This window comes from Daucus carota, chromosome 5 (genome assembly GCF_001625215.2).
Source record: "Daucus carota subsp. sativus chromosome 5, DH1 v3.0, whole genome shotgun sequence".
Taxonomy (NCBI): Eukaryota; Viridiplantae; Streptophyta; class Magnoliopsida; order Apiales; family Apiaceae; genus Daucus; species Daucus carota.
This window is the reverse complement of record NC_030385.2, coordinates 40,767,871-40,828,818: the sequence shown is the minus strand read 5'-3', so window position 1 is coordinate 40,828,818 and position 60,948 is coordinate 40,767,871. Positions and strand designations below refer to the sequence as shown.

Here is a 60,948-nt window from a genome sequence, read left to right as displayed (position 1 = left end):
CGGACTTTTATAATTAGCGGGTTTCAAACAAAATTAGTGGAATTCAAACAAAATATAAACAAAACGAAACATAAAACAAATATATGATCAAATGATAAAACAAATATAAAACCTATTTGACTATACCAAAACTAAAGTCAAACCTCAAAAAATATTATACTATTAAAGCCGAAACATTAAAAATTTGATCGGACGGTACACGGGCTTTTATACGGACTTTTACAATTAGCGGGCTTCAAACAAAATTAGTGGTTTCAAACAAAATATAAACAAATCAAAATATAAAACATATATAAGATCAAAACATAAAACAAATATAGGACCTATTTGACTATACCAAAACTAAAGTCAAACCTTAAAAAATATATACGCATCTATATTATACTATTAAAGCCGAAACATTGAAAGTTTGGTCAGTCGGTGCTTAGGCCGAAATACGGGGCTATCTATATACCAATTATTCTTTTTAACTAAAATATGTTATTTTTTTATATGTTCTAACTAAAAAAACTCCATTATTTAAAATAACATCGAAATATATAGTAATTATCTTTTTAACCACATACATTATCTTTTTTATATATTCTGACTAAAAAAATGGATCTTCTACAATTAACACGGGCTACATATATCATAATTTTATTCTCACAATAATATTAGTTTACTATATTATTAAAGCCGAAACATTAAAAGTTTGATCGGTCGGTACTTGGCCAAATTATGGGTCTACTTATATAATCAATTATCTTTTTAACTAAATCTATTATCTTTTTTTTATATGTTCTAACTAAAAGAACTGAATTTTCTAAAAATAATATTGGACAACATAGCAACTACTGTTTTTAACTAAAACACATTATCTTTTTCAGAATCCAAACTCAAAAATCGATTTTCCAAAAATAACACATGCAACATTCATATAAAAAAGATATTATATATCTATATTATTATACTATTAAAGCCGAAATATTAAAAGTTCGGTCAGTCGGTACTTGTGCCAAAATACGGGCCTATCTATATACCAATTATTCTTTTCAATTAAAATATGTTATCTTTTTTTATATTTTCTAACTGAAAAAACTCCATCATTTAAAATAATATCGAGAAACATAGTAATATTATAAATCTATAACATACTATTATACTGTTAAATTCGAAATATGAAAAGTTCAATTAGTCGGTAGGTCAGTCGAGTTCGGTGAGCCGGTTGGTATTCGAGCCACGAACCTCCTTAATTTATAACATGTTATAATATATTTTTTATTATCTATTAAACCAAAATATTTAGGTTAGTATGATGGGTCGGTATCTGGTTTTAAGCGTCTTTTTAACTTAATATGTTCCATACTATATTATTAATTATCAATAACGAAATATTAAAAGATTGATTGGTTGATTTATATCTGATTTTTAGATCTCCATAAATTATAACATGAAAAAAAAACGTATTTTAACATTCTCAGTAAAATATATATGTTCGACCTAATTTTTAATTAGCCATTTGACGAAATTAACTATTAAAAATTTATCATCTGTTAAATAAAAAAATTATTTAATCATATTATTTTATCATAATTTTATTCTCACAATAATATTAGTTTGAGTTAATATAAATACGATAAAATAGCAAATATTATAACCGCCCGTGCATTGCACGGGTTATAAGCTAGTTAATTTATTATTATTAAAACAACTCTTTTCTTATAAGATTCGGTTATTTTCACAACATAATTCCACGAGTAAAGATGTTTTCATAAATGTTACTATTTGTTTTAGTATTTAGTAATAAAAGTATTGTGTAAAAATATATATATATATATCAAGAAAAGGGTTATGTTTTTCTCGCACCTAGCTTTATTTTGATAATAATTCAGATTTTGTTAGCAAAACTGTATGTACAAAAAATGTTGTGTTTATATATTATATTTTAATTATATTTTAAAATTATTTCTGAACAATGAAAATAATATGTATTAATGTTTAGGTTCACATTCTGAAAATGAGCGATGGTTGTAAGATTTTATTCTAGGGATGAGTACTAATCTGAGAGCGACCTTCAAGAGAATATGAAATTAATACATATATAAATCATAATGCAAAAAATATTTTTAAAGAAAACAAATCAATATCAATCATCAATATACTTATATAAAGGAGAAGCGAGGGGCGTGTAGGTGGCGCCTCTCACATCGTTCCGTTCTATTTTTCTAATTTTCTAATTTTCTGGAATTTTTGGATGAAAAATATCAAAAATTAGAACTGCCTTTTTTTAGTTCCGGGTATATTAGAAGCAAGTTTCAGAATCTGATTTTGTTTCAGATTATTTATAGAATATAGTATCTTGAAAGTTATTTAATTATGGGAAAGACAGATTATTTATGGAATATAATAGCTTGAAAGTTTTAAGCTGATTTGGTTTCAGATTATTTAATTATGGGAGGAGAAGCGAGGGGCGTGTAGGTGGCGCATCTCACATCGTTCCGTTCTATTTTTCTAATTTTCTAATTTTCTGGAATTTTTGGATGAAAAATATCAAAAATTAGAACTGCCTTTTTTTAGTTCCGGGTATATTAGAAGCAAGTTTCAGAATCTGATTTTGTTTCAGATTATTTATAGAATATAGTATCTTGAAAGTTATTTAATTATGGGAAAGACAGATTATTTATGGAATATAATAGCTTGAAAGTTTTAAGCTGATTTGGTTTCAGATTATTTAATTTTGGGAAAGACAGATTATTTACGGAATATTGTAGCTTGAAAGTTTTAATCTAATTTTGTTTAAGATTATTTAATTATGGGAAAAAGTAGCACATTCTGCACCTATAAATACCCCTATAAATTGTAGGGTTTTGGATCATCTAAACACAACCTCCCCTCTCTTTCTCAATACCACAAACCTACCTCTATGTGGTGATAGTTCTCTTGCTCGAATTCAAACTCGGAGGTGCCGTTCTTTTGCAATGATAAGTGAAGGCTGTTTATACAGTATTAAAAAAATAAAAGTTGTTGCAAGCAAAGGTAGTTATAGACCGTTATATTGGAGTAGACAAATCCAAACACGGGAAAAGAATATAGTCTTGACATGATATTGATGGTTGATATCAATAAATTAACTACTAGTGATGTATGTTTGTTGGTTATTTTTTTATAATATTTGTTTTGTTCATGGGACATGTTTGTTGTTGTTAATTTTTATATGATTTACTTTGTATACAGGAAAATATTATTCATGCAATATATGTTTGCTCCGTTCAAGCAACTTTTAAGAACTTTTAAGAGAGTAGTTATAGACCGTTATCTCACAGATTTAAATCAGATGTTTTTGTGCACAATCAATCTAAAAAAATTGGAGGAAAGTGACAATGTAAGAACATGATTACTTTAAAAAAAATAAAAATAAAATTAAGATTCGTCATGCTTTAAATTGTAAATTACGTGTATAAATTTATTTTCATTTTTTCACCATGAATTATTGTCCAGTTTTACAATTTTTTATATTAGTATTGGTATTACATCAAGATTTTAATAATATAAATTTATTTTATCCTATAAATATTAATTTTGAAACATTAATATATTTTTTATAGACAGCCACAAATTAAATTATTTATTTTACAAATATTAATATTGAATCATTAATATAATTTTTATAAGCCGCCGCAACGCGCGGTTTCTCAACTAGTACTTATATAAAGGAGAAGCGGGGGGCGTGTAGGTGGCGTCACTCACATCGCTCCGTTCTATTTTTCTAATTTTCTGAAATTTTTGGATGAAAAATATCAAAAATTAGAACTACCTTTTTTAGTTTCGGATATATTAGAAGCAAGTTTTAGAATTTGATTTTATTTTAGATTATTTATGGAATATAGTAGCTGGAAAGTTTTAATCTGATTTTGTTTCAGATTATTTAATTATGGGAAAGAGTAGCACATGCACCTATAAATACTCTTGTAGACTGTAGGGTTTTGAATCATCTAAACACAACCTCCTCTCTTTCAATACCACAACCCTACCTTTTTCTGGTGATAGTTCTCTTGCTTGATTTCTAACTCGGTGGTGTCGTTCTTCTTTAATGATAAGTGAAGGTTGTTTATACAGTATTAAAAAGATAAAGTTTGTTGCAAGCAAAGGTAGTTATAGACCGCTATCTCATGGATTTAAGTTACATGTTTTTATGCACAATCAATCCAAAAAAATTGGAGGAATGTGACAATGTAAGAATATGATTACTTTAAAAAAAACACAAATAAAATTAAGATTCGCCGTGCTTTAAATTGTTAATTACGTGTATAAATTTATTTTCATTTTTTCACCATGAATTATTATCCAATTTCGCAATTTTATATATTAGCATTGGTATTACATCAAAATTTTAATAATATAAAATTTATTTTATCCTACAAATATTAATTTTGAAATATTAATATATATTTTATAGGCAATCATAAAATTATATTATTCTACAAATATTAATATTGAATCATTAATATAATTTTTAAAGGCCGCTGCAACGCGGTTTCTCAACTAGTATTTATCTAAAGTATGAATAATATATATATACTTGGAAAGAAAAGCAAAAACAAAAACAAATAAAAAAAACAAATTCGTGTGTGCAACGCACGCAAAAAAAAAAAGCAAAAAAAAAGAACACGAAGTGTTTATCAAGTGCTGAAACCCTAAAGGACTTGTTTGGTTAGAAGCTTAAGCCCCATCTGCTTTTCTGCACAGCAAGCCCTTCTAATCAAACCCCTCTCAAGTAACTGCTTTATCACACATGCTTACTCAATTTCATTATAATCTATTGCGATTTAATCAATCTCGTTTTTCGATTTGTATATCAGGATGTCAGATCGATTGACTCGTATCGCTATCGTGAGTTCGGATCGGTGCAAGCCGAAGAAGTGCAGGCAGGAGTGCAAGAAGAGCTGTCCTGTTGTCAAGACCGGTATTTTTTTTTTTCTATTTTTGTGAATTTTTGATGTTTTAATTGTATATTCTCAGTTTCGAGTGGAGTTGATTGATAGTTTTGCTGGTTTATGCTTTGTTGATTTATTTTCGATTGAAGTCGGTTGAGGATTTTGATTTCATGCCATAATTTATCGAATACATGGTTATATATACGACACATATTTCTAGTTGATTTCTATAATTTTTATTGATGCAGTGATTATATACTCTTTCTGTGAAAATATATCGAAAAGGTTAGGTATTTTAAGTATACTAGTGTGTGTATGGAAGTAATTATTATCTTATGGGATGATCTTGAGATGTTGATGGCGGTTGGTAGCGGTCTGAAAGGGCGAGATACTGTTTATGCACAACTCGACAAAGATACACTTTAGCACTCGACTCGAGTTCTCTCGTCGTGTAGTGAGCTTTTAACTATATATGGAATATATTTTTTTGAAGTGTAATATATAGTATATCATATGTAGTGTATACAAGTGTAGAGCTCATACAAAGATTAAAAATTGAGGCCTCTGAGTAGAAGCTGGGATGGGCACTAGGTGCCAATATGTTGCCTAGATCCACCACTTTACTTACAGTTTTCTGGTGGTAATAATGAACAATCAGTCCACGTGTTTCTAGTAACCTGCATAGAACAGCAGCTAAATTCCTTCAAAATATTATTATATAAATATACACAGGAGGGTAACTCTGTTTGTTTCCATCGAGCTGAATGACAAAAAGATGAGGTTCGACAAGGGTCTCTCTATTTTTAAAGATCCGGCACTGTATCACTTTTTGTATCACTTACATAATATTTCCCTTCTTACTCCATGTTTCACTTCTTTATGTCTTGTTATTTCCAAATTATCCTTTTTCAACATACTACTTCTAGTTATCATTTCTCATTTGTTTTATTTCTTTCATCTTGCCAGTATGAGCATGGTTTGAAAGACCTGTATTTTGTCTAGTCAATTTTGGTAGTCTATAAGCTATTTATTGGTGATCAAATTTTCTTTTAATACACACTCTTTTCATATATGGTTGTCTGTCAATATGCTCCTCTCACATTGTCTACCTTTTGTTTTCAGGTAAACTTTGTATTGAAGTAACGTCCGCAGCTAAAATTGCTTTCATCTCTGAGGAGTTATGCATTGGATGCGGAATATGTGTTAAGGTTGTTTTAGTCTCTTTTAATGAGTATTCTTTGGTTCAGTCTGTAGGATGTGATCAGCTTATACCCTTTATCTTGTTTGATGCAGAAATGTCCTTTTGAGGCAATTCAGATTATTAATCTTCCTAAAGATTTGGACAAAGACACAACTCACCGTTATGGTCCCAACACTTTCAAGCTCCATAGGTAAATATGAATTGCATTTCTAAAAAGTGAGAAGTGTTGGAGTCATTTTACGAGGCCTTAGCAGTTCATAATATATTTTATGTTGTGTACAGGTTGCCAGTTCCAAGACCGGGGCAAGTTCTTGGTTTGGTTGGGACAAATGGCATTGGAAAGTCTACTGCTCTTAAAGTTTTAGCGGGGAAATTGAAACCCAATCTTGGTCGTTTTAATGTAAAATTTCTTCAATCCTGTTCAATTGCTTTTTTAAAGTATAAAATTCTGGTCCTCTACTTAATTACTTGGATATCAAATGCCTTTCTAATGCTTACTGTTTTTTTTCAGAACCCTCCTGACTGGCAGGAAATTTTGACGTACTTTAGGGGGTCTGAGTTGCAAAATTATTTCACTCGTATTCTGGAAGATAACCTAAAGGTGGGTGTTATTGATTGTATTCACAGTTTGTGATCTATATATGGTTTTTTTATAGTTTGACGGAAACACGTTTCTACTTGATGCAATTGCTTCCTAGTTGGTGCCCATATATTTGATTTCTTTTGGTTTATCAGGCATTCAATATGTTGGTAGCTAATAATGTAAAAACTTCAGGTATGTTATTGATTATGTATTGGCAATAAAGCAAATTACTAGTAATTTCGAATATGGATATTCTTGAGGCTGTATCTGAGTTGGTGGTCAACATAAACATAGGGCTTTATCTATTAAATTGCTATGCTTATGTGAAGACTAAAGATATTTAATGTTTTTTTTGCAATCTTCAGGACTTGATATTGTTACTTTTTCTTTTTTTACTTTTCGTGTCTTCGGTATTTACTAATGAACTGCAGTGTTAAATTTTTCATTTTGTTTGTTTTAAGCACTTCTCTGAAGCCATTATCAGTCTTCCAGTAAATGTTAGACAGGATTCAATTGTCTCTGCAACTTTTAGCCCCCCCCCCCCCCCCCCCCCCCCCCGCGTTCTATTTCATATTTACCATACTTTAAGAAGTCCTAAAATATATTGTGCATTGACCCCAATTTCAAATGCTTTTTATAACTTCATATGTGGCACTTGATTCTTACTCATCTAATATGTAGAAATTTTCAATTATACTAGGCAATCATCAAGCCACAATATGTTGACCATATTCCAAAAGCAGTTCAAGGAAATGTTGGGCAAGTGCTGGAGCAAAAGGACGAGAGGGACATGAAAGAAGAACTCTGTATTGACTTGGAACTAAATCAGGTCATAGACCGTAATGTGGGAGATTTATCTGGTGGGGAGCTTCAGAGGTTTGCAATAGCTGTAGTTGCTATACAAAATGCTGAAATATACATGTTTGATGAACCCTCAAGTTACCTTGATGTGAAACAAAGGCTCAAGGCTGCTCAAGTCATTCGATCTTTACTCAGGCCTAATAGGTTATGATTTTCTTTGTTATAATTCCTAGTATTTTATTTTTTGCCTAAGAAGTTGGATCACTAAGCCTTGATATTTCGAATATCAGTTATGTGATTGTCGTGGAGCATGACCTTAGTGTTCTGGATTATTTGTCGGATTTCATTTGCTGCCTATATGGAAAGCCTGGTGCATATGGTGTTGTTACTCTTCCATTTTCTGTCAGAGAAGGAATCAACATATTCTTGGCTGGTTTTGTACCTACAGAAAATCTACGATTTAGAGAGGAATCCCTTACTTTTAAGGTAAAATACAAATATATTTGTTGATGACTGCTAGTCTGCTACTGGTAGCTTGTAAAAATCATCAAATATGTGCTCTCTATCTGTTCAGGTTTCTGAGACACCACAGGAAAGTGCTGAGGAAATAGAAACATATGCACGATATAAATATCCAACCATGAGCAAAACCCAGGGTGGTTTCAAGCTCAAAGTGACAGAGGGTGAATTTACTGATTCTCAGATTATTGTGATGCTGGGAGAGAATGGAACGGGAAAGACAACCTTTATTAGGATGTTGGTATGTGTTTTTTTCTGATGTGTCAACAGTTGGCATATGGCGTATATCAGATCTATTTACTCCTGATCACCTTGGCAGGCTGGTTTATTGAAGCCTGACACAGTGGAAGGCTCTGATATTGAGATACCCGAGTTCAATGTATCTTACAAGCCCCAAAAAATTAGTCCAAAATTCCAACACTCAGTCCGACATCTGTTACACTCGAAAATTCGTGAGTCATATATGCATCCTCAGTTTGTGTCAGATGTAATGAAGCCACTTTTGATTGAGCAGCTGATGGATCAAGAAGTTGTGAATCTTTCCGGAGGGGAGTTGCAAAGGGTTGCATTATGTCTGTGCCTTGGGAAGGTAATTATATTTTATCTCTTGATATCAAGTGTCTTTGGTTACTTTGAATAAGCAGTGCTCAAGACCCACTTAGGTGCTCAGCCAGATTTTCCAAAATTCTTAATTACTTGTGTTTATCCAAATTGCTGCCTAGGCGTGCAACAATGTGTTGTGTTTTTTCTTCTGAATAAAATCACCCTGTTAGATATTGTGAGCAACCCTAGCAACGTTACAGTTCCATAATCTAGACGATACAGATCTCTCTTACAAGAAGATATGTAGATGAATTTTGTTTAAGACATGTTCTATAAAGATATTCACATTTTTGTGAAGTGCAAACCCCCACCCACTCGCAAAATATATTTGTGCGTGAGTTTTATCGGTAAGCAATGTTTTCCTCAGATTTTTTTTTCTTATCTTAGTTTGTTAACTCTTGCAGCCTGCGGATATCTATCTGATCGATGAACCTAGTGCATATCTTGACTCCGAGCAGCGTATTGTTGCATCCAAAGTCATTAAGAGGTTTATTCTTCATGCCAAAAAGACAGCATTTGTGGTTGAACACGACTTTATAATGGCAACATACTTGGCCGACAGAGTCATAGTGTATGAAGGACAGCCATCAATTGACTGTGTTGCAAATTCACCCCAATCGCTTTTGACTGGAATGAATCTTTTCTTATCTGTAAGTCTAAATAGCCATTCTCGAATGAGTTTGACCCTCGTTAAATTAAAAAGGGAGTTCCATATACTAATTGACTAGTTACTGTGTAATCATATAATAATCTGTTTTGTTTTTGCTATATAGCAATTGGACATCACCTTTAGACGGGACCCAACCAATTTCCGGCCCAGAATCAACAAATTGAACTCCGCCAAGGACAGGGAGCAGAAAAATGCCGGGTCTTACTATTATCTGGACGACTAAGCAGGTTATTGGTAGGTTTGTTTGCTCCATTATTTATCTGTATCAGATTTGGTGCTACAACTTCTGTTGCATTGCAGCTAATCATCCACAATTCTTCTGCAGTTGTTCGATATCTTAATGACTGGGATCAGCTGTGTCTTGGGTCATATTATCCTATCCATATCATTCTGATTACAGTTAAAGATTTTTGAGGTTTTCGTAGGGATAACCATGGATGGCGAAGGAACTAGTCTATACACCTAAACCCAGACCAGAATGCTCTAGTCAGAATTGGTCCACTAGTTGGGCAATTTTCTGTTATTTACTCTTTACTACTTAATACCTGACCATCCTTTTGTTCCCTCCTTACTGAAGTGGTGTACAATGTTTTTTGTTTGGTGTACAATTTTTTTGTTTGATTATATTTAATCTACAAATTATAAGTTGTCCTTGGATAGATTTTATTAGCATCTCTTATTTACAATATTTTAATTGTTTTACGGTTCAGAGTATTTCTGATGTTTCTGTGAGGTGGCAGATGTAGGTGAGTCAATAGCGTGGAATTGCTATTGTATTGTCTTTAGCTTGTAAAATATGTTATTATTTTTTGAAGGGCAGTTTGGTTATTTATCTAAGATTTTTTTTTTTTTTTTTTTTTTTTTGAAAATGAGAATAAATCTCAACGAGAATCGGCAATTCACCGTAATAATTCTTTCATTCAAGAAAGCTTATTATCTAACCGTCGGACATGCAAGATGACCGGGGAAATTTAGACAATAAAACTTTAATGTCCGAAAAGAAAACCGGCCTTCTTTCAAGAATCCTGAAAATAAAACAACATAAACAAAAAGAATATAAGTCGATATATTTAATAGATTATTTATCTAAGATTGAAATAGTATTTGCTCAAAGCTTTTTTCGACTTTAAAATGGGTGTTAAATTACCTTTGAAATCAAATTGGTTTTTGTTGACGCTTACTGGGAAAATGTAGTTTCGTCTTAAGTGGTGGACAAAAATTATGTAATTATATTTAAGTTCACGAATAGATGAGGATTAAAAGTAATGAAATACAGAGATGATTAAATCAAGTCAGAGTTCAAATAATCCTTCAGCATCTATTAAAAATGGGAAAATTAATTTTAAAGTCTCTGAACTGTAGACACTTTTTTTCTAGGTCCGTCAATTCATAAGTAATTCAACTCTTGATTTTTTCTTATCTGGGTCCTTCTGTTAGATCTGGTTTGACGCCGTTAGTTCTTCTCAAGTTCATGAGTATCAAAAATAACTTTGAAGGTGATTCCGATATCCAAATTTGAAACTTGAGTAATCAAATTGCTCGTTTTTCAATCCCCTATCCATCTATACCATCAAAATTTAGTTTGGTAATTTCCGAATTTTGAGTTGAATATTAGTTTTTATTTTAATAGCTTTTATTCGAATTATAATGATGTAGATTGATAGATCGTGTGATTATGAGCATGTTCATATAATTTTCGTGATTTTTAATGTTCATATTAGCCTCGTCGGAAAATTCGAGCTCACCGGATTTGAGCTTTTCCGACCAAGTTTGCCGGAAAAACTAACGGCGTCAAACCAGATCTAACAGAAGGACTCAGATAGGAAAAAATCAAGAGTTGAATTACTTATGAATTGACATTTATAGTTCAGGGACCTAGAAAAAAAATGCCTATAGTTCAAGAACTTTAGAATTAATTTTCCCATTAAAAATAATGAAATAATTAAATCAACTCAGAGTTCAAATAATCCTTCAATAGAGCGTATTAGACTATTTTACATGCAGAGTAATCCCTTGTTCCGTGCAGAGTTACACGATGCTTCCAGCAGAAAGCTCAAGTTGAACTTAGGCTCGCAGGGTGACTCCTGCATATATGTGTCGACTATAACCATTACATGCATCTGAGCATCTCTAATTCTCTATGATTCTAATTTCTATCTAAACCTACCTTCAGTTAAGCAAGGATTGCGAGATGAGGGGATGGCTCAACAGACTAAGTCCTAAATTCCTGATTGTCTATGCATTGCTAATTGTCTTCAATGGGAAAAAGAGTTAGCAGGTACAAAACGCGAGCAGTAATAGGGAAAAACAATATACCAGCATCTCTTCTCCGCAAGGATGGTAAATTCTCAGGCCAAGCAAAATAGGTTTAAGACCTCACTATTTCATTTTTAATGCACTATAGTCTATACATTTAAATTTAAGCAAGGAATAATCTGGAGATTCTACCATTCTAGAGTATGCAAAAAGCTGGCATCTAAAGATGCAAGGACTAAAAACTTGTAAAGAGGAGGCCTTAAACAAAATAATACCATCAAGGTCTGTGTTGTTACTTAAAGCTATCTCTTGCTTTCGGCCAAACTGTGAACCAAACATTTTATGCAGCTGGATGGAAAGATTATCATGCCAGCAAACATACAAGCTTGGGGTTCGGAACTTGAGCAATCACTTGAATTTACATAACTCAAAAGGGACAACAATTTGAAGGAAAGGCGTAACTGATGGACAAGTCTCACTCTGAGGCACAAACTGTTAGCTTACAAGTAAACTTAGAGCTAGCCAGCTTACTTGTAGCACATAAGCCCTGACATATAAGAATGTAACAGCCAGAAGCTTCCCAGAATCTCAAACAAACCAAAGTCTAAAACTTGACTTCATAAAAAAGACGCCTCTACTTGATTAGCTAAAAAACAATTAAACAGATATTAGAACGAACAAAACTGATTGAAGCTATTAACAGAGTACTACCAACTTCCCAAGAGACTAGCTATTCAATTACGGAAACTGATTCAGGATATCAACAGAGTACTACTGCCTTATCAAGAGACTAGCTACTCAACTACATTCTTGCACATATACAATTTGCAGGAAAGAAAGATTTTATACAATCTGAATGCAATAATGACTCTTTCACTCAGCATATGATATGATATCACACAAACCAAAAACCAGCAAATATGACCTAAAACTCGAAATTTCTTAACATCAAACATGTATGATCTACATCAAACTTGAAGAACAACTTGACAGTTTCTTTCCATTGCTTCAATTACTGTACCTATCCACATCAAGTAATGCACATTTTCAAGCCATCCCTTTATGTTTCTACGATTTCACAGTTCAAGATATTCACATTCAAGACTTATCAGAATCTAGCCAAGTAATCAGTCTATAGACACCAAACACACCAACAACAACAAGATATTGGCAATTTTACAAGAGAGCAGAAATCACCAAGAGAAGAGCAGCCATTCCTGCAATTCCCTGTCCATGAAACCTCTTAGAATCCGAAGAAAACGGGATGTTGTACTTCATAGTCAAGTTAGGGTACATGATTCCCCAATTTTGCATCCCACTCCCACTCGCAGTCACTTGCATAGTATCATTATTATCATCGTTGTCAAACAATTCGTACAAATAAGCTTCCGCAACTCCTTCCTTTCGCAATGGAGTACCAAGTCCAGACTTCAAATGAGTAATCAGTCCCTGAAAATACATCTCCGAGTAATGATGACTGGCCTCAGGCTCATTACCACTGTTATAACTCGGCCAGCCTGTTTCAGTCACAACTAACGGAATATTCTCGTGACCTGACACCGTCATCGCTGCAATTACAGCATCAACCATCATATCAAACAAATTACGATAACGAACTCCAGTAGTAATATCATCTCGAAAATTGTACGGATGATCTCGAAACAGAGCAAATCCAACTGGAATTTCGGAATTGAGTCTATAAACTTTGTACGGATAGAGATTTACGAAGAAAGACGAGTTGTTTTCTTCGAGGAACTGGAGTAACGGCCTGATTAACATCCGATTAATCGGCTCTTGAAATTCAGCAGAAGAAGGCGGAAACGCATTGTTCATAATATCAATAAATGAAAACGTCGTCGAAACAGAAATATCTGATATTCCGAGCGAGTTAAGCGATCGCTTCAAGTTCTGCATCGCCGGGATCAGTACATCCGAGAGATCAGCCTGAGAAGTACTCACCGTATTAGAACCAACGGAGATCGCGGAGATTTTGACGCGCGGATAGAACGGAACGACGTGCGTGTAGAGCCAGAGATTCGCGGCGGAGACATTGGAAGCAAAGGATGAGACGAGATGATTCGGAACCTCGAGAAGTAGTGAGATGTTGGAGTACGTGAAAGCGCGGATGACAGAAGGTTCTGGAGCTTGGAGACGCACGGCGGAGATGCGGTGGGACCGGAGGACTGCGGCGATGTGTTCCGGAGAGGAGGCAGCGGCGCCGGCGGAGGTGTAGGAGACGCCTATGGTGGTGCAGGCGGTGGAGGAAGTGAAGAGAAGGAGGAGGAGAGAGAGAGATGCGACGGTCAGCATCTGTTTCTTGTGTGTTTCTAGAGAGAGAAACATTGTAAGAGAGTGAGAGAGAGGAGTGGAGAAGATGAAGTGAGGCTGTGCGCAGGGTAAGGGAGAGTGGCGTATTTTAGCGGGGGAGAGTTTGTTTTATTTTTTGGCGGGATAATGGATGGGGTAGTGGTGAACTGGTGATTCGCTGCTTTTAACGGAAATTTTTGTTTCGCAGCCGGTTCAGTTGGCAAGAGAGACCGCCAGACCGGTGATCAATTGACTCCATTGCCAATTGGGATGGATATATGGGTGTCAATGGATCGGATCTGGATTGGATCAGGCATGATCCATATCCTGATCCATATAATTTTATCAGATCGGATTTCAACAGCATTTTTTAGAACACGATCCATATCCTAATCCGTAGGATCACGGATTTTCGGATCGGAGCTCCGCTCCGTTTATATTCAAACAAAAAAGTCTTCACCTATAAAAATTTGTTAAAACCACTCATAATAATAATTTATAAAATCAAAATGTAGTGGTTTAAAATACAAAAATATATTTGTTTAAATATTGAAAATCTTTAATAAATTCTGGAAGTTTAGAATTTAGAAACACAACGTTAATTTATAAATATTACAAATCTCTAATAAAATAAAATAGGTGAAACTTTAAATTTATAAGCTGTACTAATGCAACTCAAAACTCATGCTTAATAATATCAACTATCCAAGTTCAAATGTTCTCTAATTTTATTTATTTATGTATATAATATATTAATAGAGTATATATATATATATATATATATATATATATATATATATATATATATATATATATATATATATATAAGTCGGATCGGATTTTTTTTCGGATCAGATCATATTAAATCCATATCCTATACATATCGGATCGGATATTTTTCGGATCGGATTTTTTCCGGATCAGATTTTATTTTAGATGATCCATATCCGCTCCGTTAGCCCCTGGATCGGACCGGGTCGGACCGGATTTCCGATCCACTGACAGCCCTAGATGGATCTGAATTTCGTATCGGTTGTGAATTTGGAAATAATTTGCAAAATACGGGAAAATAATAGAAAATTAAGAATTCAAGAAAATGTTTGATATCTCATTTTCAATAATCAAATAAAATATACGGGTATATGTCATGCTCTTTTTAAAATGAAATAAAATGTCATTGTTGATATTTAAATATAACTGAATTTAGTTAATATTAATGTATCAACAAATATATATCCCGTTTAACACTGTTCGGAAAAAATATAATAAATGTAGATCATGTATTAGGGCTTAGCATTCGGTCGGTTCGGTCAACCGCACCGAACCAAAAGATTCAAACACCGAGATTGATATTTTTTTTCTGGACCGGATCGAACCGAAATTATCAAACCGAAATAAGTTAATTCGGTTCAGTTCTTTCTCTGAAAACCAACCGAATTTCTTAATAAAAAATGGAAAAAGCAAATTGAAACTCCTGAATTATCAATAACTAATATTAGATATCCCAGTTTTTCTTTGTGATCAATAAATAAGGAAATGCAGATTCCAGTTAAAAAAATTATTTTCCTAGACTTAATATTTTAACACAAAAGTGTTACTGTAAGTGTTAACTGTTAACTAACGAAAAAATAATTAGTTCTTACCTTTTCCATCAAAAACGGATTAATTTATCATTATTTTTTTAGCTAATCGGGGGAAGAATTGCTCTCAAGGCTGAACTTGCTCGGATTCACATTGTTCGTTCATCTTATCATCTACATGTAAAATCTTGCTTTGCACAGTACACATAATCACACAGACACACACTACACATAAACACATTCTCCTAATTAAATCTGATCCAGTTTCTTGAAAACCCCTAAATTCAATTCTTGAAATTGTGCTCAATCTCCATTTTGAATCCATTTTTATTGATTAAATCATGCTGGGTTTTGGCTTATCCATGTTAATAGCTCTTAAAGCAACAACCCTTTTCATATTATTTGCTTATGTTAGAACCCTAGGTTTTGCTCTACTTTCTATACCTATTTTATACGCATCTCTTGTATCTTTCCTAGTTTCCATAGCTTCTCATCCCTCAATTAATCTCCCATTGCTTTTGGGCAAGTCTTCAGATGGGACTTTCCCCATTTGGTCTCAAATTATGTTTAGTCCTTACTTGTATTTTGTCCGGTTTTTTTCGGCGTTGAGGAGACTGACTAGTGGGGAGCCTCCTTATAGTGAGGTTTGTGATGGGTTGTTTGTTGGTGGGTGGCCTTCTTCTTTGGAGAAGCTGCCACCGGGGAATCCGGCTATTATTGATTGTACTTGTGAGTTGCCTAGGAAGAAGGAAGTTAGTGGTCTTGCATATTTGTGTGTGCCGGTTTGGGATACTAGGGCGCCTCAGCCGGCTGAGATTGAATCAGCGGTGAGGTGGGCGTGCAGGAAGAGGAGTCAGAATATACCGATTTTTGTTCATTGTGCTTATGGTATGGTATTCTAACATTTGATTCATTTTGCGGTTTTATGTGATATTGTGTGTTCAAAGTCACTACTCCACCTTTTATTTTTGTGTAAATATATGTGGATATGTTTTTATGATGCTCGTATAATCCGTTATTTCTTGCACGTCTTATTTATAGATTCAATATTCTTATCTATGTTGTAGAGTCTCTGACTACTGCTTTTAGTTCTTATGATTCCCTCCTAGTTGCCTAAATTCGGGACTTTCTTTAGAGCGAATAAGTGCTACTGTGCTACACTCTTGCTAGATTACAATCGAGTAGCGTACATTGCTATACCAAGACATGGTTACTATTTTTGAGCTTATAAAAGATGTTTACCTGGGTTTTGTTCTTATAGATGAATGAAACCTTGTCTACTTTGTTTTTTAATTTATATATCTTTTATATAACTATTCGTGCCCTCTCTCTGTTTTGATACTTGGTCATAGACTCATGGAGAATTAGGTATAGAATAGGTACTTAGCTTTTTGTGCCTATGAATCAAAATGTTAATGAGAGAACTAAATCATTCTCAAGAGTACATCTTGACAAAGGAAACTCTTCAAACAGTCAAGGAGTGTATAGTCGAAACAAGTGACATTGATATTGCACATATAATCTTGTATAACCTATAGTGGTGCATTATAGAATATTAAATTGTATATGGCATTAAATTCCATATATAATGAAGTAACAGTAAATATAATTTCCCAGGGGAAAATTATTATAGCGAGGGAAAGTAGAGAAGACAAACAAAAATTACATTTCGTACATTCTTTAGGTTGCTTTGTTGCCTAATTAGCCTAGTTGATATAGGTTTGCCCCCAAAAAATGCTATAAAAAGTAATATAGTATATACCATTGAGCATGATAGACACTATAGCCTAATAAGTATTGGAAGTGCAGAAGGCTGAATCTCTGAGGGGCAAGTTTGATCTGTTATGATGTTTGACATCCGTTGTTTAGATGTAATCAGTTGTTAATGTATCTTGTAGAAATTGAATTTTCGAAGGATTCCAGCCGAGAACGAACTTATGATATCTTCACTGTCCCTCACAAACTAGTGTTCCTTATCAGTTATCACTATCCATCACAAAACATATTTTTAATGCATTCTACCATTATGTTTTCTTTTTATAGTCCATTATGCTACTTTTGGTTGGAAGGAATGAATGCTGGAGAGAATAAAATGAATAATGTCAAGGAAGTGTGAATGGAAGAGAAGGATGGAAGAAGTTACAGAGTGATGGAATGAGAGTGCAAGATTTCACATTGTAGAAAATATCCCTTTTGGGACTTAACCTCAAATTGCAGGAAATAAGAGTTATGTACGAATGCTTGTAAGATAGCTGCATTGTATTATATACCATTTCCACCTCATCTCATTCCTGCTAATGAAACTGAGTATTAGAAGTTTCTTCTTTCTAGAACCTAATTGATGTGTATCACTTAATTTGAGACTACTTGTTTTGGTCCGTAGATGACAACATATATCTGATGCCAAGACCCTGGAACTCCTTCCCATTCTTTGATTCTGAAGGCCTGCCTATTTTGGATTAAATTCATTTAACAATCTCCATGTTGATATCCTAGCGGACGTTTCTCTTGATATTTTGTACATACAGGTTATCAGCATAGCTGTATCGGTGTTCTCTTTGTTTAGGCATATCATCTATCGAGGAAAATTATACTTTATCTTGTCAAATAAAATATCAAAATCTTAGTAGTGAGATTGAACATCCACCACAATGCTTATCCTGAGATTTAGTCTTTTGACATCTTCCTTGAATTCACTCTGTTCTGGAGTACTAAATGTATTCACTGCCATTTTCTGATGATTTTTGTGGTCGATTACGTGCAGATCCCTTTCCTTCTAGATTATATCATCCAAACACTTGTTTAGGGCTTCATATTTCTTGACTTGCATTTCTTCATTAACATAATAGTTACACAGACTTGCTTTGCAAAAATGAAGAAAAGAGGAAAGAGAAGAGGTTTAGTTGCATTCTGAAATATAGTTTTGTTTCGAAGAACACTTAGAAGACCCAAAGAGCATGTTACATTCAGATGGATAATTTTTTGCCCACGTCTAAATATATCCAGATTGTGAGTTGTCTGTGGAGATTTGTTTTTGTAAAGAGATTGCATATCTAGTGACTTATTGTATATATGAATTCCCTTCAAAGATGAATAATAATCTGAGATGAATAATAATATGTTTTTCTTTTTCTATGATGCTTCTTGCAGGCCATGGTAGAAGTGTCGCAGTGATGTGTGCTCTATTGGTAGCACTGGGATTGGCTGAAGACTGGAAAAACGCTGAGAAGATGATCCGTGAAAGACGGCCTTATATACGTATGAATTCTCTGCACCGGAATGCCTTGGACGAATGGTCAAAGAACCGAATATCTTTTCCTAGTAAGAAATGAAGGATATCATGTGGGTTTGTCTGCATTTTTGATTTATATATCTTATCATTTAGAAGCCCCATGTTTCGGCACATCCTTGTTGATCACAGCACGACGTCTTTTTCGATTATCTCATGTTCAATTAGACCTCTTGATTGTAATGTGAACGGAGATGATCATGCTATACCAGCAGTAACACTGCAGGCATTCTTTGTCCATTTTAGCATTTTGTTGCATTTAGATGTTAGCATATTAGCTGATATACTTTTGTTGCATCTAGATATTAGCATATTTTCTTGCCATTTATGTGCACTTACGCATCTACATCCTTTCTAAATAAGTCTGTAATAGTGGTGAGTTGTGCCTTACTGCCTTTAGAGGGGTCTACACTCCGACCTCTATAAGTGAGAAATGGACCAATATGTCAGGTTTTTAGCGTGAAGCCTCTTGATGTCAAAACTCAGTTAGATGGCCCTTATTGCCGCCGTCCAATTTTAAGTTATATTGCGGCTACATATCAGTACAGTTTTTAAATCACATGACAATAGACGGCCAGATACAATTTTTTCATCACACGACAATGGAAGAACATAGAATAAAATGAGCATATATTCAGAGGACTACCATGTCCTATGTCCTCCTCCTTCCCCTTCTTTAGTGACATTGACGACCTTTTTGGCACAGTCTCTCAACCGAGATGCAAACCCCACTTTTGCAGTTATGCTAATTCTTCTTGTCCTGTCTTTTTCAAACTCACACGTTGCTGTAAATTTGGCGTTTCTAGACATTGACATAAATTGACCACGCGTTTCTTATTAATAAACTTAATTTTACAATGCGGGGTTTTGCAGAAGACAAATAGCAGTAGCAAACTGGGAGGGTCATTTGTATCGGTAATGGCATTTTGGATATTATAGCGGCATAGCCACTAAATAGAAACACAGAAGTAAACGAGAAACTACACATCTCCTACTTAAAGTCGAACTGGACCATATATACAATTCAATAAACCGTCGCCAGATCATATAATATATTTGTTACATAGTCAAGGGCACTATAGACCCAAAATATTTAAGATAAAAATCAGCGCTCAATTTTGATTTGATTGACAACTTTCCAAAATTCACCGGCGCTACTACATCAGCAGCATCGAATCATTCTCGAATCATCAAATCTTCAGCATCTTTAAATCAAGCTTCTCTGTAGAAGGTGAGAACAATTTTATACATTTATATACATACACTCGTCGATGAACTAACGAAACCATTGATTATACTTGCAGTGCACGAAGAACAGTGCAAATGAAGATTGTGCGATAACAACACAATGGATAAGATTAAGATTAGATTTTTTACCAAAACTTGTTGGTGTTCGATTGAAAGTCTTATCACAAAGCTAATTAAAGTTACGAGTGGGGATATTGAGGTTCACATGCTGAACCTCTGTCTAGAGGAAGTCGTATCCACCATGTTTTCAAGTGTGTTGTCGGAGGTGATTAAAAACAATTATCGTGGAATGAGTATTGATGTTGATATGAAAAAGAATGTTGTACAGTAGAGAGCGTTCGAATTGAATTGTTATTACAAATATAAAATTCCACCATAACTGAAGTGGCACATAAAGCGGCACATAAAATTCCACCTTAACTGAACCGCTACATAAAGGTTCATATGCAGAACCTCTGTATATGGGAAGTCAAATCCAACAAGATTACAATTTGGTTGTTTGAAATGACTGAGAATAGTTATGGTGGAAGGAGTATTTGTGTGAATTGGGGAAAAAGTGGCACAAACACTAAAGTTCATAGTACGAACCTCTATCTATTGGAAGTCAACACCAACAAGTTTTGGTGTTGATATGAAAAAGAAGGTTGTAATGTAGAGAGCGTTCAATTTGAAGTGTTAGTACAATTCTAAAATTCTGAAGCGGCACATAAAGGTTCATATGCTGAACCTCTGTATATAGGAAGTCAAATCCAACAAGATTACAATTTGGTTGTTTGAAATGACTGAGCATACTTATGGTGGGATGAGTATATATGTGGAATTGGAAAAAAATGGTACAAACATTGAAGTTCATATGCTGAACCTCTGTCTATAAGAAGTCAAATCCACCAAGTTTGCAATTTGGTTGTTCGAAATAACTAAGCATAGTTATGATGGATTGATTATTTGTGTTCATTGGGAAAAAAGTGGTACATTACAGATCATTTGAATGAAATATCATCACCAAAGTTAAATTTCCGATGCGAAACTTACAAGTTTCTATTAGCTACTTTTATTAATTTTTGTATCTTTGATCTTGTGAATCATAGATATAGTTGGATGATTATGTTTGGAGATTTTTATTTTATTCCTCATTACCTAATCGTGGTACAAGGAGTCATGTTCCTCTTAGAAACCTTGGTCTAGGAACCTTTAAATCTTCAAGTATTAATAAGGGTTCTGTAGCAGAACCTTTGTGTATATTCACTTAAAAAAAGGGTTCTGTAGCAGAACTTTTGTGTATATTCACTTTAAAAAAGGGTTCTGTAGCAGAACCTTTGTCTATATTCACTTTAAAAAAGGGTTCTGTAGCAGAACCTTTGTGTATATTCACTTTAAAAAAGGGTTCTATAGCAGAACCTTTGTGTATATTCACTTTAAAAAAGAAATCAAGTAAAGGTAAAATTAAAGTACACTGAGATTATAAACGTGAAGAGGAAATGTGTAAGAATAATAGAGCTGCCAAGATTAGCGGAGTTCATTTTGTAAGAATTATAGTACGAGAGGTTATTGTAGTTGAAGGTCCATCAACCGTTAAAATCTAATGCAGAACCTCAAAGTCCTGATGTATAAAAATATAGTTGTCATGTAGAAAAGTCCCTATATAGTAACCAGTTGGACAATTCTTGAGAATTATCTTAGCCTCACATTCACACTTACGAGTATTAGTCCTTCTACGTTTAATCGTTTTCCCCTCAAACCTTCCGGCGCTACTACACTCTACATATTTATGTGTCATGACTCCACCTTTGTATTTTGCAGAGCTCTTACGTACAACAAGCCCGCATAGTCGCCCATATTCAGTATAAAATTCAAATACAGCTTCAACATCTGGAAACATCTGATTAACATATGGCTTGGACTTCTTATCACATTTCGGTATCCAATATTCTTCTCCGTCAGGTGATGTGTACTTGTACGAATCCACATAAATATCTTCATTGAGCTCATTAGTCTCCCATGGAATGCTGAGTAGCAGATTGTGATCCGTTATTTTCAACAGATATAATGTAAGATAAACACGTAGATTGTCAAAATATATAAGAATTGGTGTGCAGCAGCAGAACCTAAAATAAAGAGACGTGAGTATACATTCATGTTTCTTCATGAACGCCCTCCATTGAGTACCAAATGAAAGAACACGGAATGTAGTGTATGGAAAAATATGAAAAACAATCTGAAAGTAATACATACAGCTAAGTTGTAACTGTTGTTTATGATTGATTTTGATTGATTTTCAATAAATGACAATATATGTAAAATTACACCACTATCCTTATAATTAATTGTACATATTTTATACTGATTGTCATATTATTTTTAAAGATTCCCTACGTTAATCTTGAGCCATTAAATCCAAATGAATCCAACGGTTGAGAATTGGTTCTATGGTTCTATTTTAAGCCTTGGTTCTCTCTACAGCGCGACCCGTGATTTGTATTTATATGTTTGTATAATTTTGCTAAATAATTTTGGGAAGTGAAAGTAACCGAATCAGGCTGCATAAGCAGCAAAGGAAAAACCGAACTTCGAACTAAATTATGGTCCAGTCCACTTTCTGAACCATTCAAAACCATTTATCATATGGTTTTCACTCAGAAACGTATTTCAATTTGGTACGAAATCGCTGTTTCAATCAACATGACAGGTATAAGCGTCCCGGTTTGCCAGGAAGAAGTACTGTAAAATCAAACTTCATACTAATTTCATTATTAGAAACAAATAGTTCTTCACCGACCCAAAAATGGGAAAAAAACACGATTCGTCCTTTAAAAAAGAAAGGCTTAAAAACGAATTTGAATTCGATACGAAATTCGCTTTCTAGTTAGCAGCCTATAGGGCTATAATCGTAAGTTCCGAATCTTCCGATGGAGCACACGGCCCATTCTAGACACTAAAGTAGCCCACAACTTCTATTCTCATGTACCACCACTCCACCAGATTATTTAGTTTACAAATTTTACTAATTATTTTTTAACATGAATATATCCAACACTCCGTTGTTTTTCTTTTTAAGATTTAATAAAAAGATATTCTTGATTGTAGGTTTTCAACTTTTTTAGTGAATAAAAATTTATAATTTTATTTAAAAATTCAGTTTTTTACTAATCCTTAATTATAGATACAAAAATTCAGACCCGCTTGAAAAGAAACGTATTTATCAAAAACAAAGAAAAAAGAACGTAATGTCTAAGGTCCACTCCAGACTTCAGATGGTCCCTAAATGATATTTAATGAGTAGCAGTTAATACATATCCACCATCTTTTTATAGATATAGTCAATTGATAATTATGCTAAAGAGAAAAAAAGCTAAACTAATAGTAAATGCAAGCTGAGTGCTTAATTTGCTTTTTTTTTTTTTTGACGGATGAGTGCTTAATTTGCTCAAAAGGATAGTTATCACACAAGGATAGTTATCACACGCGTTGCTTGTGGGCCACTGCTGGGGGCATTCAAATTATTTTTAGAAATAAAAAAAATTTATTTTCAAAAATATTCATAAAACTAATTAATTATTTATACTAAAAAATATATATAAATACTTTTAATATTTAGTTTTAGGAGTACATGAACTATATTTTGGACATAAATCTTTGTTTTAAGGGTCTGATCAAGACAAATGTACGTAATATATATTTAACGAAAAAACTGTACAGTTTAATTATAATATTATTAATCGAAAAATATATCTCATTCTATAATTATCAAATTCAACAATTTTCCCACTCATTCGTATGTTCCGGATAAAATGTATTATTTTAAAAAAGAAATTTGCCACGGAGCCACAATGATTCTGGGATAAGATATATCGATTAAAAAAAATGATTCCAGAGGGAAAAAAGATAGTGGTGACAACGCTGTATTAGTTTGAGGTTATATGTCTATAAAAGGAGAAAGTGAAGAGGATCAAGAAAATGAATAAACCAAAGACAAGAACTCAAATGGCAAGTACAAGATTGCTGCTGTTGCTTTTAACTCTCTTCCTCTCTTCTCAAACCGACTCTGCTGCTTCAGGTTTACATCCTCTCTTTCCTCCTCTGTTCTATTTGATCAATGAGTATCTTTTAAAATGATCCTGCATGAATTATTATGCCTTGTAAGAATTTTCAGTTTTGTTTTTATGAGAGAAACAATTGCTCAACAGAGTAGATATGGAATAGTTTATGGATTTGCTTCTGAAAGAAATTTAACAATAAAAGGACAATTAACTTATAGAAATATGTGTAAATATGAAGGATTGATGGTAGAAACATCAGTTTGTTCATTGTTGTAGTACTATTGCTTAATTGCTTCTTATTTGCATATAAATTCCGCGATAGCCCCCATCCTCTTCATCCATGTATTAGAGAAGTTACTGTTTTTCTGGAATGATTTTAGTGAGCTTGAAACTGTTAGAGGTTTCAATTTCAAGATTATTTTATACCTCTACTGTGTAATAATTGTGGAGCTCTTCATAGATAGGTAATCCTTCCAGGAGTAAGAATAGAATCTGCGTAGGTCTCACCCTCCCACGTACCCTACCTTCTGCAAGTGAAATATATGCTATATTCGTTTGGTTTGTTGTTTGGTTCGGAACCTGTAAAAGCTCATAAGTTATACCTTAAACACTGTTTAGAGTTGGGACACATAGCAACGAACATATGCAAATGTATAGTTAGAGAGAAGTTAATTCTCTTGACAGCTGACCTTGTAGAATGCTAATTTGTTATGCACACAGTTGATTCATTGGACAAGAAAGGAGAAGATGATGGCATGGACTTGTATAATAACTCTGGTAACAATGGCATAGCACGCCGCATCACTATTGCTGGTGGAAGGGCGAGTGGTGGTGGCAGATCAGGTAGTAGAGCTCGGAGTGGGGGATCAGGTGGTAGTGGAGCTGGGAGTGAAGGTGGAGGCGGTGGGTCTTCATCAACACGTACACCGGGAGGTGCAGCTGTAATTCCTGTGTATGGTGCAGCTAGTGCAGCTGGAGCTGCCAATAACAATAAAGGCCACCACAGTTCAGGAAACAAGCTTCGATGCAGCATAGGGGTAATTACTGCCTTGACTGCCACCATCTTGCTATCTCCTTTTAAAGTGTATATAGTCTGAGTTCAGAACTTCATCAGGTAGCTTGTATAGGTAGTATGTTCATGTCTATGTAACCACTCTGAATCGTAGCAATATTGTCTAGTGTTCTAAGTATTACATTAAACCAATTCCCTTTTGTCAACTGCAATGGCATTTCTATTGTAAGATCTATACTTCTATCATTGTTAGGCGAGGATCTTAAAGAGAACACGAGTTTTTGTCTTTAAAGAGAGATACGCTGTCACTGTAAATAGAAGTACAAGTTGAAGCTAAAAACTGATTTATGGTTTGATTAGGCTATCAATATTTAGGCAAGATTCTGATACTGAATATCCTGCATCCCAAGTCTCCTCTCAAGCGAATAGGTTCTATTTATATATCTCTCTGCTCGTCTATGTAATCATATGCTATTATTCCTCTTTTGTCAGAATAAACAGTACAAAAAAGGAAGCTGGAACCTTACTGGAATTCGGTGCAAGCTAGACTTAAGTTTAATGATGATATTCCACTTCGCTTATACGTGTAGATGATAAAATGCCGTAGGAAACAAGAACTAAGCAGGGCTTACTGAATTGTAGAAGCTCTACCCATTTAATTTGTAGTTTATGGCAGATTGTTTACAAGAAGTACTCAACAATGGCAGAATGTAATGTCATTTCCTTGTAAAAAGTTTCCGGGAACAATATATGCCACACCCTACTCATATAGACGAGCCAACTAAGAAAATTAAGTAGGCTAGTAAGTAAGCAAGTCTACCTACATATCAAGATGTACACATTCCATTTCTGTATAAATTGGATGCAGAAGAGGACTTCACACACTGAGAACATTCATCTGGCATCCGGATACTCGATTACTAGGATTCCAAAGGGTTTAGATCTTACTCCAGAACCGTGCTAAACATTGATAAGACTTTCTCTCTGTCACTACAGCTTCTGACCAAGTCCAGATAATGTACGGCATCCTGAGGGCAGAGGCCTTCAATGAGAAACCGAAACAAGTGAGAATGTGTCCCATGCATTACTTCTATGCACTGATCTAGTAATCTTTCTTGCTGTCCTTTATATAGATCCACAGCCTCCATATAGGGTAGTAACTTCTTCTCCTCCTCTTGAAAATGTTGGTGGCAATGTTTCTGACATTCGCGGCAATTACCCAATCAATACCGTGGCAACTGGCAACTAATATATTGACTGATATATTCAAGGACAGAAGTCTTGCGTAAAAAAGAAATAGAAGCTTATCTGGATCATATTATGTATGATGATGTGTATCTTTACCTGCAGAGTTTTCAGTCGAGTAGACAGATTACGTAGGGCCTCTAGGTAGACAGGATTCGCTGAATGAAGAACTCGGAAAGCCTTCAGGTCTTCATTTATGCCATTCATAATTGGCAAGTCCCTTGCATGTTCAGCATTTGCAGCTTTAGGTAGACCTGCATTCACAGTATGAAACTTGATCAAATAATGACTCAGAACGTCTGGAGAAGAAACAGAGGGGTTAACAGCAGAGTGGGACTAAGTTAAGTTTCCATTTTTGTTCAAGAACCACATTTATGATTAGGCTAATCTCTTCAAAGTAATTACTTTGTGACTAAAGGACAATGTATGAACCGATCCTACTTGAGTTTTACATTAATCTACTCACAGCAGAGAAGAAGCATTTTTTATGTGCGAAGACTGCGCAACTCCATCAATTTTTGGGGCAAATTGTCTAAACAGCTTAAAGCACACACTTTTATGAAGAAGTGATAATGCATTCTCTTGAACTTTTCTACAGATGAAGAGAACATTGAGAATATAGAAAGAGGGTCTGATATACGTTGCTTATAGTTTACTCTGCGTTTTCTGCTTCATGTTGACATTAACTCACTCACATGAGTCTTTAATTTTGAAGTGCATGTTACTCCAGAATCAATTAGAATAACCTAAACCCACTACAGGCACCACACACCACACACCACACTACCTCCAACATGTTGCAGAAACATACTTTAGTAGTATTAGGTATGGAAAAAAGTGACGCCAAGAACAATAATAATCTGTTTTGCACATACTTTGCAGCCCATACAGTACCCCGCCTCTCTAACTCTGGTCTCTCGCAAGAAATAGAAGAGATTTGACCATGAAGGCAGCATTGATTAATTCTAAAATTATAGATGAGATAAATACATGTATAGAATTCTAGTGGGGCAAGTACGTCCATTGCCCCTATTATCGTTCCGTCCCTGATTACATGAATATCATATCAGCAAACACCTCACCCTACTGGCTTACTACAAAGCTTTTACCTGATCAACCACCACATCTGGATAACTATTTTTCAATAAGTTGATCGGAAATTGAATTCAATTGACCGAGAATCGAATGTCACCGGAACATAATGAATTACTAGACTATCTACCTCTGTTTCCAATTTCACCTTATTGATACACATTTTAGCTATTATTAAGCATATCTCTCCAGCTCAATTCTCTTCAGTTCAAGAACGCAAATAAATTGCTATCAAGAAAGTTCCTCATACTTAAAATTCAATTACAACTTCACATTGCCTAGATAATATCACATTCTGACATTCATGATAAACAAACACAAATCATACAATTAAACAAACACCTAGACATCATAAATTAAGTAGACCCGACAATTTGGTACACTGACACGAAACGTGAGTTACGAAATTACCTCTATCCGCCTTTTCCAAAACCGGAAAGACAACTCTCTCCTCCATTCTGGCATGCTCTAACATCACTTCCATCAACTCACCGTACCTCTTCCCAAACTTGTCCACCTCCATTCTCGTACTCCCCACCTTCGAGTCCCCCCTGGCTATCCCTTTACGTTTCACCAAATCCTCCGCCCACGTCACCACTTTCTCCACATGCCACCTCACGCTCCTATGCTGCAAAACCACCACCTCCACAATCTCCATCGCCGCCGCACTCCGCCGCCTCGCCACCGCCGGCGCCGGAAACTTGGCGTCCAAGTAACCGAGAATCGTGGCCGGAGACCCGGAAACTCTGTCCGATCCGAACTGGAGCACCGGGGAGTCCAAAAGCATATCAGAAAGCGTGTTGCATGGGATAAATTCAAGAGAAACAGGCTTGTAAGAGAGAGCAAATCGAATGTACGAGGTGATCGGACAATCTGAAGGTCCGTACAATGTGATCGCCGTCGCCGGTGGTGAGGGCTTGAAGATGTCGGCGGGGACTATTTCCGATATTGGCGGAGATGATTTATCAAGCGTTTCGAAACAGTTTCCCATTGTTATACTGAACTGAAGGCAGAGATATATCTAGGGTTTAGTTAAGATTGATGCTTAGATTGATATGTGTGTATTGACAACAGATACATGTGAGATGTGACCATGTAATGAGTGTTGTTTAGCTTGTTTGCGAAGTGAACTACTTTCAGGGACCACGTTTTCTTTTGGCGCCATAATTTATTCGGTACTAACATGAGACTACTACGAAATGAAAGATATTAACGATTAAAAATATGTGTACAAACAGGAAAAGTATTTAGAGACGGAGGAGTACAAACAGCAAAAGTATTTAGAGACGGAGGGAGTAGTGTGTTGTAAAGGCAGATCTCAGATTGATTCTTTTTGTTTTAAAGTCGCAGATCTGAAGTTTTAGGAGAAAAAATTTGGGTGAAAAAATTATTTTTTTAAGTAAATATAAATTATACTTAACTAATGATTTTTTTTTACTATTCATATATCTTTAAAGCATTTTAAAGCATCTCTAATAATGTCAATTAAAATAGACGGATAAGATATTATATGTGAAATTTATTCAATATGTAACATATTTAGTTTGATAGTATTGACCATATTGAGTAGATATATTCTAAAAATAATATATTATTACAAATAAAATATATTATTTTAATATGATAAAAAATAATCTGAAATTTTGTTGTATGGACTTTTACAAATATAAGCATGACAAGGATAACTTGTGATATTTGAACAAATTTTACAAAATATAACTAATAATTTTTAACTAAGATATGATTTATTAAATTTTAACTAAAATTTATATAGAATTGCAAAAAACTATAACAAGATTTGTGAACGAGAAGTTGCCAAACACTCGCCGTATATCATTTGCAATCAAATTAGTAAGAAAATGAAAGCCCTCTCCTTTGATATTTCTTTGGAACAAATCAACGATGTTCACTGGTCTAAATTCGAATCTCTTACTTATTATAATATAAGTAATGATTTTATTATTTTTATATTTTTTGTTTATCGGACTCAAAATTAATTTGTGATTATTAATATTTAATTAATAATATTATTTTGTAGAATAAAATTTATAATAATAGAAAGCAGATTTCATTAAAAAATAAATAAGGTACATTACATTCATAAAATAAAAAGTACATAAAATTATTATTAAATTAGTTATTTTATCTTTTAGTTACAAACATAATCTGCCACAAATATTATTAGATTTTTAAAATTAAAATAATTAAAATCTATTTTATCCAATTTTAAATTTTAATATTCTAATTTTTATAAACTCCATGAAAATTCAACCTGTCGTCGGCATATATATACTGATACTAATAATAAAATATATTCATCTTGATCTAGGCTTGTTTTGACAAACGAACACATTATCATCCACCAACATATCTACATTATTAAATTACGACACACACACGGTACACTTGTTTCTATAAGATAGTCCAGCGCCATGTATGAATCAACAAGAGAAAAAACGAATAAAATTCTCATTCTACGTTGGAATAGAGAAATGGGTAGCATATCAGTAGAGCAGATGATGGAAAAGCAGAGAGCAAAAGGTCCGGCCACAATTCTTGCCATCGGAACGGCTACTCCTCCCAATTCTTACCTCCAGGCCGATTATCCAGACTTCTACTTTCGCGTGACAAACAGTGAACACAAGACTCAACTCAAAGAAAAGTTTAAGCGAATCTGTAAGTACAGTACTACTTATTTTCTTACCCTCGTCGAAACATCTATAAAAAAATTGTAATATTGATAATGAAGTGATGCATGCAGGTGATAAAAGCATGATAAAAACACGTTACCTGCATATTACAGAGGAAATCCTAGACGAAAATCCTAACATGCGCAATTACTCCGCCCCGTCGTTCAATGCTCGCCAAGAAATGCTGCGGATGGAGGTTCCGAAGCTTGGAAGAGAAGCCGCTTTGAAAGCCATCAAAGAGTGGGGACATTCCAAGTCAGAAATCACCCATCTCATCTTTTGCACCACTTCGGGCTACGATATGCCCAGCGCCGACTACCAGCTCACCAAGCTTCTAGGCCTCAGTCCGTCCGTGAAGCGCCACATGATCTACCTACAAGGTTGTTTCGCGGGGGGGACCGTCCTTCGTCTGGCCAAAGATCTTGCTGAGAACAATAAGGGTGCTCGTGTTTTAGTTGTTTGTGCTGAGATCACAACCATAACATTCCGAGGCCCTCATCTGGAGTCCTTGCTCCCTCAAGCACTGTTTGGCGATGGGGCCTCTTCGGTGATTGTTGGGTCTGATCCGGACCCTCTCACCGAACGTCCACTCTTCCAGATCGTGTCCTCGGCCCAACACATATTGCCTGATTCAGAAGACACAATCCGTGGAAAACTGGGGGAGTCAGGCCTCATGTTTTTCCTGAAAAAGAACATAACTACATTGATTGCCAGTGACATAGAGAAGCTACTAAAAGAAGCTTTTGAACCCATTGGAATTTCCGATTGGAATTCGCTCTTCTGGATAACCCACCCTGGTGGCCCGGCTATTTTAAACCAGATTGAACTTGTGTTAGGCCTCAAAGAAGAGAAAATGTGGGCGTCTCGGAAGGTGTTGAGTCAGTACGGTAATATGGCGAGTGCATGTGTTTTGTTTGTTTTGGATGAAATGAGGAAGAAATCAATGAAAGATGGCATGGCAACTACTGGTGATGGCTTGGACTGGGGTGTGGCCTTTGGTTTCGGGCCAGGTCTCACCGTCGAAACAGTTGTGCTGCATAGTATGCCTGTTACTAGTTTCACTTAATGCATGCACGAGGGAATTAGACATTTCGAATTGCATTAGTATTTGATGAACTTGCGTTGATGATGTTTTATCTACTTTTCTGTTTGTTACCTTCATATTGTGTGTTGTAACTTGTAAGTAAATTACTCGTTCTATTTCTGTGTTCAAAAGTTTTATATATGTTTGCAAACAGTTTCTCTAATCTTGGAATGCAACTATTACAGTAGCTACATCATGTATTTCCTAAACTAAATTAAAATGAATGAATTTTTAAGATCCAAGCCCTTACCACTACATCAACAACAGCTACGTGTTGAAGATGACACAACTATAACCTTTATCGGTTCGAGTTAGGGAGATGCTAGACACCCCAACATGAATGACTAGTAAAATATATGTACCATAGCAGTTAGCTGATGAAATGCTTGCTAAAAACCTGAGCACTCATAGTGCAAATCGTTGTCTCAGGGTCACTATAATTAGGTTGAAAAATGGCCCATGCTCATGAGCTCATCTGCCAAGCAAACAAACATGTTTATTATCGATAAATATGCTGAATTATATTTAATTAATTGACTTTGTACTAAGTCCAAAGTGTTAAACTTAAAAATTTTCACACATAAACAAAAGTGTCCTGTCTATTCAAGTCCGGCTGGAAGATGCATGAATGCGCAGATTTCAAAGACAATGAGATGGTTTATTCTAAATGTGGCATTATATTCGTGAAGTTTATACAATCTGAGTTGCAGATGGTGAATAAACCAACCGTTTCAGGAAGCACGACAACAATCTAAATGACAATTTTCTTTTGTAGTCATCTGCTGTATTCTCTGATGGGCAGTGCAAAGAGGCTGATCTTTCAATACTCGAGTTCAACATGATTAAGTTTGAAGATTCGAATAGCTCATCTGTCATCTTCTATCTACACACACAGTTATGATTCTCTCTTTGTATGATTTTTAGGCACGATTTACGGTTATACTATGAGTAATACTAGGTACCCAAATCTTGTCTCAAACAAATGGTTTATGTGCATACAGAGTCTCATTATTATTAATGCGAGTGTAACCAATCAAATATTGCGAAGTAGGATTTGGCGGGAAACAAATTTGAGAATAATTTTTGATATACACATTTTCCGGACTCAGAAGTAAAATTTAGGTATCTGATTTTTGTTAGGATTTCAAGCATTACTATAAAAAGGGAAACAATCTTTTATTTTGTAGGAAACTTAATAAAATTTTCTCAGAAGGCAACCAGACTTGGTGTTTGCGTTGGTAAATAAGTAGCTTCTCGAAAATCAGATACAAGTTATGTAGTTAAAATGCTGAAGCAACTGATAGGTAAATAATACAAGCAAAAGCTACTGAAATCAAAGAAACTTTCAGAGGCATTTTCCCAGTATCAGCCCTGAAGATTATGGCATCATATACAGGCCAACTATTTAAGACGACGAAACCAGCTATAAACATCTGCACAAACATATCTTCACCGGCATTTGCATTCCTCCATATCTGTACAACGCCACTTGAAAATGCAACTAAATTTAAAATTGCTGTCGTGGTCACTGGAAAGAACAATGGTGATGCAACTCCAAACTCAAACATCCCTTGTTCATAACGCTGGTTTTGTTTGACATCGACCACCTTACTTGTTACACTATAGCCAGGAGCCGATAAGCCAAAGCAGCCAAGTGTATATTCCAAAACTGCAAACGGGAAACTTGAGATTCCTCTGATCATCCACATTCTCTGATTGTTCCACCATTTTGCATATGTTCCGCCATTAAGTATGTATTCCATAAAATCTTGCACATATGATCCCGCGAATAGGAATGCATATACGATAAACCAAGGATCAGAAGCTTTTGGAAAAATTGTCAACGAGTTCACGAGGGCTATCTGAGGCAAGAGACCATAAATGGTGATTGGAATGGACCAAACTGGCCAGAAAGAATAGTGTGTATAACCCAGGGCCTGGAGAAGATTCATCGATTGGACTCCGAAGGTTATGGGACTAGTCTTGCCAAAGGCCATGTCTAAAAGTCCAATAGAATATCTTTTAAGCATGATCAGGAAATCATGGAGATTAATCGGTGCATTCCCAAGAAATGCAGGCCTGTCTGGGTTACAGTAGATTGATCTCCATCCTTTACAGTGAAGCAGGAAACTAGTGTAGTAGTCCTCTACTAAAGATCCATAGATAAAGCCCATCTGTAATTATTTGAATCATCCAATAAGCACATATTATTGCAGAATAAAATTTTGATGGGAACAAATTAGCATCCAAAAATGCATTGGGGAAGATATGTAATTGAATAAGTTTCATGAGCTTAATTCTTTAAAACGAACACTTAAGCAATCATTCACACAATTTAAACAGCATAAATGATCATTAGTTTACCTCGGATCCCCACTGCGTTGAGGCTTCATAATTGCTGCGCGAAACATCGAGTGCAAGGGCTAAAACATCTTCTTCCTGCAGACTTGAGCTACATGGAACATGGTCTGGTCTTAGTTGCGGGCATTCAGGTTGAACAACTGAAGCCGGGGTACCAAAAAATGCACGTCTTCTGAAGAAACAACCAGTGCCCATATAATTTGGACCCAAGATCCCGTCTAAGCCAACAGCATCAATCTCGGTCCAATTTTTGAACTCAGCACTATACACATCATTCTTGTTGATCCCGTTAAAACGTTGAGGAAACTGAACAAATGCAAGGTTTGGATCGACACAAGGATCCATCATGTAACAGAGTACACGCAATGGCGTTTGTGGATCGTTGGAATACACATCACAGTCGATTGTCAAGACTAATGGTGCATTCGTCATGATTGCAGATACTCGAATCTTAATTACCACAAAATTACCAAAATATAAGTTTAAAAAATATGACAGTATTTTTGTGTCATTAAGGAATAGCATAAGAAGTAAGAACCTCAGATAACATATATATTTGACCGCGGAAAAAAGAAAGATACTTTATAACAAGAGACTCCGTGATCCTTACCAGTGTGTTAAGAGCTCCCCCTTTGAAATGATGCGGTGTAGCCTTTCTTTTCTCTCTAGAAACGTATATGAGGTTTGGCATCTGATTGTTGTTAACATCTTTGTTGATTTTACTCTCCAAGATAACCTATATATTTCCGCAGTGCATATGATTGCAGATTGCCAAGTGTTAATTTTAAAGATCAGGCAACATTGACACATTAAAATCTTAAATATAAACGGAAATCAAATTTGAAGAATCTGAGAACAGGTATTTGGATTAAGCAACGATTAATTCCATATTTGGTTTTTATGCACTTTCCCCTGCAAAAATGATGTTTCAATTCAGAGCAGTTAAGCCGTTAGGATAGAAATTTTAAGCATGTTAGAGGACCATTTGTTGAATATGCATTTAACTCTCTTCTTCACTCGCATGAGTGAACCACCATAACAATGCCATTTTAGACATTTATCTCAACCAAAATGTTAAGGTCTTAGTGCAAGGATCTTATACATGTACTTGCTATCGGCTAAGTTAAGAATTCAAAAACTGTAAGACCTTTTGGCCCTTGTTACTTAATAATTCAGAGTAGAATATGATAGTTGTTGTCCACCTGTAGTTTCTCTATATTCCATAAATCAAAGTTGTCATGTTTGAGATGAATTCCAAGAGAATCTTGACATTACCTATGGCCATCTTACTAGTCTACTCAAGTTATGCGCTGTGCTGATAAAAGACAAAACTTATTACTGTCGACTTGTGGTTACATGATATTAGCAGTTCCCGATTCAGAATTACTATATTGAAATACATATTTTTACAATATTTATTAAAATTATGCAGGAAATTTTTGATCAGGAAAGGAACTGATTCAACTGATAAAAGGTCGAATAACCTGGATAACTGAAGGATGATCTTGGCTTGTAAATTCTTCGGTCCATTTGCTGAAAGCGATCTTATCAAGCTCACTGTCATCAGTACTGCAATCAACACTTCCTCTGATCACAACATTCTCAACTCTCTTTTTCATACTCTCATACAACACCTACAAATAGCTCAATCAAACAGCAAGATATTAAACAGTGAGTGTATTTCCTAGAATCAGCTTACAATTAGCTCAATCAAACTTCGAAGCCTACTTTTCTGACTTACAATTCAGCTTATAAGTTCAGACAATCCAGTTAATTAGTTTGTAGAGCCAAGTACCTTCATATCGTGAATATTTTGAAGAGAATCCGAGGGCTGCAAGGACTTAAAGTAGGCCTCTGGCGACCTCACAACAAGGCCATTAAGCCTACAAAAAGGTAACCAATGCTTTGCAAACTCGGCAGCTTCCATCAGAGCAAACAATGTCAACTGAGACCCTCCATCATCAGAAACATACACCGAAAGCTTCTCCGTCGGATAATCATACGCCATCACAGATAAGGCCGCATTCGCAACATCCATTGGCGGCTCCCTGTACGGATCAGCCGTGCAAATGAACACGTCAAGGCTCGGGTACTTGCTCTCATCTTTCACGAGATTTTCAGGAAAAGCCCTACGCTTGATGGGAAACAAACGAAAGATCTGATGAGTGAACCACATGAAAGCCAGCACCATATCTGCTACCAACATTAACAAAGCCACTGAAATGTGTGCATTGTTAGTGGATTTATTGGTTATGATGGTGGTGATCAAGAGAGTGTGGAGGTGGTGATATAGAAGAGCAAGGACTGTGGAAGCGTATACTAGAGCGAATACGCGATTGATCCATGTTCGTTTCAGGGGCTTCTTGGTATGAAGAAGAACGCTCGTAGACTTCTCCATGGATGAACCAATAAAATAACTAAGGACAGACTCTTAATTATTAGTAGTAATTGAGAACAAACGTCGGCGTAAAATACAACTCGCACGCCAAGATAAAATTACTACAAAAATAAGCACTGAAAGACAAGGAACTTAGGTTGTGCAGAATTGTCTCGGCCGCCTCCGAGTAATTATTACAAATTATTTGCTGAATTTATAACTTATGACTTAATTTATTTGACTGAGAGCTTAAAACGTTTACTTCAATAATATCAACTTATTATTGGCCTATGAATTATTAAAAATATAATAATAAAAATAAAAATGATGGACGAGTAATTTATAAAAATGCTTCACAAATTCTATTATAAATGTTTTTTAAACTTTTATCTTCCATCTGTCACATATATATCTATTCTGTTTAAGAATCGAATGCTTGCTAATTTTGTTTTTTAAAAAGAAATATTAAAACAAGTGATGATTGCTAGGCCGATCTTATATATATTCATTTTTTTCTTTCCTTGTATTAACTGGTACTACTGTAATTTGTCGAGTAACTACTTGATTATCATTGTTCCTTGTCAAAAATCACACACAAATGTTTGTATTAAAATTTGAGTAAATGATTGGCAAAAAAAAATAAAATTATTTTGAGTAAATGACAAAGTGGTGACGGTAGTTTTTCAAATTTTACATGATGTTGGCCGGACTTTTAAAACTACATGATGGTGGTCGGAGTTTACTTCCACATTTTAATAAGGTTGTGGTCGTGAACCTCCGTTAATTTTCCTCCGTTAACTCCAAAATATAAAAGAGTTAACGACAAAATGATAGAAGTCCAACAACATTTTGTGAAATTTGAAAAATTATAGCCACCATCACTTTGTCATTTATTTTTTTGGAGTTAAAGGGGCAAAATTAACATAGGTTCACGGCCGCTATTTTATTAAAAAGTGGAAGTAAACTCCGACCATCATTATGTAGTTTTAAGGTTCAATCATCATCTTAAAAAATTTGGAAAACATCCGCCACCATTTTGTAATTTACTTTTAAAATTATAAGTTGTACTTACTTATATTAGATCTTACACTTAAGGTATCAAAAACACAAAAAATTTCAATATATTCTATCAACTTTTGATTAATTTTAATCATGCTCACATATAAAAGATATTGGTTGATATATCATGGTCAGTCTATTTGAGTATGATAACTCTGGTTTTTCTATAAATTGTTTGAGGAAAAAAGAATTAATAATTTAGACTCCGATCGGCTCAGCAGGTCACCACTTAGATCTTCCTTCGACACTTATGGGATGGTATTGTATCATGATTTTTAATGACTTTTATTGACTTTTAAAATCTAGGTGTATTCAATTAAGACTTTTAAATACTCTTTAAAACTAAAGAGGTATTGTATTAGGATTTTTAAAAAGTCTTTTAAAGTTTGAGGTATTGAATTACAACTTTTAAAGAGTTATTAAAAGTCAGCTGTTATTCAATATATCAATGACTTGGGTGGAAAAATATAATTGATAGACTTTTAATGACTTTCTATGAAAAATTGTATAGAAAATTGTCAGGTCATTATTGTGAAGATTTGACATGACTTTATCTTCTCTCAATTAACCGGTCGCTAGCTGTTAATGAAAATTTTCTTGTTTTATTCTTTGGTTCCATGTGCAAATAAAATAGAAAGCTAGCTTCTTAAGGTACTCACTACTCAGACTATTATTTTTTGGATCAACTTGAGATATGTTAGACTTCAGAAATCTCAGTTCAGGATACCAATATTTTAAGTCAGCAGAATGCATTTTAAATTAAAAACTATGCATATAGCAAATACAGGCATGATTTCAGTTCCGCTCGGCTCGTAAATAGTTCGATAGGCTCGAGTTGGCTCGAAAACTCGAATCGAGTCACCAAATATTGACAAAAACTCGAAATATGATCGGTTCGACTCGAGTTCGATTCGATTAAATATATAAATTATAAATAAAATATTAAATATATTTGTAAAAATATATTTATAATAAAAAAATTAAAAATAATAGAGGCTTGATAAGGCTCGTGAACCTTACGAGCCGAGTAATTTGAAGCTCGAGCTCGGCTAGATAAAATATTCAAATAGCTCGAGCTCGGCTCGATTATTACCGAATCAAATTCGAATATTTTCTGAGCCGAATTTGAGTAGCTCGCGAATAGTTTGGTTTGTTTACACACTGAGTTAGAAGTAGATTTTATTTCATTGCACAGGTGAGAAGTATATCCTGCCACATCACCTATCACATTGTTGAGTAATAAAAAGACAGGAGCACCGTATGAGTACCTTCTACTGTAGTATATATAATACAACAATCTGTACTCGATTTTGTAGTCATCAGATTTGAAACATACACCCAACTTGGGGCAGAAGATCGAGAGGGTATAGCAAAAGGTCCAGAGGGTTTCAAAGAGGCTATATATGATTTTAATAAAAGTCTATTAAAGTATTTGAAAGTCATGAATTTCTAAAAAAAAGTCTGTTAAAGTTTTTAAAAGTCGTTGTTTTAGGAGTCATGAATTTTTTTTTGAAATCTTAATAAGGCAACAAGAGTCATTAAAAATCCATAAAATCCACTAAAATCATCCTTCCAATATTTGTCATTAAAAATCATGATACAATACCAGCCCCTTAGTTTTCCTTCGACACTAGCCAGTGGAGTATCTGACTACTTAGTCTTCCTACGACACTAGCCAGTGGAATATCTGACTACCACAAAGACAATTTGGATTTTGTTTTCTGGGTCTCTGTTTTAGGAGTTAGCATCTCCTTTGTCCGGTGTATGCGCGGGCCAGCCGCCAGCGAAACTGAACTGGAATTAAAAACTGAATCGATGTGTGCAAAATTTTGTTGGGTTCTAACCCCTAAAATTTGGTCTACTTGATTTGGATTGAATTAATCAATGGAAAATTCAGTTCGATCTGATTAATAAAAAAAATATTTCGTCAAGAATAAATAAATAGAATAACCGAAATAATATAAAATATAGTTTTATATTTATATCATAAATATCTTATATGCTATATTTATAATATTTAATTTATAAATTTAATTAGTTGAAGTGGTTTTGATTAATTTATATAATTTTTAGAAGATTTATGAACTTTAGCTTTATTTATAAAATAATTTTGCATTTTTTTCTGTTTATTTTGAAATGAATCGAACCGAAATATTTCAGTTAAAGTCTGATTTGACCTATAATAAACTTTCGGTCCAAAAAAAAATAAAATTTTGATATTCGATCTATTCGGTTCGATTTAATCCGGTTTTGAACTCAGCCGAGCTGATGCTCATATATACATGGTCGGGTGGTCACTGATAAATCATATTTTACCCGGCTTTGGGATAAATATGAGGGAGATAATTCAAAATAGAATTTGTTGCATACATGAAACAGACAGGTGCAATCAACTCAGCAGTTCACCATCACTCACTATTCACCAACCACCAGCTAGGCGATATTTTGCTGAATTCTCTGGGCCGCCTGCAAGCAAGTCTTACTTCAGTCTTCCTTCAACACTGGCTAGCTGATAAGACGCAAACCTACGAGGGATTAAGACGCGAACCTGCGAACACTGGCTAGCTGATTAAGACGCAAACCTGCGATAAGACGCGAACCCGCCAGGTTCGGTTTTCTTCTCCATTTGTCAAATGACTTTTTATGCTGAGACAAAGGAAATATGAAATATTGAGGACTGTTCCAGTTCTTAATACTAATATTAAATATAAGTTTATAAGTTATTATGAAAAATTTAAAATAAATATTTGGTACTTATATTTTCTTATGAAAAAAATTAAAAATAAATTATGAAATTATATTCTATATATAGCATAAAATGCGTGTCAAACTGTAACAAAACTCAAAAAATAAGAGAAACGGGAGAATATATCTTTAAATACGTGTTAAATAGTGAATAAAAATTATAAAAAAAAGACCCTTTATTGATATTCATAATATCCAAAGTGTTCAAATTTCATGACCAATAATAATATGAATGCGTAATATTATATGATAAATATATTTTATTAAAATCATCAATTAATATAAACAATCTATAAAATAATATAACAAAACACATGAATTTTAGTTAAAGTTCTTGAATGATATTTTTGAATTAAATAGTATTTATTCTTTTGTTTTCTTCTAATTAAGTAAATAATACTCCTCGGTCTTCTTTATATATGTCTCAAAAAATTAGGTATCTTAGAAAAACCAGTTGAGTATTTGGTTTTCTTATCTACTCCTGATTGATAAATGTATGTGTGGTAGTTAAACATAAAGATATTTTTTAAGAAAGCATTCAAAAAATTGTTTTAAAAAGAGAAATGAAACAAATGAAAATTTGTACATAATGATTATTGATGTGATGAGTTTTAACCGGGGTTGTATGAGTTGGGATCCTGTATCCCCTGTTTGTGTCTCTCTGTTCCCTCTTTTTTATTGGTTAATTTTTTTATTTCTCACGTGATCTCTCTCTTGTTATTGCAGAATACAAATAAATTACAAGTATTCAATTGAGTTACTTTCTGTGAACTCTGAGATAAAATCTTTTTTAACTGCAGGCATATTTTTTTTTTTCTCAATGCAGACTTCAATTTTATAAATTCTCAATCATCTTTTTTTGTTGCATTAAATATTAACTCCATGATATATAGTTTGGTTTATCAAAAAAAAATGTACGAGTGAATTTCCTTCATATACCAATTTAATTTTATCAGATTAAATATTATATAAATAACATCTCAATTTTTTAATATAATTTAAGTCATAAAAAAAGTTTTTTTTTTTGCTTTCAAATTTAATAATATTAAAGTTTACAAAATTTTAATTAATTATTTAATATAGAAAAACATAAAAACAAAATTACTGCATAGTATTATATTTATATCATATAAAAAATATTTTTAGTTGATTATGTATTATATGGAAAAGATAATGTAAATAAAGTATATTTTTGCTTTTAAATTTAATAATATTGAAATTTTCAAAATATTAATTAATTATTTCATGTAGAAAACATAAAAATAAAATTACTATATAATATTATATTTATATCATGTAAAAAATATTTTTAGTTGATTATGTACAATATGAAAAAGATATTTAAATAATATAGATATATTTCTATAGATTTGAAAAAGTTTATATAATAAGCTCCGTGAGAAAATAAATAAGAATTATAGAATTATAGATCACGTGATAAGTAAAAGAACTGACCAATAAGAAAGAGGAGACACGTAGGGAGACACAAAGAGGGACAGAGGATACGGACTCGTAAATAAGAGACTATTCCAACACAATTATGTTACACCAAACATTTTTATTAAGTGAGCACGATCGGATAGCCCTGGTTAAGGGTTTATTCTCTGTCGTCCCATCACTTTGTAAAGCTATAAGCTATATCAGTCAAAAAAAACATTTTTCTTAAGTAGACGGAAATAATTAATTATTTTTCTATATTTTTGAACCGATATCATCCGGCTAAATTTAAGTGTCGTCACTACAAGAACTCCAGCTGATTTCTAAATTACCAAATAATCTGAACTCGTGGCTCGTTTTCCATTGAGCTTTTGCAGTTCGTTCCGGATAAACAAATGATCCTAAGAATGGAATATTGAAATAGGGGAAGAATAGATTCATTCCCGGATAAATAAATGATTTTTAAAATAGAACGTGAGGAAAATGTAATTAAACATATGCTTTATTTAGAGTTGATTAAAGAAAATGTCTATAATTTATACTTTTCATGTTTGTGCAAAAAATTTATAAAAATTTAATGTCCATGTTCTGAAACGAAGTTCATTCCACTTCTTTTTATCAAATTTCGCCGCAAAATTTATTATTGAAAAATTTTGACTAACTCATATTTAGTCACTATTTTCTCGTACCTTATTTTTTCTAACATAAAACTTGTTCATAATTTTTATTCCATTCTCATCACATTTTATATAGGAATAAATATTTAAATATGTTGTTTAATAAAAATTAAAAATTATTTTTAGGAAATAGATAATTTTTTTATTTTGATACATATATCCTTCTTTTTGGAAAATAAAATAAGTGTTTTTGGAAAATAAAATAAGTCTTTTTGAAAAATAAAATAAGCCAAATACCCTATTTGATATTCTATGTTTAAGTAATTTAATTAATCGGGGAACTAAAATTTTTGTTATCATGAATAATATAGGATTTTTCCATAAATACCCAAGTCCAAAATCTATTTTTAGCAAAAATACTGAGCACATCTTTTTCACAATTTCGCAAAATTATTAAATTTTCGAAAATATTTAAAAAATACTATATGCAACCATATGCATCTAGTTGCAACCGTATATTTACAAATATTTCTAAGAATTTTAAATATTTTTAAATGAAAGTAAAATGGACAAAAAAACTTATAAAAACTAGTATTTTTGATAAATTCCTCGAAATTATAATCTTTTGGTAATGATATTAATGATCGAGTTGAGTTACCTAAAAATTGCGGAAGAAAAACAAGCCAGAGAGGCAAAGTGGCCAAGAATGTACAAGCCGCACATGCATGTTTTAAAATTCAACATTCTTCTATAAATAGAAGGAGCTAGAAGAGATTATTATCCCTACATCTGGTCGAATAGAGGGAATGGCTACTCCTTTATACTCATCATCACTGTCAGTAGATGAAATGATGAAAAATCAGAGAGCGAAAGGTCCAGCTACAATCCTTGCCATTGGAACTGCTGCTCCTCCCAATTGCTACTCCCAGGCTGAGTATCCGGACTTCTACTTTCGTGTCACAAAGAGCGACCACAAGACTGAGCTCAAAGAAAAGTTTAAGCGAATTTGTATGCATTTAGTTTAATTTCATGCAATTTATATAAACTTCTAAACAAGTGTAGTATATATTAATCATGTCATATTGATATGTGTATGTGCGTGTCTGCAGGTAGTAAAACCATGATAAAAACACGTTATCTGCATATCACAGAGAAAACCCTGGAAGAAAACCCTAGCATGTGCGACTATTCAGCCCCGTCGTTCGATGCTCGCCAAGAAATTCTGAGGATGGAGGTTCCGAAACTCGGAAAAGAAGCCGCTGAGAAAGCCATCAAAGAATGGGGACACTCCAAATCAGAGATCACCCACCTCATTTTTTGCACCACTTCGGGCTACGACATGCCCAGTGCTGACTACCAGCTTACTAAGCTTCTAGGCCTCAATCATTCTGTCAAGCGCCACATGATCTACTTACAGGGTTGTTTTGCAGGTGGTACTGTCCTTCGTCTGGCAAAAGATCTTGCGGAGAACAACAAGGGTGCTCGTGTTCTCGTCGTTTGTGCTGAGATCACAACCATAACATTCCGAGGGCCTCATCTGGAGTCCTTGCTCCCTCAAGCACTGTTTGGTGATGGGGCCTCCTCGGTGATTGTTGGGTCTGATCCGGATCCTCTCACCGAACGTCCACTCTTCCAGATCGTGTCCTCGGCCCAACACATATTGCCTGATTCAGAAGACACAATCCGCGGAAAACTGGGGGAGTCAGGCCTCATGTTTTTTCTGAAAAAGAACATAACTACATTGATTGCCAGTGACATAGAGAAGCTACTAAAAGAAGCTTTTGAACCCATTGGAATATCCGATTGGAATTCGCTCTTCTGGATAACCCACCCTGGTGGCCCGGCTATCTTAAACCAGATTGAACTTGTGTTAGGCCTAAAAGAAGAGAAAATGTGGGCGTCTCGGAAGGTGTTGAGTCAGTATGGTAATATGGCAAGTGCATGTGTTTTGTTTGTTTTAGATGAAATGAGGAAGAAATCAATGAAAGATGGCATGGCAACGACTGGTGATGGCTTGGACTGGGGTGTGGCTTTCGGATTCGGGCCAGGTCTCACCGTCGAAACAGTTGTGCTGCGTAGTATCCCTGTTACTAGTTTCACTTAATGCACGCATGAGTGAATCAGACATTTCGAGTTGGGTTTAATATCAGTTGATTCCGTTTCTTTTGTATTCAGCATGCATGATCTGGTTGTAATACTTTTATGAGTGATTTCATATGTTATCATAATATGATAGGGGTGGAGTAAATTTAGGAGTTTGACAGGATCCATAATCCTGATCTTTAGCAACTCCGTTGTATCCATTCTACTATTTAAGCCCCACTAGTGATTGAATAAAAACCAAGGTCTTTTGACAGCAAATCTGCAGTCTATGTTTTTACCAGTTTTATACATACTACATGCACCACGACAACAAACAGGTTCATCTGCGACGAATAGCTTGATCTTTGATGGAAATTAGGATTCCGTCGTACATTTTTACGACAAAAAAGAAATCCATCAAATGTACGATAAAAAAGAAATCCATCATTAATTCACTTGTTTAAATATTTTTACGTGGTTAAAAATTAATCAAAATGTTCGAGTCTTTTTTTTAATTCGAACTTACGATGATTATAATATTTCATCATAAGTTCGCTTATTTAAATGTTTTTCCTTATTTAAAAAGTAAATAAGAAGTTTTAGTGTTGGAACTTACGACACCTATAATATTCTGTCGTAAATTCACTTAATTAACTATTTTTTTTCTTAATAAAAGAATAATCAAAAAAAGTTTGGGTCACGAAAACGACCCCGTTTTTTATTGGATCTTATGATAGTCCCATACTTTTATAATATAAGCTCAATAAAATGTTAGAATTTTATTTAATTTAAGTCAAAGCTATTATTTTTTTGAAAATAATTTTGAACGATTCAACTGTACGAATCTTATTGTAATATGCTAATATTGATTTTTTTAAAAAATCCTTTTATTTAGTGTGGGTTTCGTAGTCAAAAACGGTCAAATTAATTAGTAAGCAACCATCTTCTTATAACTTGCCTGACGTGGGGTCGTTTGAGTGAGTTTAAATTAAATGATTTTTGTTTTATAAACTCTATGGGATTCAAATTTAAGCCGGTGAATATTGCAGCGCTAAATTTATTTAACATTTTTACGACAAAAAAAAAATCCATCATCAATTCACTTGTTTAAATATTTTTACGTGGTTAAAAATTAATCAAAAATGTTCGAGTCTTTTTTTTTATTCGAACTTACAACGGTTATAATATACCATCATAAATTTTTGCTTATTTAAATGTTTTTCCTTATTTAAAAAGTAAATAAGAAGTTTTAGTGTTGGAACTAACGACACCTATAAAATTCTGTCGTAAATTCACTTATTTAACTATTTTTTTTTCTTAATAAAAAATAATAAAAAAAAGTTTGGGTCACGAGAATGCCCCCGTTTTTTATTGGATCTTATGATAGTCCCATACTTTTATAATATAAGCTCAATCAAATGTTAGAATTTTATTTAATTAAAACCAAAGTTATTATTTTTTTGAAAATAATTTTGAACATTCAACTGTACGAATCTTATTGTAATATGTTAATATTGTTTTGTTTTAAAAAGCTTTTTATTTAGTGTGGGTTTCGTAGTCAAAAACGGTCAAATTAATTAGTAAGCAACCATCTTCTTATAACTTGGCCTGATGTGGGGTCGTTTGGGTGAGTTTAAATTAAATGGTTTTTGTTTTATATAGTATATTTTATGAGACTCAAATTTAAGCCGGTGAATAGTGCCGGGCTAAATTTTTTTAAGAATAAAATGTTAACATTTTTTCTTTTATATATTTAATTAATTAATTGATTATATGTTAAGATTTTTTTTTTCCATAAGCCATAAAATATTAAAAAAAACAACGGAAACAATGAAAAGGAGGCCCCAAAACCTACTTGACATTAAAACCAACATACTGCTAAGGAACCAGAATGTCTGGGGACTTAGACACTAGACAACTACACCGACAGAACATGCATGCAACTAAGAGAAATAAAACAGGAGGAAAAAACAGCTTGCTTTCACTCGATCTCACTTAGAACCACCCTGAAACATTTTTGCTTTGCCTTTCCCAGTGACTGCCTTGACCCTATTCTGATTGAGATCAGCATTTTCCCTGATAATTTTCCCAGCCTGGCGCCTCCTCAAGTGTTGTACAGGGAGAGTCTCCTGATCATCTTCAATAACAATAATGTCCTTGGTCTTGGCAGCTCTTTCACGACCATCGATTGTGACCCCTTCTCCCATACCATAATTCGACCACCGATTATATGTTAAGATAGCTATTAAATAGTAGTTATAAATTATATTTAATATTTTTCACTTACTTATATAGTTATATTTGTGTATATATTAATTGTGAAATATAATAAAATTAAACACTCTAATTTATTAAATTTAATACATTAAACATAAAATAAAGATTACTCGATAAAAGTTAATTGCAGTGCAACTTACACGAAAATATAATATAAACTTAAATCATCACTTGTACGACATACATAGACGGCTGCAAGAAAAAATACTCCCTCCGTTTCTTTTTTCTTTTTCTGTTTGTGATGTCGGTATTGTTCATAACATGAGACAAATTACTAATTTACATCTAATCTATAAAACTAAATATAGTCATGAGTGATCTTGTTGGATTCGTATTCACAAGTACTTTAATACAGTGAAATTTATATTTAATGCTAATACGAAATGAAAAATATTAATGATTAAAAGTGTGTGTTGGCAAACGTGAAAAACTCAAACAGGAAAAGTATTTAGAGACGGAGGGAGTACATGCCTACATGGAAATGTGTTACTCCCTCCGTCCCGGTCATTTCTATACAGTTTCTTCTTTGGGATGTCCCAGCTTTTAATGATGTAAAACATTATTATACTCCACCTACTTTCTTCCACTATCTTCATTTTATAATAATATAAACACTATTACACTCAGTACTTTCCCTTTACTATCACAAATCTATAACTAAATACAAATGAGTCCCTCTATTTTACCCACATTTGCATCTAACTTTACTCATATTTTACATTTTTTCTTGATCTCCGTGTTCACACCAAATGTATATAACCTATTAGGACGGAAGGAGTAGTAACTTAGTACTCCTAGTTAAACCTCTGCACTGAAAAAGACAAGAAACTTAAGACATGTGTTACTGTAGTACTTGCTGTCTTGCTGAATGCTGACTATGGAGGGGAATGGGATGGTCATGCAGTCCTGTGATTCTTCCTGAAGCGTGAACCACATGAAAGCTAGCGGTACTCCATTGCTGGACCACATGAAAGCTGCTTGAATATTATTCCCTCCGCGGCCTCCAATTCTTATCATTTAGAACGTAGTGCTCGGCCCGTATTTTAAGACTCATATAAATTATAGTTTCAAAACTTATGTTTAAAATTTTCTTTTTTTAAATAAAAATTTAATAATACACGATCTTTTGTATTATTCCCTCCGTCATCATCATCAGAACCGAATACAAACCGAACCGAACAAAATTACATCAATTATATAAATTGATGTATATAATATATATATATATATATATATATATATATATATATATATATATATATATATATATATAGGGCTACTCTAGTGAGAACTTTAAATGGTGAGAACTAGATACTGGGCTTAAAACAGAACTAAACATTGGGCTTAAAATTAAGAACAAAAATAGGCCCATTAACATAACATTCTAAACATCGGAGGTTTTTAAAAGTTAAAATCAGTTCCAACTAACCATTACCCACTCAAACTGTTACTCGCAGATCACCCCCAAATTACAACAAACTCTCAACAACGGCGCTCAATCGGCGTGTTTTGCTGCTCAGCGCTGCACAGTTTGTTCTTGCAAGTGTTCGTAGACATTGTTCCTTTCACTACTCTAAACGATTTACTTTAAGGGGCCGTTTGGTTAGGGGTATTCAGGAAAGGGAAAGGTAATCAGCCTGATTGATTCCCTTTGTATGTGTTTGTTTTGTAAAAATCATCATTCTCTTTCCCCTTTTTTAGTAGTGGGTTTACCCAATAATCCTCATATCTCATTCCCCACTGTTCGCAAAAATCTACACGCAAGCGCATGTGATCATAAGTAATATATTTGTTCGTTCCCACAGAGACTGGTGAATTAAGAATACGCACCTATGCAACAATGTATGATCAATTATCACTGCTAAGACAATTAACAAGGATTGGTTTCTTTTATACTAATAACTAAAATTACTAATCAAATTCAGAATAGGAAAACACATGGGATTCTAATTTCATTATCGAATTCATCTAGAATTGAAATTACTGATTAACATGCGATTGTTGAGCCTAATCAGACAACACGAAAGTAATACATGCCAACTCTCGTTGCACACATATCATACCAATCAAAATCCGCAATTAAGACAGAAATCTCATGGACACCAACAAAGCTCAGACCCTATATCTCTATAGCGGTAGTGTAAGCAGAGAGGTTTAATAACAAGTCGTCTATCGTGATTACACAGGGTGATAAAAATAGTTCAAGTCTATCACAAATTATGTTTCATTCACATAATCCTATGTTTACATGGCAAGGTTCTAAATTCAATCATCCACTCTCGCTTCAGAAAGAATTAACAAACAACTTAGAAGTTAGCTACTCTCCTAAGAAGAATAAGTACAGCTCATGCAAAGAAATCAACGTACATCACAAAATCAATCCAACAATCTCGTTACTAAACTACATCGATAAATCCATTAGAATCCCATGAAGGCGGTTAGTTCATAATCAAACTAATCGACATCATGGGTTCTAATGAAAACATGATAAATAAAAGACAAGAATTGAATGGAATAAAAATGCTTGAATTAATAATAAAGATCACACGTTACAGATTTGAAGTTCACGATCTCGCTTGAAACTGTCACTTCCTCGCGAAGAACGATCTAATACAAACTGATAATGTGCTTGAATGATAAAACTAAATTACGATATTATTCTCTACTACAAACTACTTCTCTACGGCTAGGGTTTTACACACGAGAAATAAAAATACATTGACCAAGTCACACGGGCCTCGACCGCTGCGAAAATCCACTAAAAAGCTGTAAAAATCGGCCCGGGGAAGTTCTGCTGGGCGCTGCCGCGCTAACTTAGCGCAGGCGCGCTAGTGGTTGCAGTCTGTAGCGCGGGCGCGCTAACAAGTAGCGCGGGCGCGCTACTTTCTGCACTGGTGGCCCTGTTTCTTCGTTTCTCGCTCGTTCTCGCGTGTATGTCCTTCCTCGCTTCTAGTACCACTTCCGTAGGTGATCACGGTTGCATTTAGCACATGCAACAAGCCCTTTAAACCCCTAGATAGCTCTAGTGGACGAGTGTGCTCTCGTGAGGGTTTGTAGAAGATGTACCCACAAAATCCCAAGTCGTGAGGAATCCACAATTCTCTATTCTTGCAAATAATGCACCAAAACCAACCTAAAATGATAGAAAATCACTTCATCACCTCAACTCGTGACCTGCACAGAAAAACAATAAAAACACATCAAAAGACACTAAACACTTAAGTACAACCAACCAATTTAAGTGGAAATGAAGGCCTATAAGTGCGTATAAATACCACTTATCACACCCCCAAACTTAAACTGATGCTTGTCCTCAAGCGTCAACGACACTATACAATAATACAATGCAATGCATGAATGCAACTACGTGATGAATGAGTGAACTATGAAGTAATTGCCTTGTCAATTATAATACCTCAGATTGTGCTAATGTTCTCGAATTTCACTTCTCTCGCTACCAAGTCAATTACTCTTCTATTTACAAGTGTGGAGTGCCAGTGTGTGCAAGCATGCTCTTTTATTGAGACAAGACAAAAACTACTACTCCCACAGAATCCCAATCAAGAATCGTAAAAGTTTAAAACTAACACCCCGTCACTCAAGTCCAACTAAAAGCCAAGGTCCCAAAGAATGTCCACACCCTTCTATTTTATTCACTATATTTTTTTTCCTTTTTATTGGTGATTAATTGCTTGGTCTAAGGTCAGAGCGCTTCGCAGTGTAAATGCGTTACGAACACCACAAGACTTCACACACCAATTATTCACTTTATTCTAGTGGTTTATTTAACTGTGCAATGGTTGAGATCCCTAAAGATTTATACATTAGTACCCATGTAGCGAGTGTTGGGTCAACAATCCCAAACCACAAGGGCTTTAGGTTGCTAGGCACAAAGTCCCCTCAGACTTAATTACTCGAGTACTAATGAGCTCAACCTAGTTAATTCTACCACTTATTTTTTTAGTGAATTTATTTACTACTATATATATATATATATATTTTTTTTTTTTAGAAAGGCATATCTACTCCTCAGTTCCCCCAAACTTAAGATTTACAGGCCTAAGCTGAAGGGTGTTCAATTCAATCCTAGAATTCATGGAATTTCGTCTAAATCCTATCTCAAGAACATATGTGAATTACAATTTCCAACACAAGCAATTTCCAAGTACTAACCTAGCATTGCAATTGAAATTACTAATCAAGAACTACGCACATAACTCATCATAGGCAATTAACTTGGCTTAACTTCATAATTCATGCAAATGCTCGTGATACTAGCTACGACAATTACTACTAAACATGTAAAAATAAAAAAAAAAAAAAATATGAGAAAAATAGAAAAACGTGAGAATTAATCAAAGCAAAATAAAATAAAAAAAACGTGTGAACTACATGAACTAACTAACACATGCAATAATAAACTACATAATAATATGCTCTTCCTTAGATTACCACCCCCAAACTTAAAATTTTCAATGTCCCCATTGAAAGTGATAAAAAGGCTAGAGCACCCACATACCTACTCGGAGTCCGAGTCCTCCCCCTCCTCTGCTGGAGGTGAATCAGGTGGAGGATACTGCATCCCTGCTCCGAATACTGGCCACTGAACTGTGACCCCCTGTGCCTGGAAAGCACTACCTAAAGCCTGTGTCAAGTCAAAAGCAAACCTCTGGTGGATGTCATGCATGGTATCCATCCGTCTCGCTAGGCGGCGATAATGAGCATCTCCCATCGGTTCGGAGCTCCTCTTCGTCTGTGAAGTACCAGCTCCAGAAGCTCTAGGCTGCTCCCTCCTCACAAATGCTGGACGTCCCCCTGGAACCTCATCATATATGTACCCGAGGCCTCGAGGGTGGGGAACTCCTCCATCCCACTCCGTCATCCGACTGATCGCCGAATGATCAATAGGTGTTCCCGGCAACTGTAGTTGCTCGTTGGCTGGCCAACGAACACCGCTTGATCGACAGAGCTTCGTAACAATTGTGCCATATGGAATGGCACCAGTGGTTCCTCCCCGTAAGAACCTCAGCATCCCCTGATGAATAACATGTCCCAGATCAATATACTTGCCTGAGACAATCCCAAAGAGCAGAATCGCTCTATCCACTGTCACCTCATGCCCATGAGAAGATGGCATGATATTAGCACAGATGAAGGCATTCCATGCCTTCGCATACCGGTTCAAAGCGGCTGCAGGAAAAGAAACATGTGCCGGCAAAGGAGGTGCAGTCATCTTCCAATGCGTGTCCGGTACACACATGTCATACACCAACCGCTCAAGATCAATCGGATCATCATCAAACCGGCGTTTGGCACGCCCAATCCTCTCAACAACCCAATCTTCTTCATTACGGCGCTTGGCACGCCCCCCAATCACTCTACGGATCGCCTCCGCACTATAATCAACTCGGATTCCCCGCACCACCGTGAATCCATCGCGATTCTCCTTGGCATTAGCATAAAACTCTCGAATAATAGCCAAGGGAACCGCCTCCGGAGCCTCGCAAAAAGACTCCCAACCCCGCTCTTGAACCATGTTCAAAAGCTCACCATCTTCCGCCGTGGGTAAGAATCCCCTCTCCTTGACTAACGACTTATTCATAAGCCGTTGAAACTCGGTTCGTGCTCCATCGGAAGTAAACTCAACCTCACCCATCGAGGAAGAATCGCTAGATGTAGGGGCTTGGGTGCTTGTTCCTTGTGATCTTCGGGCTCTTTTGGGTGCCATTGGTAGAGATTTAGAGTTGCAAGAGATTTGTGTGTAGTGGGTTTGAGAGATTGGATGAAGGTTGTGTGTATGGATGTGTATATATATTAGGGTTTAAAGAATTATAATGGGATTTGGAGATGGGTTTTGTGTTTATATAAGGATTGGAGAGCTGAGTTAGGGTTTAATAAGATGTATTTCGGGCTAGGCATGCAAAATTAGGATTGTGGGCTTTTAAAAACGAAAAGAAAATATTTTTGGGAGAAAATTCGCCAGCCTCTGCAGTCAGTAGCGCGGCCGCGCTAAGTGTAGCGCGGGCGCGCTGTGCAACTTAGCACGGGCGCGCTGACACTAGCGCGGGCGCGCTAGTGTCTGACCCCGGAGGCTGATTTTCTCGATTTTCGTGTTTTTGAGGTTTACAATGGTACAATGTGGTTCCAATGCGTGGGTTGCCTCCCACGAAGCGCTTGTTTAACGTCGTTAGCTCGACGTGAAGTCCAGAATTAATCCGATTCTGATTGAAGAATCGTGGTTTGTACCTCACGATTCACATTTCCGCCAAAGTAAGGTTTCAACCGTTGACCATTAACTTTAAATGATTCATCCGGTGATTTGGCATAGATTTCTACTGCACCGTGGGGAAATACAGTCTTGACCGTAAATGGCCCTGACCAGCGTGACTTGAGTTTCCCTGGAAACAGCTTCAACCGAGAGTTATACAATAGAACCAATTGACCTACTACAAAAGATTTTTGTATCAACCGCTGATCATGCAATCTTTTCACCTTTTCTTTGTAGAGTTTGTTATTTTCATAAGCACGGAGGCGGAACTCCTCCAACTCATTGAGTTGAATCATGCGTTTCTCTCCAGCTAATTGTAAGTCGAAATTCAACCTCTTTAGTGCCCAATAAGCTTTATGTTCCAATTCTACTGGTAAGTGACAAGCTTTCCCAAACACTAACTGAAATGGAGAAGTACCCAATGGTGTTTTGTAAGCTGTTCGATAAGCCCAAGCAGCCTCGTCTAATCGCAAGGACCAGTCTTTCCTAGAAGGGTTAACCACCTTCTCTAATATGCGTTTAATCTCTCTGTTAGACACTTCAGCTTGACCATTCGTTTGAGGATGATAAGCAGTAGCAACCCGATGATTGATATTATACCTCGTCATCAAGGTTGTAAATTTCCGATTGCAGAAATGAGAGCCTTCATCACTGATAATGACTCTAGGGACTCCGAAACGGGTAAAGATTTGTTTTTGTAGAAATTGCAAGACCACCTTAGCATCATTTGTAGGTAAGGCTTTCACCTCCACCCATTTAGACACGTAATCAACTGCTAATAGAATATACTGGTTGTTGCAAGACGAAACGAACGGTCCCATAAAGTCAATACCCCAAACATCAAATATTTCGACTTCCAAAAGCATTTTAAGAGGCATTTCATTCCTCCTAGAAATATTACCTGTACGTTGACATCGATCGCAACCCAACACAAATTGATGAGCATCTTTAAACAGAGTTGGCCAGTAAAAACCTGCTTGAAGTACCCTCTTTGCTGTCTTCTCTCCGCTATAATGGCCCCCATAACCAGTGGAATGGCACTCGCGCAAAACTCCCTCAACTTCATTATTAGGAATACACCGTCTGAGAATCTGATCGAGTCCTTGTTTAAACAGAAAGGGTTCATCCCAAATATACCATTTCACATCGTGAAGGAATTTCTTGCGTTGAGCATAAGAGAATTCTGGAGGAATGACCTTACTCACCAGATAATTTACAATGTCAGCAAACCATGGCTCTTCTGCCTCAACTCCAAACAACTGTTCGTCTGGGAAGAATTCATTGATTAGAGTGTTGTCGGTAGTTTGTTTGCTGTGATCTTCTAGTCTGGATAAATGATCTGCTACCTGATTTTCTGTGCCCTTTCGATCTTTAATTTCCACATCAAATTCTTGGAGCAATAAAACCCAGCGAATTAGTCTTGGTTTAGAATCCTTCTTTGAGATGAGATATCGAATGGCTGCATGATCAGTATATACCACTACCTTTGTTCCAAGAAGGTAAGACCTGAACTTCTCAAAGCTAAAGACAATAGCTAGAAGTTCTTTTTCAGTAGTAGTGTAGTTCAATTGTGCCTCATTTAATGTTTTGCTGGCATAGTAGATAACATGAAACACATTGCTTGTTCGCTGGCCCAGTACAGCTCCTACAGCATAATCACTGGCATCACACATTAATTCGAATGGTTTACTCCAATCAGGTGCAGTGATGATAGGTGTTGATGTCAACTTCTTTTTCAAGATTTCAAATGCTTCCAAGCACTCCTCATCAAATTTGAATGGAATGTCTTTCTCTAACAGATTGCAAAGAGGTTTAGAAATTTTCGAGAAATCCTTGATGAACCTCCGATAGAAACCTGCATGACCAAGGAAGCTTCGGATGCCTTTGACGGAAAGTGGTGGAGGAAGATTTTTAATTGTTTCCACCTTCGCTTTATCGACTTCTAGTCCCTTGGCAGATACCTTATGCCCCAATATGATTCCTTCTTGCACCATGAAATGACATTTTTCCCAATTGAGAATCAGATTAGTTTCCACACAGCGCTTAAGAACCATTCTAAGATTTGTGAGGCATTCGTCATAAGATGTTCCAAATACAGAAAAGTCGTCCATGAATACCTCCACATTGATGCCGATCATTTCTGAGAATATTGCCATCATGCACCTTTGAAAAGTGGCTGGTGCACCACATAAACCAAAAGGTACTCTTCGGAATGCGAAAGTACCATAAGGGCATGTAAAGGTTGTCTTTTCTTGATCTTCCGGAGAAATAGCAATCTGATTATAGCCAGAATACCCATCTAACAGACAATAGAAATCATGGCCAGCCAACCTGTCAAGCATCTGATCAATAAAAGGCAGAGGGAAGTGATCTTTTCTTGTAGCTTTATTCAGCTTTCTGTAGTCCATGCAAATCCTCCAACCCGTGACAGTTCTAGTTGAGATGAGTTCCCCTTTTTCGTTGGCTACTACTGTCATTCCTCCTTTCTTAGGCACGCATTGTACTGGGCTCACCCATGAGCTGTCAGAAATTGGATATATGATACCTGCATCGAGCCATTTAAGAATCTCTTTCTTTACAACCTCCTTCATGATAGGATTTAACCTTCTTTGTTGTTCCACTGAAGGTTTGCTTCCTTCTTCAATGAGAATTTTGTGCTGACAAAATGATGGACTGATTCCCTTGATATCAGCTATAGTCCACCCAATTGCTGTTTTGAATTCCCTTAGCACCCTCAAAAGTTTTTCCTCTTCCTCACCTGACAAGTTAGCTGCAATAATAACAGGAAGAGTAGAACGTTCACCAAGAAAAGCATACCTCAAGTGATCCGGTAACGGTTTAAGTTCAAGTTTAGGTGCTTCGATCACTGATGGTTGTAGTGGTTTGTGATCTTCCTTTAATTCTTCTAAGCCAAGAGATTCGACAGGTGGTTCAAAATTCCTTCTCCAAGGTGATGAGTTAAGATGATGGATTTCTTCCAATTCTTCTTCACTGTCCCATTTCTCATCATTGGTAAGGATTGCTTCCAATACATCATCCTGTAAAATCCTCTGGCTATTAGCTTCTGCCGTAGTATCAAGTACATCCATACTGAAACAAGATTCCTCATCGGTTGGTAATTTCATTGCATTGAATACGTTGAACGTGACCGTCTGATCTTGTATTCTCATTGTAAGTTCCCCTTTTTGGACATCGATCAATGTTTGCCCGGTGGCTAAGAAGGGTCTACCCAAGATGATAGGAATCCTTTTGTCTTCTTCAAAGTCAAGAATCACGAAGTCAGCTGGAAATATTAATTGATCAACCTTGACTAGCACATCTTCAATTATACCCCTCGGATATGTGATCGAACGATCAGCCAGCTGTAAAGACATGTTTGTCGGCTTGAGCTCTGGTAGGCCAAGTTGTGTGAAGATAGATAAGGGCATCAGATTGATGCTAGCTCCCAAGTCGCACAGACACTTATCAAAAGAGAACTTCCCAATAGTGCAAGGGATAGTGAAACTTCCCGGATCTTTAAGCTTAGGTGGTAATTTCTGTTGAAGCACAGCACTACATTCCTCCGTTAAAGCCACTGTCTCTAACTCCTCGAGCCTTAGCTTTTTTGAAAGAATACCCTTCATAAACTTGGCATAGCTAGGCATTTGCTCGAGTGCTTCAGCAAACGGGATGTTGATGTGAAGCTTTTTGAACACTTCAAGGAATTTACCAAATTGCTTATCCAGCTGCTGTTTTTTTAACCTCCTAGGAAATGGAGGTGGTGGGTATAATGGTTTTGACACCGGAGCAGCTGCAGGGATAGCCTTATCTTTTTCAACAGTAGAGTTGATTCCAATTGTGTTTGAAGGAAGTTCTGCTGGAATTTCTTGCGGTTCATCACCCTGATCTTGTACTAATGTTGAGGCAGGCCCTGTTGTAGTTTTTCCAGATCTCAACGTAATGGATTGGACTTGCTCTTTAGGGTCCCTCTTACCTGGTACCTCTGTATCACTAGGGAGATTCCCCTGTGGTCTGTTCAGTAAAGCATTAGCTAACTGACCGACTTGTGTCTCTAAAGCTTTTAAAGTTACTGCCTGACTCTTGTACATGAGCCTTAGTTCTTCCATGTCAGACCTTTCGTTAGCTGATTGCCCATGATTCTGAAATCCCGGTGGGTGATATGGCTGTTTAGGTGCATACTGTTGTGAAATCCCAGCCTGACTGTACTGTTTAGGTCCCTGTTGAAATCCTTGTTGAGATTGGTTATACCCCTGGTTATTACTCCAGCTGAAATTAGGATGATTTCGGTTGTTAGGATGATAAGTAGCTGGAGCAGGCTGTTGACCTCTCTGAAAGTTGCTCACAAATTGTGCTGATTCACTAGAAATGGCACACTGATCAGTAGCATGAGTACCAGCACATAATTCGCAAATAATGATTGGCTGTTGAATTCCTTGGTGAGCCAGAGAATCGACTTTCATCGTGAGAGCTTTAAGTTGAGCTGCTATAGCTGTAGACGTGTCAAGATCAAGAATTCCGGCTACTTTCCCTTGAGTAAGTCTTTGAGTAGGGTTCTGATATTCATTAGCCGCCATCATTTCAATAAGATCATAAGCTTCTTCATAACTCTTAGCCCATAGCGCACCTCCAGAAGCAGCATCAAGCATAGGTCTGGATTGAGGTCCAAGACCATTGTAGAAACTGTTTATTTGCATCCAATCCGGCATACCATGGTGGGGACACTTTCTTAGCATCTCTTTATACCTCTCCCAGGCTTCACAGAATGTTTCTCCTGATTGTTGAGAGAATTGAGATAGAGCATTTCGTAGCGCAGCAGTCTTTGCCATGGGGAAGAATTTAGTGAGAAATTTCTGAGCTAGATCTTCCCATGTAGTAATCGAACCAGATGGTAAAGAATGTAACCATCCCTTGGCCTTATCCTTCAGTGAAAATGGGAAAAGTCTTAGCTTCACAGCCTCATCAGAGACGTCATTAAATTTGAAAGTGTCACAGATCTCTATAAAATTCCGTATATGCATATTAGGGTCTTCAGTAGGAGAACCCCCATACTGTACCGAGTTCTGGACCATTTGAATAGTTCCTGGTTTGATTTCAAAGGCTTTGGCTGCGATTGCAGGCCTGACAATGCTTGATTGGATATCATCGATCTTTGGCATAGAGAAATCCTTCAATGCCTTACTGTCTGGTTGTGCTTCAGGTTCTGTCATTGTTTCAGAATCAGAAGAAGAAGTAGAAGATGAATCAATTGCTTTCTTACGGGTCTGAGAACGTGTTTGCATAAACGCGACCCAAGTACCTGAAATAAAGAAAAGAAGAAAAGTGAGAAGAGAATAGAATCCTAGTCAGTGAATTTTAATGCACACTGATGACAAGTACATAAACTAATTAATTAACACCGAGTCCCCGGCAGCGGCGCCAAAAACTTGTTCGCAAAAATCTACACGCAAGCGCACGTGATCATAAGTAATATATTTGTTCGTTCCCACAGAGACTGGTGAATTAAGAATACGCACCTATGCAACAATGTATGATCAATTATCACTGCTAAGACAATTAACAAGGATTGGTTTCTTTTATACTAATAACTAAAATTACTAATCAAATTCAGAATAGGAAAACACATGGGATTCTAATTTCATTATCGAATTCATCTAGAATTGAAATTACTGATTAACATGCGATTGTTGAGCCTAATCAGACAACACGAAAGTAATACATGCCAACTCTCGTTGCACACATATCATACCAATCAAAATCCGCAATTAAGACAGAAATCTCATGGACACCAACAAAGCTCAGACCCTATATCTCTATAGCGGTAGTGTAAGCAGAGAGGTTTAATAACAAGTCGTCTATCGTGATTACACAGGGTGATAAAAATAGTTCAAGTCTATCACAAATTATGTTTCATTCACATAATCCTATGTTTACATGGCAAGGTTCTAAATTCAATCATCCACTCTCGCTTCAGAAAGAATTAACAAACAACTTAGAAGTTAGCTACTCTCCTAAGAAGAATAAGTACAGCTCATGCAAAGAAATCAACGTACATCACAAAATCAATCCAACAATCTCGTTACTAAACTACATCGATAAATCCATTAGAATCCCATGAAGGCGGTTAGTTCATAATCAAACTAATCGACATCATGGGTTCTAATGAAAACATGATAAATAAAAGACAAGAATTGAATGGAATAAAAATGCTTGAATTAATAATAAAGATCACACGTTACAGATTTGAAGTTCACGATCTCGCTTGAAACTGTCACTTCCTCGCGAAGAACGATCTAATACAAACTGATAATGTGCTTGAATGATAAAACTAAATTACGATATTATTCTCTACTACAAACTACTTCTCTACGGCTAGGGTTTTACACACGAGAAATAAAAATACATTGACCAAGTCACACGGGCCTCGACCGCTGCGAAAATCCACTAAAAAGCTGTAAAAATCGGCCCGGGGAAGTTCTGCTGGGCGCTGCCGCGCTAACTTAGCGCAGGCGCGCTAGTGGTTGCAGTCTGTAGCGCGGGCGCGCTAACAAGTAGCGCGGGCGCGCTACTTTCTGCACTGGTGGCCCTGTTTCTTCGTTTCTCGCTCGTTCTCGCGTGTATGTCCTTCCTCGCTTCTAGTACCACTTCCGTAGGTGATCACGGTTGCATTTAGCACATGCAACAAGCCCTTTAAACCCCTAGATAGCTCTAGTGGACGAGTGTGCTCTCGTGAGGGTTTGTAGAAGATGTACCCACAAAATCCCAAGTCGTGAGGAATCCACAATTCTCTATTCTTGCAAATAATGCACCAAAACCAACCTAAAATGATAGAAAATCACTTCATCACCTCAACTCGTGACCTGCACAGAAAAACAATAAAAACACATCAAAAGACACTAAACACTTAAGTACAACCAACCAATTTAAGTGGAAATGAAGGCCTATAAGTGCGTATAAATACCACTTATCACCCACCCCGAGCTAAGTATTTGGATTCCCTTTCCCCAACTTTTTTGTATTTTGAGTTATAATTCATATTTTAAACAATTAATATAAAAGATCATCATATAAAATATTTTTAGAAATTAAAAATAATTTTTAATTTAATTTTTTAAATTAAATATAATTGTGACATAATTCACATGTTAATTTATTTTAAAAAATAATAATATGGTTAAATAAATTATATTAATTTATTAGAATGTAAATAAATTATCTTGGTATAGATATGAATACATTTAACTCTTTTGAAATTATATAATATTAAAAAAAATCGAATATAAAATTAATCACACAGATTTCCATTCCGTTTCCGCAACAAAACCAAACAGGTAAAACAATTCGGGATCATTCCTTTCCTTTCTTTTCATTTCTCTTTCTGGATTCCATTCCGTTTCCCCGAAGCGAACCAAACGGCCCCTAAATTTGAGTAGTTATGTAAATAGATGCATCATTATGAATCATTGATGGTTAGACACTTTGTTTTTTTTGCAGATTTCGTGCTTAGATGAACAAAACATATCTCGAGCACTAAAAAACGGTATGTGAGTCGTATATATAGTATGCATGTGTTTTTAGTTAGTTTTTGTGTAGTGCTTATCACTAAATCACTTGCAAAATAAATAAGTTTGTATTAATTTTTAGTTTTAACTGTATTGGAAACAACTTGAATACGTGTTTAATTAAAAACTTTGCTTAGGGTTTTGTTTATGATTTATTCAGTTTAAGATGTGCAGAGCACTAATTTGTAGTTTAGTGCTCAAAAGTTTTGTAATAGGCAGCGATATGTTTTTTTGCTCCCTGTGTTTGTCACTATTTTTAATGATCTATCTTTGTTTTATGCGCTTTATTTGATCTTACTTAGTGTTTTAGGTGTTTTAGTTGTGATGTCTTGGTGTAATTTAAACTAGTGTGTTTAATAGCACGCATAATATACATGATCTGAAGATGGCTCTTAATTAGTACATTTAAAAATGGGTACTTTGGTCTTTACACTACGCCATAAGTGCTCATATGCAACGCGTATTCCTAGTGTTGCATGGAAAGTATTGCAAAATTTTTATAAAAAGTGTTGCATTTTACTTTTTCCAGTGTTGCAATTTTGAATTTATTTAGTGTTTCATATATCATTTATCAGTGTTGCCAGTGTTGCATATTACAATATTTAGTGTTGCAAAAGCTATGTGGGACCCACTAAAAATTCGGATCATGTGGGGCCTAACTATGACGTGGCAAGTGACTCATCAATGACATGGCAAGTGACTCATCAATGACGTGGCAGATGGACCCAGCTTACGTGCCAGGTGACGTGTCAGGAGGGACCCAGCTGACATGGCAGATGAAGTGGGACCCACCTTTGTTGCGTGTCCATCTTTAGGGGCAACACCAATAAGTGTTGCCTTTATGAAACTGGGGTGTTGCATTATAGGTATAATGCAATGGATAGTCGTGTTGCATTAGATAGCCATAAGCGTTGCCTTATAGGTCAAAGGCAAGGCTCGCATATGCAACGCTCAGGAAGTGTTGCATATCTCGATTTCGTGCCTAAGGCAACACCATTTGGGGTATAAGGCAACACTCCTGAGCGTTGCATAT

At 35.4% G+C, this 60,948-nt stretch overlaps 8 protein-coding genes and 1 non-coding gene across 9 annotated transcripts; 6 read left to right on the top strand and 3 right to left on the bottom strand.

The window, feature by feature from the left end:
* Positions 1-4,587: 4,587 nt before the first annotated feature.
* LOC108223330 (ABC transporter E family member 2) lies at positions 4,588-9,952 on the top strand. The gene is made up of 13 exons (XM_017397523.2): positions 4,588-4,756; positions 4,842-4,945; positions 6,039-6,124; positions 6,210-6,307; positions 6,400-6,517; positions 6,629-6,718; positions 7,401-7,705; positions 7,792-7,987; positions 8,076-8,261; positions 8,340-8,609; positions 9,028-9,273; positions 9,397-9,527; positions 9,619-9,952. The coding sequence occupies exons 2-12, from the start codon at positions 4,843-4,845 to the stop codon at positions 9,514-9,516; spliced, it is 1,818 nt and encodes a 605-aa protein (XP_017253012.1). The 5' UTR covers positions 4,588-4,756; position 4,842; the 3' UTR covers positions 9,517-9,527; positions 9,619-9,952.
* A 2,391-nt stretch (positions 9,953-12,343) lies between these two features.
* On the bottom strand, positions 12,344-14,016 carry LOC108222593 (glucan endo-1,3-beta-glucosidase). The gene has a single exon (XM_017396490.2). The coding sequence runs from the start codon at positions 13,890-13,892 to the stop codon at positions 12,726-12,728; it is 1,167 nt and encodes a 388-aa protein (XP_017251979.1). The 5' UTR covers positions 13,893-14,016; the 3' UTR covers positions 12,344-12,725.
* Positions 14,017-15,512: 1,496 nt separating this feature from the next.
* Positions 15,513-18,965, top strand: LOC108220613 (uncharacterized). Its single transcript, XM_017394423.2, has 2 exons — positions 15,513-16,324; positions 18,587-18,965. Exons 1-2 carry the CDS (start codon positions 15,778-15,780, stop codon positions 18,766-18,768), a joined length of 729 nt encoding a protein of 242 aa, XP_017249912.1. The 5' UTR covers positions 15,513-15,777; the 3' UTR covers positions 18,769-18,965.
* Positions 18,966-23,841: 4,876 nt separating this feature from the next.
* Positions 23,842-25,268, top strand: LOC108220450 (uncharacterized). The gene is made up of 2 exons (XM_017394225.2): positions 23,842-24,027; positions 24,731-25,268. Exons 1-2 carry the CDS (start codon positions 23,928-23,930, stop codon positions 25,105-25,107), a joined length of 477 nt encoding a protein of 158 aa, XP_017249714.1. The 5' UTR covers positions 23,842-23,927; the 3' UTR covers positions 25,108-25,268.
* Positions 25,269-25,626: 358 nt separating this feature from the next.
* LOC108220449 (uncharacterized) lies at positions 25,627-28,500 on the bottom strand. Its single transcript, XM_017394224.2, has 3 exons — positions 27,771-28,500; positions 26,367-26,521; positions 25,627-26,221 (listed from the first exon to the last, which is right to left on the bottom strand). The coding sequence occupies exons 1-3, from the start codon at positions 28,348-28,350 to the stop codon at positions 25,967-25,969; spliced, it is 990 nt and encodes a 329-aa protein (XP_017249713.1). The 5' UTR covers positions 28,351-28,500; the 3' UTR covers positions 25,627-25,966.
* A 1,265-nt stretch (positions 28,501-29,765) lies between these two features.
* Positions 29,766-31,314, top strand: LOC108222898 (chalcone synthase 1). The gene is made up of 2 exons (XM_017396860.2): positions 29,766-30,035; positions 30,121-31,314. The coding sequence occupies exons 1-2, from the start codon at positions 29,792-29,794 to the stop codon at positions 31,113-31,115; spliced, it is 1,239 nt and encodes a 412-aa protein (XP_017252349.2). The 5' UTR covers positions 29,766-29,791; the 3' UTR covers positions 31,116-31,314.
* Positions 31,315-32,250: 936 nt separating this feature from the next.
* LOC108222895 (cellulose synthase-like protein G2) lies at positions 32,251-36,005 on the bottom strand. Its single transcript, XM_017396857.2, has 5 exons — positions 35,290-36,005; positions 34,979-35,128; positions 34,105-34,230; positions 33,498-33,944; positions 32,251-33,307 (listed from the first exon to the last, which is right to left on the bottom strand). Exons 1-5 carry the CDS (start codon positions 35,890-35,892, stop codon positions 32,414-32,416), a joined length of 2,220 nt encoding a protein of 739 aa, XP_017252346.1. The 5' UTR covers positions 35,893-36,005; the 3' UTR covers positions 32,251-32,413.
* A 6,493-nt stretch (positions 36,006-42,498) lies between these two features.
* On the top strand, positions 42,499-44,090 carry LOC108222896 (chalcone synthase 1). The gene is made up of 2 exons (XM_017396858.2): positions 42,499-42,737; positions 42,839-44,090. Exons 1-2 carry the CDS (start codon positions 42,536-42,538, stop codon positions 43,831-43,833), a joined length of 1,197 nt encoding a protein of 398 aa, XP_017252347.1. The 5' UTR covers positions 42,499-42,535; the 3' UTR covers positions 43,834-44,090.
* A 12,970-nt stretch (positions 44,091-57,060) lies between these two features.
* LOC135146856 (small nucleolar RNA R71) lies at positions 57,061-57,167 on the top strand. Its single transcript, XR_010283951.1, has one exon. It is a non-coding gene; the product is annotated as a small nucleolar RNA R71 (small nucleolar RNA).
* The last annotated feature ends 3,781 nt before the right edge of the window (positions 57,168-60,948 follow it).

Coding starts and splice junctions, on each gene's coding strand:
- LOC108220613 (XM_017394423.2), top strand. CDS start 15,778: ATGCTGGGTTTTGGCTTATCCATGTTAATAGCTCTTAAAGCAACAACC. Junction 16,325..18,586: donor TTTTGTTCATTGTGCTTATG/GTATGGTATTCT, acceptor TGCTTCTTGCAG/GCCATGGTAGAAGTGTCGCA.
- LOC108222593 (XM_017396490.2), bottom strand. CDS start 13,892: ATGTTTCTCTCTCTAGAAACACACAAGAAACAGATGCTGACCGTCGCA.
- LOC108223330 (XM_017397523.2), top strand. CDS start 4,843: ATGTCAGATCGATTGACTCGTATCGCTATCGTGAGTTCGGATCGGTGC. Junction 6,308..6,399: donor AACACTTTCAAGCTCCATAG/GTAAATATGAAT, acceptor TGTTGTGTACAG/GTTGCCAGTTCCAAGACCGG. Junction 6,719..7,400: donor TTCTGGAAGATAACCTAAAG/GTGGGTGTTATT, acceptor CAATTATACTAG/GCAATCATCAAGCCACAATA.
- LOC108220450 (XM_017394225.2), top strand. CDS start 23,928: ATGAATAAACCAAAGACAAGAACTCAAATGGCAAGTACAAGATTGCTG. Junction 24,028..24,730: donor AACCGACTCTGCTGCTTCAG/GTTTACATCCTC, acceptor TTATGCACACAG/TTGATTCATTGGACAAGAAA.
- LOC108222898 (XM_017396860.2), top strand. CDS start 29,792: ATGTATGAATCAACAAGAGAAAAAACGAATAAAATTCTCATTCTACGT. Junction 30,036..30,120: donor AGAAAAGTTTAAGCGAATCT/GTAAGTACAGTA, acceptor TGATGCATGCAG/GTGATAAAAGCATGATAAAA.
- LOC108220449 (XM_017394224.2), bottom strand. CDS start 28,350: ATGGGAAACTGTTTCGAAACGCTTGATAAATCATCTCCGCCAATATCG. Junction 26,522..27,770: donor TTTGGAAAAGGCGGATAGAG/GTAATTTCGTAA, acceptor CTGTGAATGCAG/GTCTACCTAAAGCTGCAAAT. Junction 26,222..26,366: donor CTCGACTGAAAACTCTGCAG/GTAAAGATACAC, acceptor CGCGAATGTCAG/AAACATTGCCACCAACATTT.
- LOC108222895 (XM_017396857.2), bottom strand. CDS start 35,892: ATGGAGAAGTCTACGAGCGTTCTTCTTCATACCAAGAAGCCCCTGAAA. Junction 34,231..34,978: donor ATCATCCTTCAGTTATCCAG/GTTATTCGACCT, acceptor GGAAATATATAG/GTTATCTTGGAGAGTAAAAT. Junction 33,308..33,497: donor CAACGCAGTGGGGATCCGAG/GTAAACTAATGA, acceptor AAATAATTACAG/ATGGGCTTTATCTATGGATC.
- LOC108222896 (XM_017396858.2), top strand. CDS start 42,536: ATGGCTACTCCTTTATACTCATCATCACTGTCAGTAGATGAAATGATG. Junction 42,738..42,838: donor AGAAAAGTTTAAGCGAATTT/GTATGCATTTAG, acceptor GCGTGTCTGCAG/GTAGTAAAACCATGATAAAA.